Consider the following 70,835-nt stretch of genomic DNA (forward strand, 5'->3'; position numbering starts at 1 on the left):
CACAGCATTGGATCTTTTTTCCATTTTGTGGGTTGTGCAGTGATTTCAGTGATCCCAAAGTGCTCAGTATTAAAAACATCTATCTTTTAAAACAACAGTGTTCATTTTCCTTGAGACACTAATATGGCTTCTAATCATGGAAGATCGTGATCGCAGAAGAATTAAACTTAGAGATAAACAGAGTTACCAGAGCAATGAAAAGACACAAGGGAGGGAGAGGTCTAAAAAATGATAGCCCATATTTAAATATCTTTTCACAGTTTATTAAGTTGTGAACATTTCTGTTTTATAGACAGGGAAAATGTCACTTAAAGAACTTGCAGCTTACATAATAGGGTCACAGAATTAGGAGGCAAAGCCAGGTCCTCAAGCCATTTTTTTTTTAAAATTCCAATTTCCTGTTGTAGAATGTTGCTTTTAAAAAAAAGTTTCACTAGAGAAGTCATGTAAAAAAAACAATGAAATATATTACTAGAAAAAAGTGGTGTCATATATTGAGAATGAAGGACTGATAATCTTAATCGTCTATTGGCATTTCGGTGATAATAAAAGGACAAGAGAGAGGCCAGTGTATTGGATCAATCTAATATAGTGGATTAATGGGCAAATGTAATACTAAACTGGATGGAAAAGCATGGAGGGGTTTTGCACTGAGAGGAGAGCTTATATATGGTATAAGCATCAATGAAAACCAATGAAAAATCAAAACACCAGATTGCTTTTTTTGTTCAAAAGGTAGAATGAACAAACACCTTCGAAGTTATGTTCACTCCAAACGACTTCATGCCTTCCATGACTAGATCGTTGCAAAGATAACAGTAGGAGGAGAATTAGCCGAGCATAAAGACGAAGAGGCTCGTTAAGGGCTTTCCCGGAGAGGAGGAGACCACAGGGACTCTAGTCCCAGCCCACGCCCAGCCCCATTCCCCTATCCTGGGGTCCCGCCGACCCTGGATTTTAGCCCATTTGCAGACATCTGAGGAAATACCACCGGGACATTCTCAGACTTGGAGACCTCCTCTGCCTCCTCCACGCGTCGTTCCCACCACGTGAGTGGCCCAGACGCGCCCGAGGCGGGCCATGGAAGCTTTAGCTGGGTCCCCGAGGCGGCTGCGGGAGCGGTCAGACGGAGCTCCAGGAAGCGAGGGTGCCGAGAAGGGCGAGGTCCAGCAGAGCCGTGAGTCTGAGGCGAGCGCCAGCATCGCGAGGAAAGAGATGCAGCTTCTCCAGGTCTGACAGAAAGGCCCGAGCGTCCTCCAGGGCGGCCTGAGCGGCCAGGGTGAAGTTGGGGTCCCCGGAGGTCAGGACGTCGAAGACGCACGAATGGAAATAAGCGTCTTCAACCGGCAGCCCCTCTTTGCACAGCTGCCTGGCCGCATCAAAGGTCAGAGCCCCTCTTCGCTGGCGCTCCGGGCGCGAGAGCCGCTGGCTCGGGGGGCAGCCGCCCACACAGAGCTGGAGATCTTGCTCGGCCGAGAAGGCCCTGGCCACCTCCTCGGCCGCCCGGATGGAGAAGGAGAGCTGGCCGGCTGCCTGGCGAACGATGATGGTCGTGCCGATGTAGGCGGCCCGAATCTCCACGTGGCTCCCGGGAGCCTCGGCTCGGATGCTCAGACTCGAACCCCCCGGGCGGTCGCCGCCGTTGACTGACCCATCTTCGAAAGCTGCGGGCAGGTTGTTCACTTCGGCCTGGTAGACTTTCTGGTCAATGCATTCTTGCATGTTCTTGAATATGATGGTGAGCTGTTTGGGGAGGAGAAGAAAGGTCCGTTTCGGACCCACTGGATCTTGCCTAGAACCACCCTCGGCCCTAAAGGCACCTGTTCCGTGTTAGGGGCCTTATTCCTCGCCACCGGCCTCTCGTCCCTTTCCCTAGGCTCCCTGAGCAGCCGGCAGTCCCCGTTCCCCCGAAATCCAGCATCCCTCCCCCCCTCCCTCCCTCCCCCTGCTCCCGGAGGGGGGAGCGCCCCTCTTTCAGGAACTTGTAGTTCGGGCTCTTCCACCCCCACCTTTTTCTTGTGGATTCCCTGGCCCTGCTACGGGATCGATGGGAAGGAATAAAGGGAGCGTCTGGAAGTGAGGGGACAAGTAGTTGTCACCGAGACGGAGAGTCTGATTGGGACCGTAGCCCTCGGTGGGGGAGGGGCCAACAAAGCCAAGAAATATAACGGGGGGGAGGGGGGATCCAGTGCCAGGGAAACCGAGGAGCGCGCGGTGGCGCGGGGCTGCGCAGTGGACTGCGCGGGGGCTGCGCGGGGGGCTGCGCGGGTGGCTGAGCGGTGGTTGCGTGGATGGCTGCGCGGTGGTTGCGCGGGAGGCTGCGCGGTGGCTGCTCGGGAGGCTGCGCGGTGGCTGCGCGGGAGGCTGCGCGGTGGCTGCGCGGGAGGCTGCGCGGTGGCTGCGCGGGAGGCTGCGCGGTGGCTGCGGTGGTTGCGCGGGGGGGGCTGCGCGGTGGTTGCGCGGGAGGCTGCGCGGTGGCTGCGCGGAGGCTGCGGTGGTTGCGGGAGGTTGCGCGGGGCTGCGCGGTGGTTGCGCGGGGAGGCTGCGCGGTGGCTGCTCGGGAGGCTGCGCGGTGGCTGCGCGGGAGGCTGCGCGGTGGCTGGCGCGGGAGGCTGCGCGGTGGTTGCGCGGGAGGCTGCGCGGTGGCTGCGGTGGTTGCGCGGGGGGGGCTGCGCGGTGGTTGCGCGGGAGGCTGCGCGGTGGCTGCGCGGTGGTTGCGCGGGGGGCGGAGGCGACTAACGCTGCCAGGACCGGCGGCCGAAACCTGACCTTCCCCGTGGCGGTGGCGTTGGCTCCCGTGGCCACCGGGTAGCTGGTGGCCTGGACGAAAAGGAAGTCGTTGTCCAAAAGAGGCCAGGAGCCCTGCACGCGGCACGTGTGGAAGTGGTGGTGGAAGCTGCGAACGTGCGGGTCCCCGAAGGCGGCGCAGTGCAGGAAGCCCGGGGGGCGGCCGTGCAGCCGAGAAAAGCGCCCTTCGTAGTCGCAGGGGTCCGGGGCCGGGGGGCCGGCGGCGGGGGCGGGGCCGGCGGCGGGCGGGGCGGGGCCCGGCGGCGGGGGCGGGGCCGTGGGACCCTGGCGGGAGCAGTTGTGCTGGATCATGAGGTCCTCTATGCCGTGCACGGCCGAGTGGAAGGCCAGGTCCCCCCGGCAGGTGCGCGCCGTGCGCCGGGTGCAGAGCGCGTAGGAGCGCAGGGCGCGGCAGAGGCCGCCGGAGTTCGCCCCCGGGCCCCGGACTCCGGCCCCCCGGGCCCCCCCAGAAGGCCCCCCGCCTCGCAGGTTCAGCGTAGATGCCACATACTCGGCGTTGCAGCGGAGGATTTTGCACTGGGAATGAGCTGGGGGGGAGGGGTGTTGGAGGGGGAAGAAGAAAAGAGAAAAGGTTGGGGAAGGGGAAAGGGTGCAGAGCGGAGGATGTAGTTGTCAGAAAGGCCCAGGCTCCCTCCTGAACCGCGGGAGCCCCCACGCCCTCCCACCGTGCGTTGTAGCCTTCCAAGTTCCACCGGCCCCCTGAGGTCACCCTTTCAGCTTGGCCCGTCCACCGCCAGCCCCTTTGCCTTCCTTACGGCCCTCGCACAGTGCTTGCAGTTCCTGAGTCTCAAAACCCTCCCTCGGCCGCTCACTGATCTTGGCCGTTACCTCCGCTCCGCCCGTGAGGGTCTCCCCCTCCCCCAGAGGTCTCCTAGATCTGGGATTAGCCGGCGGTCGCCTTGGAACAGGAATGCTTGGGGTCCCTTTTGGCTGTGTTGCACTCCCTTCCCCCGCCCACCACCCCTAACTCTCCCCTTACCATGTCCACAGAAGAGCAGCAGAAGAGTGAGGGCGCTTAGTGAGCTGCCACGGGGGGACCGCGGACTCGGGGAATGGCCTGGTTCCCCCATCCCTATCCAGTCAGGTCCCCCCGGTCCCCAGGTCTCTTCCACTGCTGGCCGGATCCCCTGGAAGGGACCTCAGGCAAAGAAAAGGCTGGTTGGGGGCTGAAGTGAGAGGAGCCAAAGTCTTGGGTGAGAAGGGCTATAGGGGATCTAAGGAGGTCAAAGAAATGAGGGAAGGTAGGAATGAGAGGAGAGAAGGGCGGATTCAGGGCTAGGAGAACCTTCCTGTCCCTGTGTCTCCCTCCCATGGTCACCCCAGGGCCCTTGTGCAACACCCCTAGCCGGAGGTGGAGGGAGGATGGGCGGGTTTGGGGGGAAGAGCAGAGTCCACTGGACTGGCCCATACTGAGCTGGCCAAACAGTCATGGGGTCAAGAAGCAAATGACCAAGGGGACCGAGCTACTACTCTGTTATCCCAGGGGGCTCCTCAATGGGGATACACGCTGGGGGCGTTTCAGAAATGCACCTCTTTTGCTCTTGGGTCCACTAAAGACCCAGATGACTTGCCATACCCCACACCTGGATGAGTTGAATGAAAAAGAAGGGATAAAGCTAGGAATATCTAGTGCCTAATTTGAACCCAGCATGCAGATCAATTTCTTTTGGAACCTAGTATTATGCTTTCTCCATTGAATAACAACTGCAAAGCAAGTGTACAGATCGGTCTTTTTTTTTTTTTTTTCTAATATTTTCCTGATATCCCCTTTATACTTCTCTCTACCTCTAACCTCTTCAGCTCTATAAATATAAAATTATCTACCCCACCCCTTATGCACACAATACCACTCTCTTTTCCACCTGGAGAGCCTAGCACTCAAGTGGGGGTCAGGGGTAAAGGGGGAGGTAGGTTGAGGTCTTGCAGGTGAAACCTAGATAGGAAGGCACCCATATTGTAAAGGGAGAAGCCCTTGGAGTATGACTGGAGGTGGGAGATGGGACCAGATATCTGAATCTATATTTAGCCTTGGCAGAGAGAACCACAAAAGTAGAGACTTAGAGAACACCCCCTAAACCCCATGAGAAAGTCTGAGACATGAGGAGAATGGAAGAGGAGAATTTCTGGCTATAAGACCCTGATGAAGAGTGGTGAGAGAGACTCTTAATTTTTCTCCTAGTGAAACATCCCTTTTAGCCAAGTCATTTTACTAGACAATTACTTCTCCTATTGGCACAGAGAACTACTTGTTTAGGATACATCCCATGTAGTCGGCATGTCGACATGCAGTTCTCATGTCAGCAGGAGGAGAGCAGAGCCACCAGCCTATGTAGCTTACAGTGCAGCTTCTTAAACTGTGATTTTCATCCTTGTATTGGATCTTGTAACTGAATGTGGGGTTTGTGAAATTATGGTTTATTATTAGTAAATGTTAGACTTGGATACCTACTTTATATACCTATATTCCTGCGCTTACCTAAAAACTTCTCAGACAAAAAGGAGTCACAAGTGGAGAACCCCTGGCCTAGAGGAACTGAGAGTAGTGTCTGTGTTTCCCACCATTAAAAAAAAAAACCCAAATCCTAATCCCAAAATCTTTTAAAAGAAGCTTTAAGTTTGCGATGACTTACCTCTGTGTCTAGAGGTCAAGTGTCAGTCTGATATCCAGTTTTCCATCCAGCGTTGCCTACTGTCTGTCAGCTTTATCCAAGGGTCCCATGTCTCTTTTTCCATGTCCCCTTTCTCTCAGCTCCAGTCCCGAGCCCAGCTACGATCTGAGGCCGAGGAGCTGGGGAAGATTTGAGGGGTGAGGAGTGAATATACAACCAAAGGGATAGACAGCTGGAGATGGGGGAGAGAGGCTGAGTTGAGGTGGAAGGAGGCCTGACCACTGAGTTGAGAGTTTTAAAAATAGCCAGGACCATAATTCTGGGGGGAGGGAGGGAGCAGGGGAGCAGAAAGAGACTTGTATGTTTGTGTGTGTGTTTGTGTGAATGTTTGTGTGTGTTTATGCGTATAGAGAGATCAGGAGAGTGGCCATGACTGGGAAGGGGTCAGATAATCCAGTTCCATCCTATATGAAACCCCAGTACTGCTTATCCAGGCAGTCTTTAGGGATTGCTGAAGCACAGGGTCTTGCCCTTGAGGAATTGGGGCAAGTACTTGGATATGTTCCCACTTCCCAGGCCCTTTGGATATTGCTACCTACTCTCTACAAATGCCATTTGGGGGTGGAAAGAGCTATGATTAAATAAAAACTACAATAGGAGATAAATCCCTCCCTAAAATTCCTCAACCTCCCCCCACCAAGTCTTATCAAAGTAGGGCCAAAGAAACCAGCTGCCCAGAGAAATCTGAGCCTGGAGTTGGTGAGAAGCTGGAGCTGTTAAAATATATTTTCCCCGCCCTAGATCCACATTTAGCTCTGGACTGTGCAGCTGCTGTCTGCTCTCCCTCCCCACTTTCCCTCCTACTCCTTTCCCTGTTATTCACCTTCCTCCATCCCCAATAAAATAAAATAAGAGTCCAACTGGGGACTAAGCTAAGGGAAGGTACTAGAAAGTGTGAGTGTGTAAGATAGAGGAATTTCTCTCCCTCCTTCTACCACCAAATGACACAGATAAAAATCATTATAGTGCCACACAAGAAAAAAGTAAAATTTTTTCCAAGAGAAAAATATTGTATCATAGGCCATAAATTTAGAACTGAAGGAAACCTTACAAATTATCTAGTTTCCTTGCCTCAGTTTATAGGTGAAGAAAAAAAAAAAAAAAAAAAACTAGAGATCTCTTTAAGGTAAAATGGTACATAGCTAGTAAAATGGCAAAGCTCTGACTTGAATTCTACTTCATAAAACATTCCATTTACTTAATTAAAAGAAAGTAAGAATTGGAGGACATAAAATTGTATTCAGTAAGAAAAAAAAATGACTTATTTTGGTGACTGACAGTTAATGGAAGAAGAGAAGAGAAAAAGGGAAATAAATTGGGTAGAAAGCAGAAAGATTTTTTAAAAAAGGACAGTTTCATGGAATAGCAGCTCCATCTCATGGCCTTTTGTTATATTGCAGGTCAATACTTTTAATGGCAGGTTTTCAGATCCATAGACCATACATAACATGTCTTTGTATTTCTCCTGTTTAGGTCAGAGATGTACAATTCTTAACATAGACAATTGGGCTAGGCTTGGTGGTGGATTTCTATGATCCCTGCTTTTGGGCATGCTGAGGCTTGTGGATCCCTCAAGGTTGTGATTTCTGAGGAGTAGGAGATTAAATTGATTGGATAAATGCACCTGTAACAGTAAACAATTCTTTTAAACCACAATTACTATTATAAAGTTTTTTATCCTTCAGTCTTGTCTTATTCTTCACCCAAAAAATTGAATGCATTTGTCAAGAGTTCTCTCTTATCTCTTCCCCAGTTTACATTACTGAGATAGATGTCTTCCTGGGCTATCTTCACCTTCATTTAATTCTTGTTTCATATGAAGAAGTGGCCCTTCAAAGGTCATGCACCTATTTGTACCATTGTTTGAATTTCCATTCCATTTTCTCCAGCAAATTGTCCCCTTTCTCATTCTTACTCACTAATTTTTAGGGCTTTTTCTTTCTATCTACTGACTGCTTTTCTGATGCCTATAATATACTCACAGGTATCCCTTTCCTTTTTTTTTTAAATTAAAACTTTTTAGTTTTCAAAACATACGCTTGGATAATTCTGCAGCATTAGCCCTCACAAAACCTTGTGTTCCAGTTTCCCCCCCCCCTTCTCTCCCCTTCCTCCCCAAGATGAGAAGTAGTCCAATATATGTTAAATATAGTAGAAATATGTTAAATCCAATATATGCATATATTTATACAATTATCTTGCTGTACAAAGAAAAATAAAATAAAACCAGAAAAAAATGATGAAGAAAATAAAATTCAAGCAAACAACAAAAAGAGTGAGAACGCTATGTTGTGAACCACACTCAGTTCCCACAGTCATCTCTCTGGGTGTAGATGGCTCTTTTGATCACAAAACCATTGGAACTATTCTGAATCATCTGTTTATTAAAGAGAACCATGTGCATCAGAATTGATCTTTGTATAATCTTGTTGTTGCCCTGTATAATGGGCTCCTGGTTCTGCTAATTTCACTCAGCATCAGTTCATGTAAGACTCTTCAGACCTCTCTGAAATCGTCCTGCTGATCCTTTCTTATAGAACAATAATACTCCATAACATTTGTATGTCACAATTTATTCAGCCATTTTCCAATTGATGGGCATCCACTCAGTTTCCAGGTTCTGCCATAAACATTTTTGCATATGTGGGTCCCTTTCCTTCCTTTATGATCTCTTTGGGGTATAAGCCCAGTAAAAACACTGCTGGGTCAAAGGGTAGCACAGTTTGATAACTTTTTGAGCATAGTTCCAAATTGCTCTCCAGAATAGTTGAATCAATTCACAATTCCACCAACAATGTATCAGTGTCCCAGTTTTCCCACATCCCCTCCAACATTCATTATCTTTCCTGTCATTTTAGCTAATTTGAGAGGTGGCACCCCCTATCCTTAAAAAAGCTTTAGATATTCCAGCATGACCCCCAGATAATCACCCTATATCTCTTTTTCCCTTTTCCACTAAATTTCTTGAGAAAGTCAAATAATAGGTGTTTCTACTTCTGTAGATAAGAGAGTATTCAAGAGGAAAAGGTTTTCAACATCATCAAATGCTGCAAAAAGGATGAAGACTGAGGAAAGACCATTGGATCTGCCAATTAAAAGGTCGCTGGTAATGTTGAAACGTTTCAAGTGAATGATAAAGTTAGAAACCAGATTATAAGGGATTGAAAAATTAGGTTAGAAGAGAGAATGTGGGATCAGTGAGTATAAATAGGTATTTAGGAGTTTGGTTGGGAAAGGAAGAGGTATAGATTGATAGCTTAGAGTGGTTGGTAGGGTCAAGTGAGGATTTGTCAAGATCAGGGAGGCTTGAACATATTTATAGGCAGTGAGAAGGAAGAAGTAGCTAGGGATAGACTGGAAAATTGGAGAGAGGGGATGATTGTAGGGATAATCTATGAGAACAGTTGGGAAAGAATGGCATCAAGAATACAAGCAGAGGGGTTGGTCTTGGTAAAAAGAAGGGTCACCTTTTATCAGAGACTAAAAGGAGAAGGGAATGGGGGCTGTGGTCAGGTGCTTCAAGAGCTCAAGTAGGGGAGAAGAGGGAATTAATGTCAAGTTGCATCGATTTTCTCAATAAAAGATGAGGTGAAGTCCTTTCCATATTATGCTACCTGCAGCTCCAGCCTTCCCTCTGCCTCCTCCTGGAATTTGAATTCGAACATCTGTGACCCAGGGTTTGGTTTGATTAGCTTTTACTTTACCTAGTCTTAGTCTCAGGCCTAGCATGCCTCTTTTTAAACATTAAATTTATGTGGTATTTTATTTTTCCCCAGTTATAGGTAAAAACAATTTTTAACATGTTTTTAAAACTTTGAATTCCAAATTCTCTCCCTTCTTCTCTCCTCAATCTCCCTCATTGAAGAGCAAGAATTTTGAGGTTAAACATATGTAGTCATGCAAAACATTTCCATAATAGTCATGTGATGAAAGAAAACAGACCAAAAAAGACCAAACAAAATCTCAAGAACAATAAAGTAAAAAATGTATATTTCAATCTGTATTCAGATATCATCAGTTCTTTCTCTGGGTATGGATAGCATTTTTCGTCCTAAGTCCTTCAGAGTTGTCTGGGATCATTGAGTTGTTGAGAATAGCTGTCATTCACTATTATATCAATTTTGGGCTATCTCTGTCCTATGCTTTGCTACATGTTCTCCTAACCTAGTCTCCATCTTTAGCTATAGACTATAAGTTCTTTGAAGGCAGTAACTGTCTTACTTGCTTGTCCTTGATTTTCATTTTATTTTTTCCCCTTATTTATTTATTATTATTATAGCTTTTTATTTACAAGATATATGCAGGGGTAATTTTTCAGCATTGACCCTTGCAAATCTTCTCTTCCAACTTTTCCCTTGCTTCCCCCTACCCGCTCCCTTAGATGGCAGGTAGACCCATACATGTTAATTAATATATGTATAGATTTCCATACAGTTATTTTGCTGCACAAGAAAAATCGGACTTAGAAATAAGGTAAAATTAACCTGAGAAGGAAATAAAAAATTCAGGCGGGCAAAAACAGAGGGAGTGGAAATGCTATGTTGTGGTTCACACTCGTTTCCCAGAGTTCTTTCTCTGTTTGTAGCAGGTTCTATTCATTATGGAACAAATAGAACTGATTTGGTTCATCTCATTGTTGAAAAGGGCCGTGCCCGTCAGAACTAATCATCATATAGTGTTGTTGTTGAAGTGTATAATGACCTCCTGGTCCTGCTTGTCCTTGATTTTCAGCAAAGACCTTTGACACCATAGGGTGATATCTTCATTTCTGTGTGAATTGGATTTAAATGAGGCAGAGTCACACAAAGTCTTAAGTCTCACTCTCTCTTCCAATGTCTTTGACATTTAGTGGCAATACAAAGTCAGGAGGTCCCCAAAGGCCAGGATCCTGTGGCAGGCTGGCACCTTGGCAACCCTGATGTCTGATCAACCTGGGAGTGCTCCACAGGAGTCTATAGAGCACTCGAGGAGGACTAGGGTCTAGGGTAGGAGGGCTATGGATGAGGGTGACCTACAGGCCTCAGATCCGTTGGTGATTTAGGGGAATGTCCACCCTGTGCGTGAGATTTCCCCCCAGTGCAGTGGAATAGGCTTGTACTAGCCCAGAGCCTGGCACATGGCAAGCACTTAATAAATGCTTGTTTATTCTTTCATTTTGCTGAGATAATTGGAAAAAGATGTGTCTTTAGGGCTTGTGTGCAACAGCTATTTTTTATGGTTTAGGTTAAAGGATTGTCTTGAATTGGGGATCTTGTTTAGTTTCCACCAATATATGGCCACTACCCTGGTTCAGGTCTTTATCACTCTTCCCTGGAAGCTCTTAATTAGCCGTTGTTCCTCCAATGTCTCCTTCAGAGTGGCTAAATTGGTGTTTTAAAGCACAGGTCTGTGCACACCATTCAAGAGCTAAAGAAGTTCTAGTGGCTTTATTGACCTCCAGGATATCCTACAAAGTCTGTTGCACTTTAAAGTCCATCACACTGTAACTCCAGTCTGTCATTGCCCTCCCTGGCACCTTGTCCAATCTCTGGTTTCCTTGAAGGTGTTGGTCAAGTGCCATTTCTGATGCAGTAAAGTTGGATTTGGGTCATTAAATTGCTTTGGATCTCTACTATCCCCAATAGAGTACTTTTATTTTCTTTTGGTGTACTTATATCTGTGTATATATATTTCAGAAAAGGCTATCCATGAGAGGTGTCTCTCTTTTTCTTTTTTTTCTTACTTCTTAATCCTTTATAATCTGGCTTCCAACCTAACCATTTTATTGAAATTGCTCTCTCTAAAGTTACTAATGATCTCTTAGTTGTCAAATCAGCAGCCTTTTCTATAACCTAATTCTTCTTGATCTTTGCAGCTTTTAATGTTGCGGATCATTCTTCCTTGATATTCTAAGTTTTCTAGATAAGACTCTTTCCTAACTTCCTTGTTATCTCTGGCTGTTCTTTCTCAGTTTCCTTTGCTAGTTCCTCATCTGTATCATATCTTTTAATCTTAGATGTCCCTCAGAGTTCTGCCCTGAGTCCTCTTCTTTTCCCTATCTACTACTTTCTCCTACTATCATCTACTTTTCCCTACCTACTACTTCAGTTCACCAATTACTGTCTCTGTGATGACGCTTCTCAAGTCTAGTTATCCTGCCCCACCCCCTCTGTTGACCTTCAACTTTGCATCTCCAAATGCCTTTTAGACATCTCAAACTGGAGGTCCACTAGACATCATATACTCAATTTCCCTAAAGTGGAACTCATTATCTTGATTCCTTAAAACTTTCCCCTCCCAATTTCCCTATTACAATGAAGGGCAACATCATTCAGTCGTTCAAGCTGACAACCTGAGCCATCTTAGATTTCTTCCTCTTATTCTTCCTCCTCACCCCCCAAATCCAATCTGTTGCCAAGGCCTACCATCTTCACCTTTTCAACATCTCTTGAATATATCCCCTCTTCTCCTCTGACACTACTCTCACTACAATGCAGATCCTTGTCACCTCACCTCTGGCTTATTTCAATGGCCTGATGTTCTGCTTTCCCCCGTCTCTCCTCACTCCAATCTATCTATCATTCAGTCACTACAGTAATTTTCTGAAAGCTCAGATCCAACCACATTACTTTTTTTCTCAATAACCTCCAGTGAAGCTTGTTTACCTCCAGGATCAAGTACAAAATGCTCTATTAGTCATTCAACCTTTCTCCTTCCTACCCAAACACCTACCTTTCAGTTCCGTGGAACTGGCCTCCTGGCTGTTCCAGGAACAAGGTATTATCTCTTAGCTCAAGCATGAGTGGAACACTCCCTCCTCCACTGTCAACTGACTTTCCCCAGCTTCCTTTTAAACTCCAACTCATATCCTTTCTTTTACTGGAAGCCTTTCTAATCCTTAAATCTAGCAACTTTCCTCTGTTAATTACTTCTATTTGTCCTGTATATAGCTTGCTTTGTATATTTTTGTCTGCATGTTCTTTCCCATTTATAAGCTCTTTGAGGGAAGTATTATCTTTTGCTTCTGTATTCTCAGTGCTTAGCACTGAGAATAGTCCCTGTCCCAAAGCCCACAGATATGGGACTTTTTCCTAGAAATGACTGCCCCAGCCTTTGTGAGGGGAGAGTGGAGTTGGAGAGGTGAGAGATCTTCAGTTGTAGCCAGTAATCTTTGTTTCTCTTGGACTTCGGTGACTATAGGCAACGAACCATTTTGAGTATTTCAGGCTTCAGAGTTTGAGAGGGAAGACAGAAGAAATCAATCCTGTTTCTGATTACTGAAGCAAAGAATGCTGGGAAATCATAAGGGATGGGGGGAGGGTAGACTACATCATTTCCCTATTCCTAGCTGGCTACAGTTGAGTCTTTGGGGAATTTCCCCTTGGGTGAGATCTAAGGCATTCTTGGTTGAGCTGAGTTATCTCATTTCCAATGGGAGAGTTCCTTCACTTTATATTATTTGGTATATATTTTCCTATATGCCATTCCTGATTCCTGTTTTACCCTCATTTTGAATAAATGGGCATCTTTGCTTTTTTTTTCTGTGTGAAGAGAATTGGGAGGTGGCATTCCATGTATGAGAATGAGAGAGAAAGCCCATTTGGCTGGACCATGCAAGATGTGGGAGAGGGAGTAATGAATGCACACTGAATCTGGAAATATGAGTTGGGCCCAGGTTGTATAGGATTTTGAAAGTTAAATAGAGAAATTTTTATTTAATCTTACATGCAATAGAGAATTACTGGAGTTTATTGAGTACGGAAGTAACATAAATCAGATCTGTGCATAAAGAAAATTACTATAGCAGCAATATAGAATATGTATAGCAGCAGTATGGAGTAGTGGGGAAAGAAAATCTAGGAAGACAAATTATGAAGTTGCTTTAATAATCTAGGTGAGAGGTGATAAGAACCTGAACTAAGGTAGTACCTTCAGAGAGAGAGGGTCAAATGCAAGAAATAAATATAGAGAAAAGGCCAAGTTTTGTTTATGAAATTATTTATGAAAGAAATGAAATTGAAAGACTGCCATAAATCACTAATAATAAGAAAAATGCAAATCAAAATAACTTTGAGATTTTACATCATAATCCACAAATTGGCAAAGATGACAAATGATAGAAAATAGTCAATATTTAATGGGATAGTAGGAAAGCAAGTACCCTACTACACTATTGGTAGACTAAATCATAATCTAATTATTATGAAAAGCAATTCACAATAATGTGAAGAAAATGACTAACATGTCCATGCTTATTGACCCACATATTCCACTAGTAGATATATACCACAAGGAGTTCAATGACCAAAAAAACCCCCAAAACGTTTTATATACATTCAAATATTTATTGCAGCATTTTATTTTGAATAAACAACTGAAACAAAGTGGAACCTGCATTGAGGAACAACTAAACAAATTTTAAAAAATAAACAAAGTACATGAATATAATGAAATATTACTATACTGTTAAATATGATGAATATAGGGAAAACAAACTGATTTAAAGTAAAGTGAACAGACCAAAGAGAAGTTGGGGGAAAATTTACACAATGATTGCAACAAAATAGAAAAAAACTATTACCAACCATTTAAAAATATATCAATTCTTTTGAGGAAATGTAGAGGATGTAAATGCAAAAGATATCAATAAAAATTTTATTTTTATAAAAATGATTATTTGGAATTATGTCTGTAAGTTGTCAAAGTTGCCAAACTGCATATCCTTTGACCATTATTAGGCCTATATCCTAAAGAGATCAAAGACAGGAAAAGAACCTCATAAGTATGAGGATATTTATGGCAGCTTGGCATAGTAGTCCCAAACTGAAAACTGTAGAGATATCTGTCTATTAAACAAATGTAATTCTATTATGTCATCAGAAATGATGGAAATGGACAGTTTTAGAAGAAACTAGAAAATTTGAATGAATTGCAGAGTGAAGTGAGAAGTATTATGAACAATTTTTATTCAGAGACAGCAACATTACAAAAAAAAACCACAACTTTTGAGAAACTTTTAGGCTGTGATTAATGCAGTGAAAAAATATATATGGTGAATGAATATGCTACCTCCTGCCAGAGAGGTGATGGACTTTAAATTCAGAATAATCATACATGTTAAATTTAATTTTTGCTTAGGCAATTGAGATTAAGTGACTTGCCCAGGGTCACACAGGTAGTAAGTATTAAATGTCTGAGTCTGGATTTGAAGTTAGGGCTGGTGCTTTGTCCATTGTACCACCTAGCTTTATTTCCCCCCTCCTTTCCCCCCACCCCATGCATACTTTTTTTTTTTTTTTAACATGGCCAATGTGAGAATTTGTTTTGATGGATTATGCATACTTGTTATCAGGCTTTATCGTGCCTTTTCATTCTTTGAGTGAATAGTGGATTAGAAATGTGATAGTTGTACTAATAAATTGAAAAAGAAAAAATGATCTTTAGGAATTTTTCATGCATATATTACATCTGAAATCATCAACTATATGAGTAATGGGGGAAAGAGCTTACTGTACTGGCCAACTTTAGATGATCTGAACTGTACTGAAACTTGGACAAATGAAGTGAAAAGCTGTCCACCTGCATTGTCTCACCGGAACCCTTTCCATTTTTAGGGATTTAAGGGAGCATAATCCTTTGATCGCAGTTTTTCACTTTGGGGGTCATGGGAAGATCATGAGTTGGTTGAAGACAAAGTCACATCTCCCCCATGAAAGAAATAGCCCAAAGAGAGTAAAAGTGACTGACTACAGGGAGAGAGAACCCAACACACAAATGGCCAGAGAGGGAGCTACTTATTAATACTTGGACAGCCACCTAATCTTTCCTGTCTTTAACAAAACATAACAAAGAATAGCTCATCTCTCTGAGACGCCAAAGCCGGCAGGCTGGAGGAGAGAAAATGACTTCTGGTAACTTGCTTCTCCTTAGGAGATTCTCCTTAGATCTGCAGATTCTAGTTTGTGTCTAGTGCAATGTGGATGGTGCAGAAAGTGAGAGATGATGGAGAAACCAGCAACTAGACAAGGACTCCAGAAAAATCTCAGCATCTCGGAGTAAAAAAGGATCTGGGCCCTTGGAGGCCATCCCCCTGAAGACCTCCAATAAAAGACCTCATCTTTTATTGAGAAAATGGATGCAACTTGACATTAATTCCCTCTTTTCCCCTACTTGAGCTCTTGAAGCGCCTGACCACAGCCCCCATTCCCTTCTCCTTTTAGTCTCTGATAAAAGGGACCTCCCAGTCCAGAGTAACAAACTGCTTCCCGAGGCAGTCCATTTTTTTTTTAAACAACTAAATGTTAGGAAGTTTTTCTTTACACCAAGCTGAAAGCTACCCCACCTTCATTTTTACTGTACTTCTGCGTTTAGAATAAGCAGAACGAGTCCAATCTTTTCCATTTGAAAACCTTTTAAACACTTGAAGACTAGTATTTTTCTTTCAAGTCTCTTCTCAAGGTTAAGTATCCCCTCAGTTTCTTCAAATGATCCTTATGTAGAATCTTCATGACGCAGTGGCATATTGGCTCCCTCTGGGAGCCTTCAGCTCTGGGTTCACATGGATCAAGTTCATATTCTGAGGAGGGGAATCCAGACCCAAAAGAGGGGAATCAGATTTTGTTTCCTGATCAAATAGAATAGGTTATTTGCAGAGACAAGGATGATTATGGAGAATAAGAAGATAATTAGGTATTTGAAAAAGCAGTGTAGCCCCCAAGCAGAACCCACGATTGAAACTCAGTCCCATCTAGGCAAACACTAGTGGTTTTTGTTTGTTTATATTTTTGGCCGCCATTTACAAATGGCCACGAGGGGGAGACAATCCTCTCCGGGGAAATCTGAGGAAGAAGCTCTCATTTATTGATGGAGAAAAGAATACAAGTTGTCTCTAATTGTCTCTTCTGATTTGAAATTTTGCGGTAAGTAGAGAATTTGCTGAATATCTTGCCTTTCTTACTTCCACTAGTTAATGAAAATATCCGTCTATAGCCGGGGTGTGGAATAAAATACACAAGAAAACAGTTCGGCGCTTCTTGTTCATTTTAACTCCTTGGTAATATTTCTCATACCTGCCCCACGACTGTAAATTTCATTTTAGCCCTTCACCTGCATAAAAATGTTGGATGGGACACTGATGAGGGGTGTTTCTTCCTCCAAACTCATTTGAACATATAAAAATATTTTTAACTCATTAAAAAATGTTAAGTACTTAGTATGTGTAAAAGATTTACATGAGAAATTGGTGATGTCATTGGTAGAATGATTGATCACCCCCATATTATCTACGTGTAGAGGCAATGAGCCTGAAAAGTGAGAAATACCTGCAAAGTATAGTTGGTATCTTCATACCACGGGAAATTTTCTATTATGAATTTTATTAACATAGTTGGCAACCAATTGACATTTTTTAAGCACCTCCTGAGTGCCAGGCACTGTGCTAAACCAAAAGAAAGGAAAAAAAATAGCCCCTGATCTCGAGGACCTCATGGCGTCACGGGCCCAGTAAATCAACATCCAAGCAACTAGAACATGCATGTCTTGAGCTCAGTGTTTCTAGTGGTGTAATTTAGCTCAAGAGTTCAAAAAGTAGAGAATTCGTGGGTGAAGTGATAGGTCCTTCCTTGGGCCCGGTTAGCGTTCGTAGAGGCCTCTCTCTCTCTCTCAGAGCTCCTGCCCTAGTCCTTTGCCTCTGCCGGCTTCAGCCTCCAGCCGGCACAAAGGTGGAAGCGGGAATGAATCTGTCTCCGCCTTCGAGAGTGGCTGCTTCTTTTCTGACTTCTCAATGTCCCGGACTGAATCCTGGCCGAGGCTCCTACCTATAGAAGCTCTCTTAAAGGTGCGAATCTTGTAGAACTGGAGTGAGCACTAAGTACATTAGTGACCTAGAGAACTGGTGAGGACCCTGCTAAGTTAGGTAACTGACTTAGCACTTGTAGGGACCCTAGCATTCCTGCTTCAGGGATTAACCTCAGGGGCGACTATGAGGCGTTAGGCATCACGGAGCCTTGTTTTAGACGTTTTCCAGTGTGCTCTTGAGTCTCTTCGTTCTAATTGTGTGTGTGTGTTAGAAGAAATAAGTAACTTCCCTGTACTCGATCTATTTTGTGCATCGAGTACCCTTCTAGAAGGGAATCTGTCGGTCTCTTTTGGAAGGTGCTGGATGAGCCAAACCTGGAGATTTTCCCTGGGACTGGAAAGAAAGGAGGGTGCAAAGGGTTGTTCTGCCCCGTGACGGCTTTCGGAATCGGGAGGGAGGGAACTCGCTTTCTAGCTCCAAGGAACCCACCAGGGAAGCAACCCGTCGGGCTAAGGAAATGCAAAGCAAATGCCCGACCCCAATGTTACAATGTTGCGTAAGTTCACCAAGAGCCTATTTTCTCCTGTCCCGCGCAGCCCAGAGTTCCCCCGCCTCCCCACCCACGCGGGACTGGCTGCCTTGCCGACACCCAGGCAGCCCGAGCCCTAGGGGGCTCAGGAGTCACTGGGCAGGGCAGCAAGTTTCCTCTCGGAGTCCCGGAGCTCTGGAGAGGAGAGGGCTCGCCAAGGGCTCCGAGTTGGGAGCAAGACCTGCGCTTTGGGGAGGCTGAACGGAAAGACGCGGATCCAACAGTGAAGCGAGGAAGTGCTGCTGCCCTCGTGCTACCAGAGCGATACCGGAGGGCCGGCGGTCGTGCTCCCTGGTGGTCTAGTGGTTAGGATTCGGCGCTCTCACCGCCGCGGCCCGGGTTCGATTCCCGGTCAGGGAAGGTCCTTTTTAGGTGACTTTCCGGCGCTCAGGGAGCGGAGACGGAGCCCGCCGGGCTCTCTCCCTCGCGCTGAGCCCCGAGACCCCCCAAACTGTCCCGAGCGTCGCTCTCAGAGAAGTCAGCCGCAGGGAGGGGCGGGAAATGGCCCCAAACCTCCGAGCCGAGACCGGCTACCGCCCTAGCGCGCCCGGTCCCGGCCCCTCCTTCCTTCTGGGGTTAGGAGGGCGGTCGCGGCCGGAGGAGAAGCTCGGGACCGTCTGCCCGAGGCAGGGCAAGAGGCCTTGCTTCCCAGCCCGCCGAACTGAAGGAGGAAGCCGCGGGGCCGTAGCCATTACCCTTCGGTACGACATTCAGCCCCTCACAGGCGCCGGCCTGCGCCCTAGAATGGGCGGGATTGTCCCTTGGGATCCTCCCCTCTGTGGGAATTCTGTGCGGATGCCCCCCTTGTTAGTGCTGTTTTCCTCGTCAAATAAACTTGTGCCGATTTAACAGCTGGCGTATTATGTCTCCTGCTTAGATCGTTAGCTATGTAAGGGTGAAGGCTGGGCTGGTTTTTGGTTTGTTTTGTTTTTTTATCCTGTCTTCCTTCCCAGACCATGGGAAGCACTTAATAAATATTCCCTGAAGGATTGAGCCTATAGGCTAGACGAGATGCTGTAAGCACTGACTTCACAAAGTAAGGCAAGACTATTGCCATCTTCAAGCAAGCAGCACACATTTTTAAAATTAAGTTTTATTTTATTTTTTAACCAACAAGACTTTATTTTCTCCCCTTTCCACTCCCACTGGAAAAAAAATAGAAAGAAAGATACTCAGCCAAGAATTAAGCCTTTATTATAGGCTAGATATGATGCTGTAAGCACTAATGTTATGAAGTAAAACAAAACTATTGCCATCTTCAAGCAGCATTCATTTTTTAAATTATTTTTTATTTTATTTTATTTTTTAACAAGACCTTTTTTTCTCCTATGCACCTCCCCTGGAAAAAACAGAAAGGGAAAAAAAAAATTTTGCACTAATGTTATGAAGTAAAACAAAACTATTGCCATCTTCAAGCAGCATTCATTTTTAAAATTATTTTTTATTTTATTTTATTTTTTAACAAGACCTTTTTTTCTCCTATGCACCTCCACTGGAAAAAACAGAAAGGGAAAAAAAAAACTTTTGTAATATGTAAAACAAGTAAACAAATCCTTACCTATGTTCTAAATGTACATCTCTTCCACCTATTTAGTCTATCGCCTGCTTTTCTTGAGATGGGAAGCAGTTTTCATTATTAGTTCTCTGAAATCATGGTTGTCATTTCTTTAATCAGAGTTCTTAAGTTATTCATTTTTACAATGCTGTTATCATAGGATATACAATGTTCTCCTAGTTTGGGCTTACTTTATTTTGTATCGGTTCTGGTCTTCCCAGTTTTCTCTGAAGCCACACTCTGTGGTTTCTTAGAGCAAAATAGTATTTCATTTATATTAATATACCATGCTTTTTTTTAATCATTCTCCAATTAATAGGTACTCCTTTAGTTTCTATTTTTTTGGCTCCATAAAAAGAGCCACTCCCCCCCCCCCCCCCCCCCCCCCCCCCCCCCCCCACACACACACACACATTCGTTCTGTTCCTCTTTGATCTCCTTGGAGGTATAGGCCTGATATTGGTATTTCCTGGATCAAAGTATATGCACAAGGTAATAACTTTTTTAAAAAATAGCATAGTTACAAATAGCTTTTTTCTTATGAGTACATTAGCGTGTCTATTTTCCTGCAGCCCCTTCAACAGGTCATTTATCTTTTTGGTCATTTTTGCCAATCTGATAGTGGGAGGTGTGATTTCACAGTTGTTTTCATTTGCATTTCTTCTCATTACTAGTGATTTGGAGCATTTTTTTCACATAGACATTAATATTCTAGATTTCTTCCCTTGAGAATTTTCTGTTAATATTTTTTATTAATATTTTGGGAAATGGCTCTTTAAAAGAAAGTGACCTAGTTGTATGTATCTTAGAAACGAGACTTTTATTTAAGAAACTTTTAGTGGAGATTGTTCCTCAAAATGTTTTTAGTGCAGAGAGGCCAGTATCAGTTTGGTCAAAAGAGAAGGGAAAATATTTTTTCTGCTCTTACTGAAGTCTATATTAAACATAATTCACTCCCATGAAAGAAAAGTCAAGGCAGAGGGAAGGGACAAAAGTAAACTCTGAGACCAGAAAATGCTCAAGTTTTTGGCAACATAAAGAGGGAGGGAAAATTTCAAAAAATATTTTTTAAAGATTAAGAAAGAGAGATTTTATCAGAATTAATGGAGAGCCACTGGAGGTTATTGAGTAGGGGGAGTAACATGATCAGATCTGAACTTAGGAAAATTATTTTTTGACAACTATGTGAAGGGCAGATTGGGAAAGAGGGACACTTGATGCAGGGAGATCAGTTAGAAGACTATAACACTAGTCCAGGTAAGAGGTGATAAGGGCTTAACTGGGCTGCTGGTAGTGTGAACAGAAAGAAGGGAATAGATGGGATAGATGTGGAGGCAGATTTAGCAATTGATTAGATAGGTAAATTTGAGAGAGTAATGCCCTCCATAGTAATAGGAGAAGTTTGGAAGAAAGATGTGTTTGAATGGAAAGCTAATATAATGAATTCTGTGGTTTGTCACAAATTCATCCACACCTAACTTACCTTGTACCACTCACTCTTTTTTTTTTTTTTTGAACATTTATTTATTTTGATTAAACCTTTTAATTTTCAAAACATGCATAATTTTCAACATTCACCTTTGCAAAATCTTGTGTTCCAAATTTCCCCCTTTCCCCCTAGATTACTTGACATCCAATATATGTTAAATATGTGCAATTCTTCTATACATATTTCTACAATTATCATACTGCAAAAGAAAAATCAGATTAAAAAGGAAAGATATGAGAAAACAAAATGCAAACAAACAACAAACCAAAAAAGGTGAAAATACTATGTTGTAATCCACACTCAGTCCTAACAATCATTTTTCTGGGTGCAGATGGCTCTCTTCATCACAAGATCATTGGAACTCACCTGAATCATCTCGATGTTGAAAAGAGCCATATCTATCAGAATTGATCATGTATAGTCTTGCTGTTGCCATGTATGATGTTCTCCTAGTTCTACTCTTTCAGTTAGCATCATTTCCAGGCCTCTCTGAAATCATCCTGCTGATCATTTCTATAGAAGAATAATATTCCATAACATTTATCTACCATAATTTATTCAGCCATTCTCCAACTGATGGGCATCCACTCAGTTTCCAATTTCTTGCCACTACAAAAAGGGCTTCCCCAAACATTTTTGCACACATGGGTCCTTTTCCTTTTTTATGATCTCTTTAGGATACAGGCTCAATAGAGACACTGCTAGATCAAAGGATCTGCACGGTGTGATAGCCCTTTGGGCATAGTTCCAATCTGTTCTCCAGAATAGTTGGATCAGTTCACAACTCCACTAACAACATATTAATGTCTCAGTTTTTACACATCTCCTCCCACATTTATCATTATCTTTTCCTGGCCAATCTGGCCAATCTGAGAGGTGAGTAGTGATACCTTAGATTTGTCTTAATTTGGGGGGGGGGAAGAGGGGGAACTTTGGAACAAAGTTTTTCAAGGGTCAATGTTGAAAAATACCCATCCATATGTTTTGTAAATAAAAAGCTTTATTAAAATTTAAAAAAAGAATTGTCTTAATTTGCATTTCTCTGAGTAATGATTTAGAAAGTTTTTTCATATGACTATAAATGTGTACCACTCACTCTACTCCCCCCCCCCCAATATGAAAAGGAAGATATTGGGCTCTTGATCCCTGATCAATGCTGCAGATCATTGCCTGTCCTATAAGGGATATCTGCCACAGACACAAAGTGGGGAGGCGGCATGGATATGCTGGGACTATGTACATGCACATATATGCAATTTTCCTAATAACACCTGAGGTGTTACTTCTTTTGGTGCCTGATCCTGAATGTCCTGAAAGGCCTATGTCTGACAAAGAAGGGAGTAGGGGGAAAGCGGGAAGGAATTGGTAGCTTGAATGGAGGGGAATGGGAATAAGCCGGGGGAATGTTTGGGTTGACAAGTAGTTGTATCATAGACAAACTGTACTGATCTTGGGGAAAGTGTAATATGACCCCAATTTCTACTTCCTGGTTAAGTACACAATTCTTGAGATCACAGGATGGCTCCCAGACATCCTGACTCCCCAGTGACTTAACCTCCAAATGAGGTGTCTGAGGCCCAATCAGAACAGCCCTCCCTGATATCTTAGTCCTCTTCAAGAACAATGAGTTGATATTGTTCTGTACACGCCACAAGAAGACTATACCATGATCAGTTCTGATGGACGTGGCTCTTTTCAACGTTGAGATGATTCAAACCAGTTCCACTTGTGCAGTAATGAAGAGAGCCATCTACACCCAGAGAGAGAACTGTGGGAACAGTGTAGAACACAATGTAGCCTTCTCACTCTTTTTGTTATTATTTGCTTGCACTTTGTTTTCTTTCTCAGTTTTTCTTTTCCTTCTTTCTTGTTCTGATTTTTCTTGTTCAGCAAGATAATTATGAATGGGTATACATATATTGGATTTAACAGATACTTTAACATATTTAACATGCCACCTAGGGGAGGAGTGAGGGGAAGGAGGGGAAAATTTGGAACAAAAGGTTTTGCAAGGGTTAATGTTGGAAAAACTACCTATGCATATGCTTTGTAAATTAAAAAAATAAAAAAGAAGAAATTGTAATTAAAAAAAAAAAAAAAGAACAATGAGTTGGATTTAAGTGAGGGAGGGCTGTGCAGTCAGCAACCTCACTTTCTCTCTGGAACCATCTGGTGGCCAGACATAGGTCAGTTTCTTGAAGTGGGAGATGTTGGTCTCTTTAAGCTAAGGTCTTTAACAGGTTTCAGTTTGATTGGAGCAACCAGTGATTAAACATAGGTAAGAAAGACTGTTGTTGGTTGTTCTTTGTTCTCTAAGAGGGCCATGACATCAGGATGGTGATGCTATGACATGCAAGTGAATTGAATTTGAGTGAGGGAGAACTGTGCAAGGTCATCTGCCTCACTTTCTCTTCCAGAGCTGAGTCCAGTGGCAAGATACAGATCAACTGGAGATGGCCTTGGATGGAGACTGGCCTTTTTAAGCTAAGGTTTCAACAGGCTTCAGTTTGACTGAGGCTGAACCCATTTAACGATTAAAGTTAGGTAGCAAAGGAGGCAAAGAATCTCTTCTTCCACCTAGTCCCCCCACTCCCCCCAAAAATCCAAATAAATAAATGAATGAATGAATCTGGGAGGGGAAGACCCTCAGGGTTTCCAGCCAAAGTAGAAATGATGGCTTTACATTCAATCTGAATCAACCAGGACCCAAACAATGACCAAGTAGGACTTGGCCTAGGACCTATTGGTGGTCAATTAGAATCAGATTGGTTTTGGTTTGAGGTGTGATGCTTGAAAAAAGAAATCTAGTTAGTAAACCCCAAGATATCTTGGGAAGGTTCAGAGGTGCAAAAACATGTTTAATATTTGCAAATGTTAGTTACTTAAGAAAAGCAATGGGATTGTGTGAAGTGTGACCATTCTTTCCCTTGGGTCCCTTCATTCAATTGGAGCAAAAGCTCCTTGTTATACAGACTGTGATCTTACACATGAAAAGTGAGACTGAATATGAAGTCGGGTCTTCCTCAGTGTTTCTTTTTCAGAGTTCTGTGTGACCTCCAGTAACTAGGTAAGAAAGAAATGAGCCTTTTTTACCTAGTCAAAAAAAAAAAAAAGTCTTTGGAAAAGGAGTTCACCTGAGGATGGAAATCAATTCTGATTGGTTAACAATCAATGAGGGGGTGGCCAAGGAGGTGAACTGAAAGCCTTCAGCTCCACCTGATGAGAGCCAAAAGAGGTTCAGTTGCCCCCAGTTGTCTGGACAAAGGCATCCTTCTCTACTGTGTCCATTAAGCTGTGCAGTAAAGGGGACCTGAATGGGGGCAAGGAAGCAGGGTAGGGAAATGTCTCCATGCACCCAGCATTCTCCCTTCAGGAATAGAAATACTTGGCTTAGGTCTGGTATTCAAATTACATTTATATTTTCTTTCTCACAATTTTCTTCTCCATTGTGTCAGAGATTTCCTGGGAATAGTCTTTTCCAACTCCAAAAAACAGACACTGAGGTAATGACAGTATTCCTGAAAGAAATCCATATCAAAAGCAAAGGTGTTTGCCCTTCGGAGAGTTCGTGTACAATGTTTTAAAAAATACTTGCTTGGGCTAACAAAATCAGTGATCCTGAATCAATGTTCAAGAAGCTGCCGCTTGAATAGAGGAGCAAAAGTGGTGATGGTGATGGAGATAGTCTGAGGTTCTTACATATAATGGATTAAATATGGGAGTAAAAATAGAATCAGGAAAATGTATTGGGTGATTTGCAGTATTCCCAATCAGTAATCTGTGGGATCTGTTTCAGAAAAATGGCTGTTATAAAGAGAGGAGAGACAAAAGGAAGAAATGTTGCCAGGTAGTATCAGCAGGATTTGATAATTGATTCGATATAAGAGGAGAGGGGGGGAGTGACTTGGTCGATACTCTGCCTCTCAAATCAAGAAGATCTGGGTGTCAGTCCACCCTCTGAAACATGTGTGACCTGAGCAAGTCAGTCACTTAACTTTTTAGTAACCTTTCCCTTCCCAAATTTTTCCCCTCCCCTCACTAAGATTATAATTTTTTTTTTAAATTAAAGCTTTTTATTTTCAAAACCTGTGCATGGATAATTTTCAACATTCACCCCTGCAACATCTTGTGTTCCAAAATTTTCCCTCCTTTCCCCCTATACCGAAAGTAATCCAATATGTGTTAAAATATGTGCAATTCTTCTATACATATTTCCACAAATATAAGATTATAAATTAGCAGAGGAAGTTCCTTATTTCAATGAAATCAGAGGCCTGGTTTATTGCATTTTTTTTTAAACTGAGAAAATGGAATAATTGAATGAAAGGAAACCTTCAAGTTTTGAACACAGAAGGCTTTGTAAATGAATGAATGAATGAAATGAATGGTGTTACTTTAAACGTAAAGTTGAGGAATATCCACAATTAGTAACACAGAGGTTAGTCTGTGTTATTTTGACAAGATTCTACTGAGAGGGCTGGGCAGTTGTTGGCAATCCAATTATTTAAATATATTTTCTCTGCCTCCATCCAACTGAACGACAGGTCACACCCCTCCCTCCAATTTTTGGTCCATCTTCACCTTCTCTCATCAACCCCGCCAGAGGGTTAAAGACTCCCTGAGAACAATGCTTTCCTGGGTATCCATTCCAGTATGACTGATCACAAGGGCAAAGTGGATTGGTTCAAGATTCTACTTATGTTTTTTTTAGCTCGTTTTCCCGAACCTTCTGAAATAAATACTGGCATACTTACAGAACCTGGACCGCGAGGCTTCTACATTACTCACTATAATATAGAATTATTCCTCAAAGCTACCGAGGCGTTGGTGGTATAGTGGTGAGCATAGCTGCCTTCCAAGCAGTTGACCCGGGTTCGATTCCCGGCCAACGCAAGTTACTTTTTTTTTTTTTTTTAAACTTAAATTAACTTTCTGTCCTCACCTTCCCTGAAAATGTTCTTTTATTTTCACGTCGTTTCAGGGCTTAAGAGAGAACTTTGGGAAGAGGAAAGATCTGTATAAAGTTCTCAGCTGAAGAACGGTCCCCACTAACTAGTGATAGAGAGCTACCCCTAATTATACTCAGAAACCTCGCCTTCCAAATAAATAAATCGAGCAGAGCCGCCCAGGTATGGTGTGTGGGAGGAGGCCTTACCTGGACGCCTGCAGAAAAGAAACAGAGGCGATGTATTTTATTTTATTTTTTAAAAGCTGAACAGAGGCTGCTTGATACTGTTTTCAAATAAGATAGAAAGTCAAGAAAAGGAAAGCACAACCTCAAGTATTGAGACAATATTGTGTGCAGGACACTGGGCCAGCGCTCAAGCATCATCGTAACCCTTCTGAGACTTAGTAAACTGGCTTCCGAAGTCTGTGGCACAAAATGTACCACGTTGAACTAATCTGGTGATGAATCTCGGGAATTTAGCTAGATTGCCGGCACTTTTCTAGAATATAGGATCATTTACAGTCTGCTATGAGACGTTGGAATAGAAATTTAATAAAACTAGGGTTTTTGTTTGTTTGGTTTTTTTCCTTTCAGGAGATGTTTTTAACTTTTAGGAAGGGAAAATATATGAGTCAAAAGGTATGAAGAACACTGACAAAGCGTGTTATCCTCGAGTGGTAACCAGTCATTCATTCATTCGGGGAGAACGGGGTAAATGAGAAGGGTTTCTGTTTACTCCATTGGGGAAAGTCGGATTTTTCTAATTCGGGTCGAATCACAACGTCACTGGAGAAGCCTTTTTTTCTTCTTAATCAGTCCCATAGAATTAAAATATTACTACGTACTGGAATAGGGAAAAGAGAGAAACTGACACATGAACCATGTTAGTTTTTAATAAAAGAATTCTAAATTTATCATGAGATTAAAATCCCCAAGCCCTGACTGCCCAAGATGAGAGCTGATAGGTGGAATTTTAGAAGGGAGCCCAAGATCTGAACCAGAAAGGAGCTGCTAGGAGAAAAACAGAAGGAAATCCATGAAGGGCCGCTGAGAGAAACTATTAGTAGGTGAGTCAAGGACCTAATTATTCCCTTTGAGTTGTGGTCTAGCAGCCAGTCAGTACTGTGCATGGGATTTTCGTAGACTGTTGGGGACCGTAGGAAGAAAAGTCATTTTTTACAACATAACGTTTATTCATGATTTTTTAGAAAAAGATCTCGTGATAGAAATCAGAGAAGGAAAGAGCAGGGACACCTGAAGAAGGAATAGGAACTCTTTCTTTTAAGTGCTCCTTTAGATCGTGGTGAAAAACTCTCTTTGTAGGCCCGAGGACTGTCTCCTCTGTGGCGAGCCGTGATCGTATAGTGGTTAGTACTCTGCGTTGTGGCCGCAGCAACCTCGGTTCGAATCCGAGTCACGGCAGGAGGGTCTCAGTTTTTATCTTCTGATCATTGAAAGTACAAAAGGCTGCTAATCGGGCCCAAAATACTAGTATTTTCTCGGTGTGAACTCAATCAAATATTTATCGATCCCATCCAGGGGTCCTCAAACTTTTTAAATAGGGGGCAGTTCACAGTCCCTCAGACGGTTGGAGGGCCGGATTATAGTAAAAACTAAAACTTTGTTTTGTGGGCCTTTAAATAAAGACACTTCATAGCCCTGGGTGAGGGGGATAATCGTCCTCAGCTGCTGCATCTGGCCCGCAGGCCATACATAGTTTGAGGACCCCTGCCTGGGTATACAGATCTTAGTAAAGAGTAAACTGTCCCGCTCAGTCCCAAGACTGTAGAATATTGAGAATAATAAAAACTCACTTTTGCATGGTCTTAAGGTTAGTTCCCAACACATTGGGGAAAAAAAAGCAAAGGAAAATAGAAGGCAGCAGCTGTATGGTGTTGGAATAGAGTGAATCGGGTGGGGTGGGATTCAGAGGGACAAGAAGCTACAGCAAACTAAAATACATTATATTCGGGGTGATTGAAATGACGGATTTTTTTTTTTTTGGCCTGGTACGTGGTAAGTGTATAATAAACGTTTGTTTCCTGGCTATTTACCTAATCTGGGAGCTGCTTCAATGAAAGAACCTTTTTAAAAGCAGTAGAAAACTTCAGGTTATTTTTTATGGCATTAACGCCACGAGGAAGAATCTTCACCAGTGAGAAACTCCATTTTCCTTCGGTAAATTAGAAACTTCACTTGTTGGGCCTCCTCTCTTGGGGCTCTCAACTCTTTTAGCCCACGGAAGCAGGGGGGTCCTCCTTAGCTCCCAAGTCCTTATTAAAATTGTAACTGAAACATTCCCTGAGAGGGTGAGCCTAGATCAGGGTAAGCAGAATTATTTGGCAGACTCAGGCCCAGGGTTCCGTGTTGATAATCCCACTCCATTAATTATGTCCCGTTAATCCTGTTGCAAAGAATACTTGGACAGAGCGGGATCCTGGAGAAGAATGAATGACTTTGAAAGTCGTTGTCATTGGACTTCCGAGCGCTTCAGGACACTGGCCGGTCTTCTCCGAGCCCTTGGGTCCTCCCTCCTACGTCTGGCTACTGAGCGGACGGAGAAATGCTAGCCAGTCTGCTCAGGTGTAAGGGGACAGAGAGCCGTGGCCGGTTCAAGTGTAAGGGGACAGAGAGCCGTGGCCGGTTCAAGTGTAAGGGGACAGAGAGCTATGGCCCATTCAAGACTAAACCTCCCCTCCCATTGCTACGAGAAATACCAAACGCATGAGTTTCTCCAGCTCTTCTTCCTCCCAAGAAGGGACCCTCCGTGAAGAGAGGAAGTGAGGAGGTCGGTGCGGGAACTGGCAAGAAAAACAACGAAACAGAACGAGCCCATTTCTAAAGAATTCGTCAGAATTCATGCAGATTCAGCGCGCCTTCCCCCAGGACCCAGGCCTTCCCTCTCCAACTCCCTCGGGACTCTGGCTTATTAAAGTGAGGAGGCGCAGGAAATCCTATTGAGATCTTCCCTAATCCGGGAACGAGGCCACCAAAGTTTGCACGGATAGGCATTTTTCATTTTACGTCCTATTTAATTTGAACAGTTTAAAAACTTTTCACCAAGAGTGCAACGCGTGCTTTTTTTTTTTTCTTCATGAGCTGTCAAGTAGAAGTTTCCCCAACTCCTCGCCCGGCTAGCTCAGTCGGTAGAGCATGAGACTCTTAATCTCAGGGTCGTGGGTTCGAGCCCCACGTTGGGCGCAGAGGGGCATATTTTTTTTATCCCCCCAAAAAAATTGGTAAAAGTTTTTCTTTTGTATTTGCACCAATTAATTGCAATTATTATTAGCGCAAGACTTTGTGGTAGGCGCTGAGGATACTTCTAAGGGGCCGCGAGATCCTGCGGGTCGGTCCTTCTCAGGGTTTCAGATGGTGAGTGAAGTAAGTCCTCTCAGAATGGGCACCTTTGTTCCGGTGCGAGGGTAAAACCTCCAGGGGCTTGGGGACTTTCTTTAGTGCTTGTGTGACTGGGAAGACTGTGTACAAAGACAAACCAGACTCTGTCTCTAGGTAACTTACATTAATCCTGGGGATGGGGAAAGAAAGGTACACCATATATCTGGAGGAAAGGAAGACCTGAGTGAGAACTTGTACTTGGGCCGAGCCTTTGAAGAAAGCGCTTTCCTGGCGTGGAGTTTTCTCCTTAGTAGTGACGGGGAGACATCAGTTCGGAAAACGAAAGCCCCCTGAAGGACTGGAGGGAGGGCTCTTGCTTACCACCTTCGGGCTAAGCGGCGATCACTCTCAGAGAGAAGAGTTTTGTGGGAGCGAGATAAGGACGGGAAAAATCGGGGGCTTCTGCCATAAACTCGTAGTAGACTATGACCACTGGGCGGTGCTATCAACCTTTCTCTTCTCGAGAACTCAGCTCCTCGCCTTCTTGGCAAAGGAAGAGGAAACAGAAAACAGAAAATCAGGCTGCACTCTTAGTTTATTCAGGACTTTACCAGCCTAGGCTATTTGGAAGTATTTTTCCTTTTGGAATCCTAATCCTACGAAGCTCTAGCTAGAAGTCCACCTCGCCATTACAACTTATATATTCATATTGTATTATTGTATACATACATACACATGTATATATATATACACATATTTACATGTATACATACATATTCAGTAATACAATAATATATATGTATATATGGGTATGTGTGTGTGTGTGTGTATTTCTGCGATCTTCTTTCTGGGATTTTATTGCTACAAAATTCCTACTCAGCGGCCTGGGTTAGGGGAGCAGAAGGTTGAAGGAAGCCAGGGAAGAAAGAAGTCAACAAACTGAATGGAAAAGAATTAATTCTAGGCAATCTGATTTTCCACAATCCCTCTCCTGCCTCAGAGTTTCTCGACTAGGCTAATGTTATTCTAAAATACACTTAACGTTATTCTGAGAATATTAAGAAATGCCTGTTTCTCTGGGTTGCTTTTCTTTTGTAAATGGTGAGAATGTAGAAATGAGTCTTATAAGTGACCCTACAACTTTTAGAAGGTGGTGCAGTGGGTAAAGAGCAGGTCTTAGAGTCAGGAAGATAGAAACTCTATCTGGTTTTAGACACGAGGTCTGTGATTCGATCTAGAAACCTTAGTTTTCTCAGTTGTAAAATGGGGATGTAATGAATGCACCTAACTCCCACACTACTTATGAGGATAATATGTATATTACTATGTAGCTATCTGGGTTTTTTCCTTGGAGTTGATTCTTATTTTAAAAGGTTACATTTATAAGAGTAACATCTATTTGTATCAGCTGCAGTCCCTTACAGGCTATGAGCCTCGTTTGAGTTAGATAATCAAGGTTGTAATTTTTAAAAAATTTATAAATGTCCAGAGTGATTTGAAAGCAAAGCTTTTTTTTATATTGATTCTATGTAATTTCTTGGACATTTTGCTCTGTCTCTTAAACCAGTGGTAGCTAAATGTTTTTGATCCCTGAACTCCTGTCAGTTAAAAAAAAAAATAAGACCACATCTCTGGTCTAGTCTCCTAACTTGGCACTTAAACTATTGAGTTTAATGAAGATTTCTGCCCCTTTCTCTTTCTAGCCATACCCTTACAACTCACGACCAAAATGTTTCCTATGAATAGTCAGGAGAAACAATTAGGTTAGGCAAAGACATTTTCTAAAAATGCAGAACAAAAATTATGCCTACAAAATATTATTTCTTATAAATTTGGGATAGACTTTCCCATCGATCCATATTACAATGTTTGGCAAGGACAAGTAGGAATACATGGCACAATAGTAAGGAAGCACACATATGATCAGAGCTATTCATTCCTCTTGTACTGGCAGGCCTTAAAAACCTTTCCCGATACAGCCATTTCTGTAATCTTACTCTTGAACGCAAGAGGAGCTCTATCTTCCATCTATGTTGGTTTTCCTCTCAGCTTCCAGAGGTCATAATCCTTGAAGGAGATCCAAGCTTCAATTAACTGTCTTTCTATCTATCTGTCTGAAGAATATGTCTGAGTTGGGAGTTCTCCTACTTGGATTCTTCTAAGCTCTCAGGCTGATGCACCGAGTACCTTCTGGGTGAGTAAGTAGCTTCATTGCTAGAGGATAGAAAACCAATGTCCCCTTCCCTCCTCCCTCTCCCTACATCCAAGCGTTGGGTTCTTCCTGTACAGCTGGCTTTGATAGACCAAAAAACATCTGTTAAGTGCCCAGCCCTATGTATCAGTCATTATTCTAATTGTTAAGTCTACAAAGAAAGAAATAAGGTAGTTCCTGCCCTTAAGTAGCTCATGAGCTGAAGGGGGGAGACAATTTGTGCAAATAAACTCTATCTATCTATCTATCTATCTATCTATCTATCTATCTACTATCTATCTATCTATCTATCTATCATATTCTCTCCTTCCCTCCCCCCTCTCTCTTTTTCCCTCCCTCCTCTTCATCCTCTCCTCCCTCTTCCTCTTCTATCCCCCTCCCTCCCCTTTCTTTCTGGCTCCCTCCCTCTCTCTCTGTTTATCTCTGTCTCTGTCTCTCTCTGTCTCTCTCCCCTTTTCCTCCCTCCTTTCCCTGTCTCTCCCTGTGTGTATGTATTTGTGTGTGGCCCCCTTCCACGAAGGACTTGTTCCACAAATGAGAATGTCTATTAGATAGCCACGATTGAATGAATGAACTTTCCAGTTGGGAACACACTAACTCAGCTCAACTAAGATGTCATCCAAGTAGAAATTCCCTATTGAAGTATAACAAATTAGCTGACTTGTTAATTGTATGTGACAGTAGCCAAGTCATTTAATGTCTTACTCTTCCAGACAACTGCCTAAAAGAGCCGCGAACAATTAAGGCAGATCAAAGAAAAAGCTTTAAAGAGAAGTGTTTGATATGCAGGTAGTCGTGGCCGAGTGGTTAAGGCGATGGACTAGAAATCCATTGGGGTCTCCCCGCGCAGGTTCGAATCCTGCCGACTACGGGGTTCTTCTTGCACTTTTAAAAACAGCAAAAGCAGTCCCTGTAGTGGTTTAGAAACGCTCCAGTACTCTGAGGCTATGCAAGATTGTGCTTAAAAAAAACTGTCATTACAACTTCTCGCCGAGATGTATACACCCTCGATAAGTCCTTATTTAATTAAGTAAGGTCCCTTTCCCGGTGAAATTACGGTATCGTGCACCAGCCAGGGACATGGAAAAAGAGAGACACGCATAGGGAAAAGATGAAATTATTGAAATTGCATCTTTTCTTTCAACAACCCAGAATGATCGGAACTACTAAATGTTCTGGATCTCAACTAATGCTCTACAGCTGCTGTTTTCATGTGGTCTGGGGACTCTTGGAAGTCCCTGAGAACTTTTAAAGGCTCCGAGAGGTTCAAATTATCTTCATAATACTAAAACTTTTAAATTTCTAATATGGTAAATATAGATGGATGTTATATAACCCACATAAACTAAAACTCCTGGGGAAGGAAATGTTCCTTAATTTTTTTTTTTTTTTTTAAGTATAAAGGAGTCCTGTAGAGAACCGGAACTCTGGAGAAGTATACTTAAAACTTCCGGCTCTCAACAGAGTCCTGAGATCAAAAAGTTTCAGAATTGCTGGCCTTGAGAGGAAAAGGGCAAAACCCCAAAGTAAGGCAGGAAGCTCCTAAGGAAGGCCCAATAATTCTTATTTTGGATTATTTCTCTCATATGAATTGACTACATTGGGTAGCTACCTAACTCAGTGGATGGGAATGCTGGCCTGCAGTCAGGAAGATTCGTCTTTTTGAACACTGGGTAGAAGAGACAGAGGGGAAAATTCAGACTCATTGTAAGGGAAACTCCTCAAAAATTAGAGCTATCAAAATGGAGTGAGTTCTCCTTCATTGTAGATATTCCAATGAAATAGTTTTTCATTGGATGTTCTATAGGAGACATTCTTTCTTTGCTTAATCATTCATCCATCCATCCATTTATTTATCTATGTATGTATGTATTTGCTTCTTTCTTTTTAAATATTTGGAGTCAGGAAGACTTATCTTTGTCGATTCAAGTTGGGGTCTTAGTAGCTGTGCGCCCTTGGGCAAGTCTGCTTGTCTGCCTCAGTTTCCTCATCTGTAAATAACCATTTTAGTATCTCTGTCAAGCAAGAAAATTCCAAATGGGGTCCCAAAAAGTTAGACAAGAATTGCACCACAGCAACAAAAAAAATTGACTACAAATTGGCTTTTGTTAGGGTAAAAACAAAAACCTATTCTTTAAAAAGAGATCTGATTTTATGAAATATGGGTTTTGTTTGCACTTATTACCTTACTAAAAGCACATTTTAAAAGGCTCTTTCAATCTTCTTTGGGCTGCATGAAGGCAGTTAGCAGGCCCTGATTTTCAAGATTTCGAAGTGGATAGAGAGAGGGATGTGAAAATAAAACTACTTGCTGCTGGTGGATTTGCATGCTTCAGATTTCTCTCTACTCTGTTATTCTTCATTCAGCTGCCAAACTGATTTTCCTAAAATTAAAGAATCCTGTCATTCCCCCACTTAATAAACTACAGTTGTTTCCTATCATCTCCAATATTAAACATATCTTCTACAGAAAGCCTTTCTTAATTCTTCTTAATTCTCCCCTCTTTTAATTATTTTATATTATTTATCCTATTTATAACTTGTTTATTTGCTTGTTGTCTTCCGAATTAGATTGTAAGCTCTTTGAGGGTAGGAATGTCTTTTGCCTCTCTTTGTATCTCCAACACAGCACAGTCTCTGGCACATAGCAGGCACTTATTAAATGTTTATTGACTGACCAACTGAACAATACAGAGTCATGATGAAATATAAAATGATTATTCAACAGTCCCACAAAATCTTTTATGGTTAAATCTTAACCTCCTAAAAGAGGATATAGGCAGGTTTGAATTCAAATTCCCTAACTTTAACACCTAGCTGTGTGACCCTGCATAAATTAGCACTTTCTTAGTTTCTTCATCTGTAATAATATCTGGAATAACAGCACTTACTTCCCAGGGTTATTGTAAGAAAAAAATGAAACCATATTTTTGAAACATTTGTCACATAGTAGGTACAATATAAATTATAATGCTAGCAGTTATTAGAATATAACAGCTGTTTCATTGTTGCTTATTAAAGTTTTTCTTTCAATGTACACTTGTAGGTTGTGTGTATAGTGCCTGTGTGTATGTGTGTGTGTAGAAAAAAATAAATAGACCACATCAAACACTATTTTCCATTTATTCCTTCCATTTTTTCAGAACCAAATCAAAACTTGCAGTGATTTTCCCCAGAGATCTAGGGCTGCAGGTAAAAATCAATAAAAATAACAAACTAGAAAAGATGAAACTATAACATAACCAAATAACTTATTTCTTTGGAAACCAGGCTTCCCAGTAATGAATTACTCCATTCTGGTATGGGTCTAGAGCTAGAGTAGGGCTTCTTAGTGAGGCAGGAGAAAGCTAGTGTCTAGGACGCATTGAGACCAGCACTGATAGTGGGTTATTATTGCATAAGTAATCAATACACATACTCTATGGCAATAAAGGGAACAAAGATGGTAAAAAAAAAAAGGGGGGGGGAGGGAATAATCAGATTGGGTCAATATAAGAGAGGAAACTTGTTGAAGTTGAAATACTTCTAAGGTATAGAACTAAATCTGACTTAATTGACAGAGGATTCTTTGATTCAGTATTTCTGCAAACACAGGTCAGCACCTGCTTTGCAATTTGTAGTTTTAAAGGGTTGTATAGAATGCTGAGAAATTTGCTAATTATATCAGAAAAATTGCTGAGTGTACCTGAATATAAATTGAAGCGTACTTTTTTTTTTTCTTGAGGGTTTTTTTTTTGGGGGGGCGGTGGGGGGAAATCCATGGTTTCTTTCACAACATTTTATAGAAATCTTTTTCATAACTTTACATGTGCTTTCTTAATGGGGGTGAGGGTGGAGAGGAAGGGAGAGAATCTGGAGCTCAAAGTTTTATTTTTTTATTTTTTTTATTTAATAGCCTTTTATTTACAGGATATATACATGGGTAACTTTACAGCATTAACAATTGCCAAACCTCTTGTTCCAATTTTTCACCTCTTAACCCCCCCCCCACCCCCTCCCCTAGATGGCAGGATGACTAGTAGATGTTAAATATATTAAAATATAAATTAGATACACAATAAGTATACCTGACCAAAACGTTATTTTGCTGTAGAAAAAGAATCAGACTCTGAAATATTGTACAATTAGCTTGTGAAGGAAATAAAAAATGCAGGTGTGCATAAATATAGGGATTGGGAATTCAATGTAATGGTTTTTACTTAACTCCCAGAGTTCTTTCTCTGGGCATAGCTAGTTCCGTTCATTACTGCTCCATTAGAAATGATTTGGTTGATCTCGTTGCTGAGGATGGCCTGGTCCATCAGAACTGGTCATCATCTAGTATTGTTGTTGAAGTATATAATGATCTCCTGGTCCTGCTCATTTCACTCAGCATCAGTTCGTGTAAGTCTCTCCAGGCCTTTCTGAAATTATCCTGTTGGTCATTTCTTACAGAACAGTAATATTCCATAATTTTCATATACCACAATTTATTCAGCCATTCTCCAACTGATGGACATCCATTCAGTTTCCAGTTTTTAGCCACTACAAAAAGGGCTGCCACAAACATTCGTGCACATACAGGTCCCTTTCCCTTCTTTATAATCTCTTTGGGATATAATCCCAGTAGTAACACTGCTGGATCAAAGGGTATGCACAGTTTGATCACTTTTTGAGCATAGTTCCAAACTACTTGGAGCTCAAAGTTTTAAAAGGAAATGTAAAAAATGGTTTTATATGTAACTCAGAGAAATTTGTAAAAAATTAGAGTACTGAGAAATTAAGTGACTTATTGTCTAAGTCTAAGTCTAAATTAAGTGACTTATTGTCTAAAAAGCTATTGGGTGACAGAAGCAGGTCTACCACCGATAAATAACTGCTTGTAGCTGAGTCTTCCTTCCTTTCCCAGCCTCCTCTATCTCATATAAGTATATGTGTAGACACCAGGGTGAGTGTCTGAGCAAAAAGAGGGCAGGAGCCCCAAATTCTGAGAACTAGTCAGCTGTGGCTTGCATAAAACCCACTGCTCAGCCTTTTGCAAATTGTACCTCTGGCATCTCTGATCTATCAGATTAAACGTCTCTGGGGGAAGCCTGTAGCCTCAGGTAAATTCAGAAGATTCCCAGCTTCCTTGTTACAGATTCTTCGAGGTTTGTCTAATATTCCAATAATATTGAATGGATTTGCTGTTAAAGGTCTCTCCACTCTCAGATTGCACTGAGGGGAAAATGCTTCTTGTTCCTTTAAGGATTCTTCCTATATGTCCCTCCCTCCACTCCTTTCAATAAGCAAACTGATCTGGTTGATGGTCAGCAAGTTTTTATAACAAAAAGTATAAAAGCATAAAAGAAATGAAAGCAAACAATGAAAAAATAACTTGCTTAAAAGAGATTCCTCCACTTCCTGCCCACCCCCTCACCCCCATACACACACATCCATTCTTTCCCATTGGGAAGAAAAAATTAGGAAATGAAAGATTGACTGACAGATGGGCTAACATTCTGTTCTGGAGAGATGGGGAAAGATGTCAGGGCTATCTTAATTGTATTGCTGTCCTTCAACAGCCTCATGGTCTTTTGATCACTGCTCTTCAGAGAATATATAGATGGAGAAAATAGCCTAGTGTCTGTAATGGAGGGAAAGAGAATAAGCATTAATATAGTACCTTTCATATGCCGGGCACCTTACATATATTATCTCATTTTATTTTCACAGCAACCCTACATAAGTAGGTGATATTATTATATCCATTTTACAGTTTACAGAAAACTGAGGCATATACAGAGGGAAAGTGACTTGCCCCAACACAAGGAGAGTAAATGTCTGAAAGTGGATTTGAACTCAAGTTTCGTGGACTCCAGGCCCAGCAAATTCTATGCAAATTTGTCAATATACTCAAATGTAATGGAAGTCTGGTGGTGCATAAGCAGACCCTATCAGCTTGCCTGCCAATACAACTACTCCAGGAGGATCATGACTGGGAGATATTTTGAGAAAAATCATGAGAATTTTTATCACCAGAATTCATAGTTTGTGCATATTCTAGACACCCACTACACTACACACACATGTGTAGTGTGTATAATGTGTATATATACATACACACACACATGAGCATGTAATATATGAACCAGCATTTTGGATTAAACATCAAAAGGTACAAGCTATGTAGGATTTGTGTGATGCACTGTACTAACTGACAATCATATCAAACCCTTCTTACACATTATGTACAATTAATCACTCTTACCTTCATCACTCTTAACTCCAGATTAAAGTTTTAAGGTGTATATTATTATATTTCCTCATAAATTACTAAAATGGCAACGTCTTTCAATAATTAGTCAATGATCTTTGATCTCCTACATTGGTTAATTAAATATAAAATGAACCCTCATCTTTTTATGAACCCTCTTAATGTCCTAGGTTTAAATAAACATCAAAGCCTACATAATTCATTAGCTGTAATCAACATCTCATCTCTTTATGAACCCTCTTAATGTCCTAGGTTTAAATAAACATCAAAGCCTACATAATTCATTAGCTGTAATCAACAATAAGATATAATTATTTACACTTTTGATTATATGAAAGAGATAGCGACAATTACTTCTAACCATTACTAAATAATGGTAGAAAAACAAATCTACCATTAAACTGTCTCAGTATGCAGTTAAGATCTTTCCCCCCCAGATTCTCATGTTCCTTCAAAAGAGAATAGCAAAATCATTTCTCTTAAAAAAAAAAAAAAAGTCTGCTTCCTCATTTACTATTTCTTCAATCGCAACAGAATAACATTTAGACTTCTAGTATCCTTACAGACTCTTCATAGATTAAATTTAATTTCTCCAAATTCCGTTCTCACTTGAACATAGAGTAATGACATCTAGACTCGGTTTTGCTTTATATATATATGTATATGTGTCTGCATAGACACTGGACATTCACTGAATAAACAATGAATGATTGTGAAAGGTGAAGAAAAGGAAATGGATCAGGGATGCACAGGCTTTCAAGCCGATGTTTAAAATTTCGGAGTGAACACTTCCACCTCCGAAACAAGCAAGCGAACGTCCTACAAATGAGGGGTTCATTTATTGTTTTCTGGGTTACCTAGAATTGAGAAAGTGTTGGGGAAAAAATGCAGTTTCTCCTTAAAAGCGTGTCGTTCACAGATTCTATCTCCGCCCTCTACACACCTTAAGCATTTTTACGAATATCCCTGGAAGTGACTAATTCATGGAGCTGCTATCCTCGAAGTTGTGAGCAGGTCTGGGTTAGAAATCTACTCTTTCATTCTTTTTCTGTAATCACATTTATAATCCTCCTCCTCGTCCAACACTCCCTACTTTACCTATAGAATTTGCAAGAAGCTTTACCAAATTAGTCCGTTTTTCTTTTTAATCCGTAAGATATATATTACAAGAATCATTGCCATGTGTCTAGATGAGCAAAGTGGTGCTAAATTGAAGGGTAAATGTAATAAAAGAATAGAAAGTCCGAAGGAAGGAAGCCCAGACAAGCAGAACAGTTTGGAAAAGTGAACTATGTTTAAAAGGAAAATTGTACACAACAGAGAGCTTCAGGATTATGGGCAACCCCTCTTTTTATTTTACTCTCTATACGGAAATGGCCATTTTACTTGGCGTTTATTAAAGTCTGAATAAAAGCACATTTAAAGGATTTTAAGTGGAGTCAAGGGAAAGGTCTATCTTTTGGCGTACTCTGAAGAGGAACAAAGAGCTGGGAATACAGATTTCTTGAAGTTTCCGAGTTTTTCCAGCGGCTCCCAGAACTCCAAAATAACTGGCCCGTACGGGGATCGAACCCGCGACCTTGGCGTTATTAGCACCACGCTCTAACCAACTGAGCTAACCGGCCGCCGCGGTGTCATGGTTGAAAGTTGAATATAAAGAAGATAAACACATTTGAACTTGGCGCGTATCGTATAGTAGTTTCACTCTCGATAGAATACACGGAACACAGCCCGGGAACTCCTCCGGACGCGTCCGCTCCAAGGCCCGAGCAGGCATTAGTTCAAGAAGCGCCTCTGGAAACAGAAGCTCCTCCCACTTGTATTCCAACTGCTTTCCCGGCCCCGCCTTAGGGGAACGCGCAACTTGGCCTCGAGACGGAATCAGCCCCTTCCCACGTCTTCCTCGTGCCTTCCGACACCGACGTCCTCACGCCCACTGGCCCACAGCACACCCGCCCGCGCCCACTTACGCTCTCCCCCAGGCCGCTTCTCCCCTCACTCCCCAGGGGGGACGTCCCGCGGCGGTGCAGGCAGACGCTGCCTGCGGCCCACGCTCTGCCGAGAAGTCAAAGGCGAGTCCGGCAAACGCGTGCGAATACCGACTGGAGGGGAGAGAAATGGGAGCGCCGTGGGAAAGGGCGGGGAAGGGGAGGGAAGGAAGGAGGAAGGCGAGAGACAGGCCGCCTGAGGGAGATAGAGATAGTCTCTCTCTCTGTCTCTGTCTCTCTGTCTCTCTGTCTATCTCTCTTTCTCTGTCTCTCTCTGTCTCTCTGTCTATCTCTCTTTCTCTGTCTCTCTCTGTCTCTCTGTTTCTCTCTCTCTTTTTCTGTCTGTCTCTCTGTCTCTGTTTCTGTCTCTCTGTCTTTCTCTCTGTTTCTCTCTCTCTCTCTCTCTGTCTCTCTGTTTCTCTCTCTCTCTCTCTGTCTCTGTTTCTCTGTCTCTGTCTCTGTCTCTCTGTCTCTCTCTCTGTGTCTCTCTGTTTCTCTCTCTCTTTTTCTGTCTGTCTCTCTGTCTCTGTTTCTGTCTCTCTGTCTCTCTGTCTCTCTGTCTTTCTCTCTGTCTGTTTCTCTCTCTCTCTCTCTGTCTCTTTCTGTCTGTCTTTCTCTCTGTCTCTCTGTTTCTCTCTCTCTGTCTCTGTTTCTCTCTCTCTCTCTCTCTCTCTGTTTCTCTCTCTCTCTGTCTCTGTTTCTCTCTCTGTCTCTTTCTGTCTGTCTTTCTCTCTGTCTCTCTGTTTCTCTCTCTCTCTGTCTCTGTTTCTCTCTCTCTCTCTGTCTCTCTGTCTCTGTTTCTCTCTCTGTCTCTGTCTCTCTGTCTCTCTCTGTTTCTGTCTCTCTTTCTCTCTGTCTCTCTCTGTCTCTCTGTTTCTGTCTCTCTGTCTCTGTCTCTCTCTCTCTCTCTCTTTCTGTCTCTCTCTGTCTCTGTTTCTCTCTCTCTCTCTCTCACACACACACACACACACACACACACACACACACAGAGGGACTGAGAGAGATAAAGATAGAGATAGTGACAGAAACACACAGAGACTGACAGGAGATAAGAGGCAGTGACAGAGACAGAGAAAGATACAAAGAGACCCAGAGAGAGATAGAAAGAGGATAGAGGAAAAAGGAGGGAGAGAGAAGGGGGAGGGAGAGAGAGGAAGTCAGTGGGGAAGGATGGAGAGATAGAGATAGGGATTCAGAGACAGATACAGAGATTCATATATTTCATCATCAGTTCTGTAAATCTTTCCAAGCCTTTCTAAAATCAGCTTGTTCACATTTTTGTTTTTAATAGAACAATAATGTTCCATTACTTTCATACCATAACTTATCCATTAATTCCCTTTTGAGGGGCACAGACAGTAGGGAGCTCTGGATAAGGTATAAAGTATTGGAACAGTGTGCCGACGTAGCTAGAAAGCGCATGCGCAGTACCCTACTCAGTTTAAGTTTAGGAGTCCTTTGAATAAAAGGACTCCTGCTTGACCATTTCCCCTAGTTCCGATTCTTCATTCTCACCTAACGTCAGGGCTCCCGAAACCGACAATTGGCCCTGAACAGGGACCGTTTTCCCCCGACATGGAGCAAGAACTAGCAAAGGAGCCTCCCTCTAGAGGGAAGTAAGAAAAATACTTAGTAAGGTTGATAAGAAAGCAAGGCTTGTTAGTAATCCAGAAGCAGATCGGTGGAGCGCAGGTCTCCGTGGCTCCCTAAGGAGGAGATTTTGGAGCCTGAGAAATGCAAGATAGTGGGAGAACAATTAATACCATCACATCACAGGCCCTGGCTCGCTCCCCGAGCACACGTTTCTTATCTATAATGTAATAAAATTGGCTTTGAGAGAGCCTACTTATTATCAGGAAAAGAGAGCTTGTAGGGTGGGAGGTCAGACCCAAGAGAAAGTTGAAGACGAAGGCTGGAAGTTAGACAAGTGCCAAAAAGGTGCGGGGAGTCGTGAAGAACGCGGCACTTCCACTTTTCTTAGCCCGCAGCGGGTCCCCACTGTGCCTTCGCCGTTAACATATCCCCCGCTGCCTGACCCGAGCCTATTCCATCCCCCGCCTCTTCCTCCCCCTCCGGTTGAGCCCGGTTGTCGGGAAAAGGAAAGGAGAGAGGAAAGTGGGTTGTGGCAGATGGCCCTCACCAGAAGCCCGAGACTTTCCCGGTTACAGGTGGCGCTGATCAGAGCCAAAGAGCAAGGTCAGGATATTTCCTGGTTCGGAGTAGGACTCTCTGTACTAAAGGAGCTGGATCCTCAGGCTAGGAGAAACGCTCCCTTTGACCTAGGTGTCATCAGAGACCTGAAGAAGGGGTGTAACCTTTACGGGCCTAAGTCACCATATGTCAGGATGTTGTTGGACAGTTTGGCTGGTGAAGCCCTGCCTCCTAAAGATTGGAAGTATATAGCCAAAGTGTGTTTGGAACCGTTTCAGAACCTGGTGTGGCTTTATGAGTATAGTGAGCTGTGCCGAATACAGGCTCAAAGAAACGGTCTACTTGGGGCTAATGTACAAGCCTCGTTTGAGCAACTGACAGGTACCGGCCCCTATGAAGATACAGCGGCTCAGATTAACTTGCCAATGGCCACATATGTCCAGATAGCTGATGCTGCCACTAAAGCATGGGGCTCTGTCCCGGAGAGGGAGCTACTTGACAAAAATAGTACAGGGCCCTACAGAACCCTTTGCAGATTTGGTAGAGCGTTTGCAGACTGCTGTTACAAGGACTATTGGAGAAGATTGAATGGGATAACTTAAGTGAAGACCTCTCAGTTTGCTGAATTACCTGTAGCCTAGGGGGCTGTTTCCATTTCCTAGAAATCAGGTGACTTGGGAGAAACAGAATTTATAGACTGCCAATATCCTGGTTCCTAATAAGGGAATTAGAACTTATATAACCAATCAGACTACATAAGGGGAAAGGTGGGTGGGCTTGGGGTTTCCGAAGCTCTTTGTGTATAAAAACTGAATGTATGTACTGGGCTGCGGCTCTCCTGACTCCGAGTACTTCTCTTTTACTCAGAGTGGGACCAACCGGTTCTCACCAGATCCTGAATAAAGCCTCGAGCCTCTGAGTAGTCAATTTGGGTAGGGGTCTGGCTGTCCTACATACTAAGGAAAAAGGTGATGGAACAAGACCTAAAACTCTGTGCCCAAAGTGTAACGAGGACTTTCACTGGGCATCAGAATGTAGCTCAATTCAGGGAAATGGGAATTTGGGATCAGTTCCAGGGCCCCAGGCACAAAACAATTGTAGCATAATGGCAGCCACAGCCCTGCCCAAGAAATCATTAAAAGTCCAGTAGTCTTTTTTAGCCAGTCAAAGAAACTCTGAGAAAGGAAGGGGATTACAGTTGAGACAAATAGAACTACATGCTGTCCTGGATGGCAGTAATACCTCCCGTGGAGCTGAAACATGTTCCCATTCAGCCTGTAGAACCTTCTCACACAGTGGGCTTGACCATTTCACCCCCTAGGAGTGCTTACAAGACAGTGTCTATTCACATACTCATCTGGGAAACTGGGGAACATGTTAGGAATGTTCCAGTCACAAATATAGGCCGACAATGTGTGATTTATCACCAAGGAGAAGTAGTGGCCTTAGGCCTCCTGATACACACACCTGATATGCAATTTGGTGATATTTACCCAGATTTGGACTCTCAGTGACAGAATTCAGTAATATTCTGGACTGCAACTGTTACAGCTGACCAACTCCGCCACTGTCTATGTAAATGGTGCCACAGAAGGGGTTAATGGACACAGGTTTAGATCACAGAGTTATCAGGAATGCCAGCTGGCCTAGTCACTGGCCAAAGACAGCAGCACACACGCACATGTCTGGCATAGGAGGATCTAATCAGTTGAACTTAGTGCCACCCCTTTGAGATGGAAATTTGAAGGTAAAACAGGAGTGTTTACTCCTTTTGTAGTCAAACAAATCCCCATCAGTCTGTGGGGAAGAGACCTTTTGCAGCAGTTGGGATTTTCTGGCAGGCTGCTGTTGGAGGCCTGCCAGCCCTCACCCCTATCCCCTTTCAATGGAAAGTTAATACACCGGTGTGGGTGGAATAGTGGCCCTTAACCATGAGGGATTAGTGTGGTTTCTCATAAGATTATTGATTAAAATAGATAAAATTCTAGGCCTAAGTTTCGATTTATAAGAAATCAGGTGATTTCAGGGAACATGAAACCCCCTTCAGTAAGCACTGCAATCAAGATCAACATTAGCTTAAGCAAGCATGGTGACAAACTGACCACATGGGCTTGGGCAAACATTAAAGATATTGTCTTAAAGGTCAACAGGATGCAGGGAGGAGGTCATGGGGTTTTGTAGTTTTTGTCTAAATCAGCTACTTGTCTATATCATATATATATGTCTATATTATCTATCTATACTTTGTCTATATCAGCTATATCAGTTATTTGGCTTCTCTCTGGCCGCCTTCTCTCTCTGAGCAGTCAGGGAACTGGCCAGCTGCTTCTCTGAAGATTCTAATAAAACTTCTAATTTTCACTTTGAGAGATCTCTGAGTTGTCATTTTGAGTCGGGGGTTGTGCCATCCCACACACTAGTGAAAAAAATCCAGGTCTTATTGGATATAATGCAGGAGCAACTTGATTAAGGGCGCCTATAACCTTCTCTAAGTCCTTGGAATTCCCCTGTTTTTGCTATAAAAAAGAAATCTGGAAAATGGAGGATGTGGACTGATTTGAGGAAGGTGAATGAACAAATGTAGACAATGGGAGCTCTTCAGCCTGGGCTTCTACCCCTTACTCAGTTGCCTACAAATGGCCTCTTAGGGTTATAGACATTAAAGATTGCTTCCACTCTCTCCCTCTGGATGAAGAAGATATGAAAAGATTTACCTTTTCAGTGCCCAGCATGAATTTAGCTGAGCCTTATAAAAGAATTTGTAAGGACAGTTTTACTTCAAGGAATGAGGAATAGCCCCACCATGTAGCAGATAGATGTGGCGGCTGCTCTTAGTCCTATAAGGAAAGCATTTCCACATGTTATGTTATTGCACTATATGGATGACATCTTGAGGTGTGCCCCTGAGGAGCAAATGTTAGAAACATGCCTACAGAAGAACATGGAAACACTAAGGCACTACTGGTTGAACATAGCCCCAGAAAAAATTCAAAGACATGCTCCTTTTCAATTATCTAGGATATGAAGTATACCCTAAGGCATTTACTGTACAAAAACTTTCTTTAAGAACAGAGAAGTTGAATACTTTAAATGACTTTCAAAAACTGATAGGAGAGATCCAATGATAGCCAGTGTTAGGTGTAACTACTCATCAATTACAACCATTGTATGACATCTTAAGGGGAGACATTGCTTTGGATTCTCCTCTCCAGCTCACAAAGGAGGCCCAAAAAGCACTGATTGAGGCTGAACTGGCTTTATTCAATGTGGTTGAAAGTCACCCCAAAAACCTTGGAAGCATCAGGTTTTGCTACAAAAGAGACACCTACAGCAGTCCTTCATCAAGGAAACAGTTTAATTGAGTGGGTAACCCTCTCAGCACAACCAGACCAAAGCCTTAGCTCTTACACAGTGCTTGTGGCTAGAAATTTGTTAAAGGTCATTAAGCAAGTAATGCAATTATCTGAACTAGGACCCAACAAGACATACACCTGTCTTGTTCTTGAAGCAGAGTTATGCTGACTGTGGCAAGAAAACATCTGTACATGATAGCAGATTGTTTATGTGGTCCAGCGCACAGCATCCTATAGTTATGTAAGTCTAGTAAGCATAGGATATATAAGACTGAGGATTTTTTGAATAAACGGACTCCTACTTGAACACTCTTGAGAGTTCCGCATCATCACTACTTACCCAAGATCAGGACTCAGGCTGGTACCGAAGTCCTCCTGTGAGCAAGAACAGATAATTGGCATTCAATGTGGGGCTTGAAAGCAGGGCACACAGCAGCTCAGCTGATTCAAACAGTCTGAGTTTGGGTGGGGAATCCCCAGTTCCCAGGAAGAGGTTAAGTTTAAACAAGTAACCAGCAAGAGCTACTCTAATGGGTCAAGTGCTAACAAAAGAGGCTCCTTCTCAAGGGAAGTATGAAAAATGCTTGGTTAAGCAGGGTGATTTCAGAAAGGCCTGGAGAGACTTACATGAACTGATACTGAGTGAAATGAGCAGGACTAGGAGAGATCATTATATACTTCAACAACAACACCATATGATGATCAATTCTGATGGATGTGCCCATCTCCAGCAACGAGATGAATCAAATCACTTCCAATAGAGCAGTAATGAATCGAACCAGCTATGCCCAGCAAAAGAACTCCGGGAGATGACTAAGAACCATTACATAGAATTCCCAGTCCCTCTATTTTTGTCCGCCTGCCTTTTTGATTTCCTTCACAGGCTAATAGTACATTATTTCAAAGTCCGATTCTTTTTGTGCAGCAAAATAACTGTTAGGACATGTATACTTATATTGTATTTAATTTATACTTTAACATATTTAACATGTATTGGTTAACCTGCCATTGGGGGGAGGGGATAGGGGGAAGGAAGGGAAAAATTGGAACAAAAGGTTTGGCAATTGTCAATGCTGAAAAATTACCGATGCATATATCTTGTAAATAAAAAGCTATAATTAAAAAAAGAAAAGAAAAAGAAAAATGCTTGGTTAAGAAGAGAACAAGGTTTGTTAGTAGTTAAGATGCAGATCACTGAGTTCTTAAATACTGTGGAGTGTGCATCTCTGTGGCTCCCTAAGGAGAAGATGCTGGAGTCAGAGAAGTGGAAGATAGTGGGGAAACAACCAACTGAATACTCCCATACTATGGGTCCTGGTTCAATCCCTAAGCACACATTCCTTATGTACAATGTAATAAAATTGACTTTGAGAGATGCCACATATTATCAAAAAAAGAGGGCTTTTAGCCAAACAAAGGAGGATGAGGAAAACAAACAAAAGAAAGTGCTGACAACTCTCAAAAATACAGCTGTTGAATAGACAAAGAGGTCTGAGGGACATGGCACTTTCCCTTTCTCAGCACACCTCTACTTCCCATGCCCGAGCCCTTGGTGTATCCCCTACTCTCTGACTCACTACTTTTTCATCCTCCCCCCTCACCTCTGCCTTTGTGGCAAGAGATGGAAGAACGGGAGGGGCAGTGACACCATATATCCATTCTCATACTGGCCTCCCAGGACCTATATTTTATGGAAACTCAGAAGCAGACCTTCTCACCCTATTCACCATCACTCCCCCTATTTCAGGCCATTCTAAGTCTCATTTTAAATATCATCAGGCTGCATGAGCTTTACTTCTGCAGTTTGGGATAACAAAAGAGGAAGTTAGGACCATAATAAAAGCCTGCATGGCTTGCCTCCCTTTCTACACTTCAACACTCCCTCCAGGGAAGAATTCCCGTGGCTTGAGGCCCAATGAAATTTCACAGATGAATGTGACTCAGTATAAATCTTTTGGTTATTTGTCTTTTATGTCATAGTGGACACCTTTTCAGGATTTACTTTTTCAGTACCAGCGGCAAAAGAGATGGCCGGGGTGATCACTGAATTCCTTACACAGGCCTTGCAGGTATGGGTGTACCACAAGCAATAAAAACAGATAATGGACCTGCATGTACTTCCAAACATTTTGCACACTTTTGTGCACAGTATCAGATCTCACACACCACTGGCATACCCTTCAATTCTCAAGGACAGAGCCATCAAGATCCTCCTCCAAAAAAGAAAGGGGGAGCCATGGGTAACCCTAGAGAACTTTTAAACTGGGCCCTTTGTACTATTAGTTTTTTCAGTTTGATGAGGACGCACTGGCTCTGGCAGAAAGGTTTCATAACTTGCTGGAAGGATAGTGTCCAGTCCATAAAAGTACCAACCCTGGTGTCTTTAGATAATTGTCAGGTTATGTGGAGAGATCCAGAGAATGGTGAATGGAAGGGGCCAGATGGGTTAACAGCTTGAGGGAGAGGGTTTGCTTGTGTCTTTACAGATGGAGCAGGAATCCGATGGGTGTCAATGCACCATATCCTCCTTGCCCATCAGAGAGAGATGGAAACAGAGAAGACCCTTGAAATGAAGGAGAAGACCCAAGAAACATCTGGTGATTTCCTCTCTGATCACACCTGCCACTGAAAGAGCACAGCTGTTAGCCCTATGTGTATAGCAATGGACTGACAAATATTACCATGATTATAAAAGTAACTGCTAATGAGATTGACACAAGATTTCAAAACCTGTAGGAAGCATTGGATTCCCTGGCACAAGAAGTGATGGACAATAGATTGTCTTTGGACTATCTCTTGGCTGCTGAAGGAGGAGTATGTGTGGTTGGGAATTCTCCTTGTTGTATGTATATCAATGACTCACAGCAGGTGACCACGAATGTACACTTATATGTACATTCTTATATGTAGGCAATTCAATGCATGAGAGACCCAAGACAACAGTTGTTTTCTACATCTTCCTTCTGGGACTTATGGAAGTTCTTTTCATGTTTACTCATATTCCTTATGCTGAAACTTGTTATCTGCTGTTTTATGGATATAACCATTCTTCTTGTGCAGCAAAATAACTGTATGGACATATATACATATATTGTATTTAACATATACTTTAACATATTTAACATGTATTGGTCTACCTGCTATCTGGGGGAGGGGGGTCGGGGGAAGGAGGGGAAAAATTGGAACAAAAGGTTTGCAGCTGTCAATGTTGAAAAATTACCCATGCATATATCTTGTAAATAAAAAGCTATTTAAAAAAAAAAAAAAAAAGGAAAGAAAAGGGAAGGCTGGGATTAAAACAACTTAGAGTTAAAGGTGTTCTTTTTGGGTTGTACCTGAAACAAGTAGTAGCATATCTAGTAGAGGGATATGGAATCAACCACACATCATTGTATAGCAACCCCCCACATAGTAGGGGCCCATTTCTTACTTGTGGCACACTAGTCCAAGGGACCGTGAAGGTGTTAGGACCACCTGTCCTAAGCGAACCAAAGAATTTTGCTGCCAATCTGCCATAGAGGGGGCTGTTAAAAGCACTAACCCAGAAATGAGGCAGTTGAGAGGTGCCCCTGTCCTGGAGTTGTGTGTACCCCTGATGTGGTTAACTGCCATGCACAATGAGCTAACAGCCATGCTTTTTCAGTTGGAGAGGGTGCCACCTGTAGTCAACTGGGTCTCGTCCTTCTTTTGGAGGCACTTGTTTTCTTCCTTCTCACCTGGATGGTCAAGATGGATGCAGCACTTTGGCACCCATCCTTTTCCATTTGTGGAAACTCTCTGCCCCAAGCTGTTAACCTATCTGGCCCCTTCCATTCACCATTCTCTGAACCTCGCCACATCACCAGGTGATTATCTAGATACCTGAGCCACTAGCACAAGGCATGACCCTTCTGCCAGGTTATAAAATCTGTCTCCCAAAGCTAGAACATTGTCACAAAAACTCAAAATATTTATAGTGTATTGCATAAAATTAGAAATTCTTTGGGTTGCCCATGTGAGTATGGTTGGGATTGGGGTAGGAATGATAGGCCCTTGCTTGAAAAGAGAGAGGGCAAATGTCACAATCTCCAATTGACTGACTTATGTTGTAGTAAATCTTTCATTGGCAAACTTGTCCCTGCTAACGAACCAGTAGAGGAGACAGACACAGGTACAGCTCCACCTTATTACACTTAGGGCAAAGCTTATACTGAATGCTAACTAATAAGTCAAGGAGTTCAGAGAACCAGTTTCAGGTACCTTATATAGGATCTGAATACAAAAGCAGGACAGGTACAATGGAATTTGCATCAACACGTATGGAGAGAGAAGAATTTCCTTATCAGAAAAGAGGATGGCAAAGGAGGCCATGTAAGTAAACAGAATCTATCAGAAAACAGCAGAAGGGCAAGGTACTGATACATGTGTCTAGCATTTATGTAACTAGCTGCTTAAAACAGGAGCTGAGGGTATTATCACTGGTTTGATATTGCAGACATCAGTAAAGTATGTGACATGTTCATCTTAAGAGAATGGCATTAGAAAGATCAAGATGGAATTCTATTGAGAGTTTTCTCATCACTCCTGAGTCCCAGTGTAGAAATCTAAGAACTAGGACAATGGAACCCAGAGAGTTTACTAGGAATAGGAAAATAAATTCACTGGTTTATTAATCTATATTTGTTTGTTTGTTTTGTCAGTATCCTTCTGGCTTTCTCCTGTGATGGGATCCAAATCCTAGATCAGCCACTTTCCCCGTGACTTTTTCAGCTATCCAGTCTTGCAAATACTCCCCCACCCAAAATGTCTGCCACAGCAGGTGAACATTCTAGATCTCATGGTGTATAATAACATCAACATTTGCTACAAGATTGGATCTTAAGAGAGGAATCTGAACAATTTAATTGCCTGTGTCTTTCAGACAGGCCTCTGACCTCTTTCCAACCAAGCTGGATCTTCTGTTGGATCCATTCCTTACTGGTTAATTTATGCCCACAAACTCATACTATCCCCATTCCAGGAATTTTGAATAAATCCTAACATATTATACAATATATTGAATAAATTCTAATAATGTAAAATAATAATTTTAATAAACCCTAATGATGATAATAATACCTTTGTTCCCCACTGATGACACAACATCTCAGACCACACTTTCCACTATTGGTTGGATTTTCCTTCATATCCTTCCCTTCCCAAACTGGTCATGAGGAAGAAATTAGAATATTCCGTGCTTTTTATTATCAATCCCTGGCACTTCTTCTATTACCACCATTCAGAAAACATCTCTTCCTTTGATGCTTATGTTATATAGATTTATTACTTAATCTAATTCAGAATAACAATTATCTATCCATCTCTAGAACATTCTCATTCCTCTATTATTTCATTTGGATCACAGTCTTTCCTCTCCATCTCAACTCTTCATGTTAGGAGACTTCATCATCTATATTGAAGCTCCCTCAGCTACCCTAACTTCCTACTTCCTTAATCTACTCATTTCCCATTATTTAATCCACCACACCATCTCTTAATATTGTCCATTAAATTATGAGCTCCTCAAAGAAATGAACTATCCTTTGCCTTTTTTTTTTTTTTTTGTATGTTTAGTACCTGGTACAAAATAGACATTTAATAATTTCCATTGGCTGACCAACCCACAAGTTGCACAGTTTGTTCACAAATTTTGGATTCCTTTATCTGATCATAATCTTTTATCATTCCATCTTTCTCTATGCTTTATGATTCCCAATTCTTTTCTTCATCCTCATTTTAATCTCTAGTGTCTTCATCCCTCTGTTCTTTCTTGGGTTCTCAACATTTTGTTGGCTATACTTGCCTATCTTCCTTATCTTGACCGTTTATTGAATCAGTTCAAGCCTACAGACAAATTCTTTGCTTCCTTATTCTACTGTCATCTGCAATTATCTAAATCCCAATTTTAGATTACTTTCTCTGCCTCTTTTAATTGATATCTTTCCAACTACTAAACTTTCTTTCTCCTGATGCTGAAGTATGTTGGAAAAAATCATGAACCTGTGCAGATTAAGTTCACCACAAATTTGTGTTATATAATTTCAATTGATCTATCAGTGTACCGGGATAATTTCATATCTTCCTATTTGATTTTCTATCTCACCACAGAAGTCATTTCAAATCTTTTCATCTTTTCTCAAGTTTTTCATAGCATCCCCTTCCTCTTCATCTCATATCATTCTAACATTTTCCCTCACTACAAAAGTGCTTTTGTAAAGTGCTTCTTTTTCCATCTTCTCCAAAAGAATGTTTCCTTTATCCTTCCATCTCCACATCTCTCTAATCTTCAATCACTACCCATCTACTGCTTCCAATGAAACCAATTTCATTAGAAAGAATAAGAGAAATTAATTTTATATTTTGCCTTAAGAGTTATAAAACAAGATACAAAGAAGACAATGAAAGGACAATACAAGACATAGACTGGGAAGTGGATGAAGAGAACTGGTGAAGTAAATCAGGATAAACCATTATCTAATCACTTAGGTGATTGAAATGACAGAACTGGCTTTTCCATGGAGGCAATTATGTCTGGATATCAGTAACCGACTCAGTTATGAACTTGAAAAATATGGCAGAAATTTCAGGACTAGTTCATGATATTAGTTTCAAAATTTCCCTCTAGCATTGCTTGGAGAAATGGGAACAGAGGAATCCACATCTCAGCACCTCTTTCAATAGCTATTGGGGTAATTAAGGAGTAACTGGTCTGGAAGCATTCAAATTCAGATTATAAATCATCCTCAATGCTATTTCTTTATTTCTTTTTGCTTAAAAATTTTTGTTCAATTTAGAAATACTCATAATTAGCTCTACAAAGTTGTTAAGTTTGAACAAACACAGACAGTAGAAATGAGACAGTAATTGATTTTCTGGTTGCAGGAACCAAAAGGGGGCTTCATGGAGGTGAAGAGAGTGAATCAGCTTCCTCCTAGGTTCAGAGTTAAAGAAGTCTCCAAGGAGGACTCAACTAGACTGAATTCAGTTCACATCATAATGAAATGACCACAAATCTCACAGCAGTAACTTCCTAATGCATGGTATTGTCTTTGGGAAAGGAGAAAACAAGTATAGATAAAAAAGAAACAAAATCATCAGTGTTTTGGTAAATAATATAACGATGTACTTAAGAAGACACAAAATTGTTGCTTTGCCCCCAAATAATATGATAGTGTAATTGTTTCTTCCTTGCCCATGGTTATTCCCTCAATTTTTTTTTTCTTTTCTTATTGCCATTAAATCAATAAGAATGGTCATTACTTCTGTGCAAATCTTAGTTTTAACTCTAAATTTATTGGAAGGAATTCCAATTTCTCTCTGTTATAATAATTGTAGCTCATGATTTTCAATATATTCTATTTTATCACCTAGGAAATTATCAAATGCTAGAAATCAGGACTTGATTTTTGTTTTACTGATCGTAGACAGGGAAATGTCGGAGAAAATGTCAATAATGCAGATTAAAGATTAAAAATGTATTTTGCATACAATCCCTCCCCTCCCCTCCCCTCTTGTTAAACCTTTATCAGCACAATAAAGAATTATATCATTTCTCTGTCTTTATCACCAACGATTATTAAAGATTTTATTTATTTACTTATCTATCCATCTATTTATTTTTATGAAGGAGAGTCACTAAGCGTACACAAAGGAGCAAGAGAAAGCATTTGCCATAGAAGGGCTTCCAATCTATTTGGAGTTAGAGGTGGCAGGACGTTTATCTAAAATGACAGATAATAATAGGAACTAGCACCATCTCGATGGGTAATGAGATTTCTGCTCCTCTATGGGAACCAACTATTTTGTGACCTGGAAAACTCTGTCTGCCCTGAGGTCAGCAAGTCCATAGCTGAGAAGCCAGCACCCTTTTGTGAGGATCGGGGAATAGGATGATCATGAAGAGTAATGAGTGGAGGTCTGAGAAATGTCTGTTGGAAATTGGCTGAGGAAGAAGCTTCAGAGAAAACCGCCAGAGAAGCGGAGGATTGGACTGGCATGGAGAAGGGAGCAGAACAGTTAAAGTTAGAGGGACAAGTAAGAGCAAAACGAGACTCTTTGTATCAGAGATGGAGCTTCAGTCTCTATGGAACAGTTATAATTGTGGGACGAGCCAGTACAGTTCAATGTTCAATATACAATATATTTCTCATTATTCACAACTTCCATAGTTACAGTTATACATTAAAATATACATTTCCTGCGTAAGTGGATTTTTCAGGGGAAAATGGGAAAATGTCTCCTCACAGCTGGTTTCCGTAGTGTAGTGGTTATCACGTTCGCCTCACACGCGAAAGGTCCCCGGTTCGAAACCGGGCGGAAACAAGAGTTGTTTTAAATTTATTTGCCGCACCTTACCCAGGCAAAAATAACTAAGGAATAATAACACTTTGTTGGGTGGTGGTATCCATCTCTGTATGGGAGGCAGCCAAGCTTAAAGTCATCTACCTCATTCTCTCTTCGTCATGGAAGTCCAGTAATACGCTGAAATTCAAGAGGATTATTGGTGGGGCGAGATGGAATGGACTACCTTGACTTCTTCGATGTCCAAGCGCTCTCCAGCCCCTGCTTCAGCTTTTTTTTCGTGGCCGTTAGAGTATATTGTCCTCCTCCACCCATTCCACCGGAAGAAGGCTTCATAAGCTTGAGGAGACATCCTTCTAACTCACCAACAGGTTTGGATACTCTCAACTTACTTTAGCCTGTCTGCTAAGACAGAATGTGGCCACTGCACATGCTACCATTTCTTGGAGCCATTGATGAGAACTGGGTGGCAGGTGTACATTAAAGGTAGGTGAGCAACCTGAATGGGGTCAGCAAACCTTCATACCCGAGGTGCTAGTCCTCTCAAAACATCCTAAGTGTGAACTGACCCCTCTCTCTCTTTCTCTCTCTGTCTCTCTGTGTCTGTCTGTCTGTCTGTCTCTCTCTCTCTCTCTGTAGATATAGGGAACTAAAAAGAGAAACATATAAGCATATGTACACATAAATACATATTAAATTTTATGTATACACATATACAAACTGCACGAAAAGTAACCTACCATGCCGTAAGGACAAACTACCATGCCCATCTTTGTATTAAAGGAATCTGCCCCATTTGTTTTTTCTTTTGGGATAGGAAGATGAAGTAATTGCAACAAATGTTTGCCTCCCATATCTTGGTCCAGATTCCTCTAGACTTGATTTAGCATTTTTAAAATATTTTAAGAGATTATTCATTATAAGATTTCATAACCAGACCACAGTTTCAATTCGTATCTTATTTTATTTAAACACTTCTACTAGTGGTGCTGTCAGACGAAAGATAACTAGCTACATCTTACTCTTCTTAGTGTGCTAAGGGGTGCTTCTGAGGGGATGGTATATATTTCAAATGCTATCACCTGGAGCCCATTCCACTGTGTTCAGTTACCAAATGGCTGTTAAAATTTTCCTAATATCAAGAAAAAAACTCAGTGATTAGTATAGCAGTGTCATTTAATCATTTCACATCAGTAACCTTTTATAAAGGGATAGTTACAGAGAGGACGGAGTAAGAATAGACTTGCCCAATACCAGGGAGCACAATCTCCTGTATATACACTTTCCCAAGTTCCTGGGAAAATTGGGTTCAAACTTAACTTGGATGCTACAAAACATTTGTTCCACCAAATTTACTTCATATAAGTGATATACCCAAAGGACAAAGTCACTTCTTTGTTTCAAGAAGCCAGTAGTTTTAATATTGATTCAGTGACGGATTGAGTCAGGCCGGTTGCTCCAGGATTTCATCTTAAAGGGATTTGACAATCCACAAACTCTTACAGGTGCCCTAGAACCTGAACTTTCTTGACCTTTCTGAGCTCACAAAACTTCAATTTCCAGTACTTCACCTAAGGCACACAAGAATAGAAACCCCTGAGAAAGAAGCAATACCAGGATCGTATGTTTCAAGTTTTCCTGGCTAATGAGGGGCTTGCCGTTTTGCCTCATTAAAAATGAAGCCAGACAAAAAAGATGCGAGAGCGAACAAAATACCCATAGAGAGAAACGGAGAGAAGAGACACAGAAAGAGGTAGAGGCAGAGACACACACAGAAGACACAGGGAGAGAAAGATAGAGGTAAAGAGACAGAGACTCTTCCTGTTCCCTCTTCCTGTTCGACTGTCTCTGTTTCTCGATCTTTGTCCTCTGTTTCTACTATAAACCCACGCTCCTTTCCAGCTCCCTTCTGTTCAAAAGTCACAGAAGCTCTCTAATCTCGAGGTCCCTTCTACTTTAAAATTTGTTGTCTCGCCCTTTCCCAGCTTTTCTATTAAATTCCCCTGTAATTTCGGGAGTTGGCTGGGGCAACCAGTGGTCCAATGAAAAGATAGCGGACTTCCCTCTGTGGCTCATCAGGTGAGAAAGCTATGCTAATGAGGTGAGAACAAGCGAGAGAAAGGCAGAAGTATAACCCAAGTAGTCTCCTACTCTTGCATCCTTTCTCCGCTTGGAGATGGCCTGGTTCCTGGCGTCCTGCCTCGAGGGCTCCAGGGTAATCAAGTCCTAATTACTCCCAGCTGGTCGGGATCCTTCCCAGTGTGCTTGAGTTGGGCGGTGGAGGTGATTTGTCCGACTTGGAGTGTTCAAGAGAGGATGGAGTTAGTGGAAAGAGAGACAGAGTTAAAAAGAGCTAGAGAGCGAGCGAGAGACAGACACAGAGACAGTGAGATACGGAAACACACAGAGAGAGAGACGGCGAGAGACAGTCAGAAAGAGTTCATCAGAGACAGACAGAAAACGATGGGAGGAGGGAGAGGAGGAGAGAGAGTCGGTCCCGGGTATTCAGGGAAAGGTGGCTGCTAGATAAGAGCGTGGGTTGGTGTGGCGCTTTGTGCAAATATGAATGGAGAACACCGCTGATGGTTGTTTCCCTAAGGCAGGTCAGGAACTGGGTCTGAAAAGCAGCTGTGATCCCCTACAAAAGGTAAGTAAATAGTAAGAAAGCGAGAAATTTCGGGTCTCAGAGACATCTCCTTTTGCGGTAAATTCCGAGTAAAGCTCTATTCCCTAGTGGATGGAGAGAGAATGCGGAAATCCGGTGTTGCTCTCGTAGATCTATCCCGGTTTTATAAGAACAAAGACTCTGCGTCGTCATAAAGGTCCAGCTAAAATGTTTTTCCTTTTAATAAATTTGTTAGATGTGACTCTTATGTGTTGGCCGGTTAGCTCAGTTGGTTAGAGCGTGGTGCTAATAACGCCAAGGTCGCGGGTTCGATCCCCGTACGGGCCATGACACAACGTTTTGGAGGTCTCTAAGCATAAGACTAGTGTTAGCGCTCTTGAAAATATTCTCCCAGAAAGACTCTTTCAAGCTTAGTCATAAAAAATCCCTTATAAAACTCCAACTTTACGATACTGAGTGTTCTCATTAACCGCCGGCCGCAAAAGTACTTCTTGCACATGTAAAGATTGTACGTCTTACATTCTCTAGGACTTTGAATTGTGCCTTTGAGCGCAGGTATTTATCGAATGAAAGAAGCCGGTCTGCAGTGGACTGCAATAAAATCGTGGTTTTCAACCAATAATTTTATCAGTGCTTTAAGTAGTGGCACAATTAGTATGCTTAGATTTCCAGGTGAGAGCCAAAATATCTTAAGCGCTGTGTACCAATACTGTACTAAACACTAAGGATAGGTAAGAATAGGAAGAAAAGAAGGAAAAAATTCTTGCGCTCAAGTTTATATTCTCATGAGGTACAATATGTTATTACCTAGGTAATTCTATATTGTCTATAATATAAGGAGGAGAAGGGGTACCAGAAAAAGAATCCTACAGGAAATTGATATTTGAGCTAAATCCTGAGGAAAGCCAGGTAAAACAAATCGCAGAGATTGAAAAAGGAAACATTCCACCTATGGCAGACACCATAGAATAAGTAGAGTGAATAATTTGAGGAACAGTAAGAAAGCCAGTGGGGGACGGGGAAAGGAAGGGAGGAACAAAATATAAAAAGCTTTAAATGCCAAAGATAGGATCTTGTATTTTATCCTAGAGGTAACTAGGAATTTCTGGAGTTGATTGAATAGAAGGATGATATGATCAGATCAGCAGTTTAGGGTTTAGCACTTTGGCAGTTGAGTGGAGTGGCAATTGGATTGAGGGGAGACGAAGCATGTGAATGGATTAAACAGAGATTGCTGTTTTGCAGATGAGAGGTGATGAAGACCTGAACTAGGGGGCAAGTGGAGAGGACTTCTATGAAAGAGGACATAGAAATGATAAGATTTGTCATTATATTGGATATATGAAGTTAATTAGGGTAAGGGGTCTTGGCTAACACCAAGTTGGGAGGTTGGGCAACTAGGATGATAGCAGTTCCAGAAACTATAATAGGGAAGTTTGGAAGATAAAAGGAAAGATAATGAATTCTGTTTTCACTGTGCCTAGATGTGGAGGCAGGATTCAGAAGGCTAATAGGGCAAATAAGGATGGGAACTGAGGGCACCCAGATTCTGGTACCCCTTCTCCTCCTTATATGGCCTGTAGCCATAGAGTGCTAAGTACCTCGGTGGGGGGAGTGTGGTAAGGGATCCTGAGGCATCAAGATGGAAATTGGGACTTCAGACATCTATTACTCTAAAGCACCTGGTTCTTCCCCATTAAAGTGACTTCACACTATAACGTTCTGTTCTACTCTCACATTGAAAGGTCTAATTTCTCAGAGAAGGATCATTACACATGGTTACACTCAAACTCTCCCATGGTCCTAGATATAACTTACTAATGACGGGGAATACATGCCCTTTTTTCTACTTCACTTTGGGATGCTCTCCCATGTTCTTTCATTTACTCAAAACCAGTCACAGTAATGCCCCCTAGTATCAGTCTGTGGGAAAGTGGGGTGGGGAGTGGGACTTGGTATACACAGAAATATGCCAAGAGAGCTCATGAATTAGGAAAACCTATGTGTTAGGGGTAACTAACAAGTCTAGCACTATAAACCTCATTGTTCTTTCTTGAACAGACCATAAAATTCCTTGATGTAGATAGTTTCTATGTTGAAGAAATAGTTCCACTGTTAAGCTGAGATGATCCATGCTCTGCTTGACTAAAACTTCACTTGATTTGATGATCTCAGACAAACTGATTAATATGATAAGTGACTTCTCTGTTTTGAAGTCCCCTTACTTTCAATTATTTCTCAACAACTGTAATATCCATCCTGTCCAGCCTCAAATTTAACTGATATAATTGTGAAATCTGTTCTTCTACCTTTCTCTTCTTTTATCTTTTTGAGTCTAAAATTTGGGCCCTCTCTCAGAATGGTTTAACCTTAGATCATAACTAGTAATAAAATTCTCATTTTCTGTGATTAAATAGATATTTGTCTTATAATTAATTACAAAAAGTTATTTGTGGCATCCAAATCACTCAAATTCTACAGCTTGTCATATCAATATGGTAATTAATTTCTTAAAACTCTAATGAAAGGAAATTAGTAACTTAAAGGGACATTATCTCACATTGGGGAAGGGGGGAGGAATGGAAATGAATTAGATAATTAGAGTAGTGTAGGTACTTTTTCCTCCCTCCCTCCCTCCCTCCCTGTTTTAAACAGTAAGAGGATGAGCATTGTAGCTTTGTATAGTTCCTACTATCACTAGCTGCTTCCTTACCTTTAAGTATCTCTGATCTCTTCTGCATCCTTTCATATCCCCAGTGCTTAGTATATGTTGCTTGATATGCTTTGATATGGACATGGTACTTGATAAATGTTTAACTGATTCTGTTGTTCTCTCTCTCCCACACTATTGTATGTATGCAGAGGGAAAGACCATAGCGGGCAAGCATCTCTTTGGTAAACTTTGTGTTTCTTGATTTCAACATTTTTTGGAAGGGGTCTTAGTAGAGATATTGGTTCTCTGCTAACTCTATCTAGACTTTACCTAGTATAAATTTGAAGAGAGTGTTTGAGATTTCCTGTGCAATATGGAAATGGTGATAGTAGAGAAAGAGATTGATGAGTGGAGAAAGGTGTCAACACTTCCTTTTCCAATTAGCCTACAATGTAAATATCAGGTTATTGGACAGGGGTGAATTCTACTATGTGCCAGGCCCTATACTAAGAAATGGGGCTATAAATAAGAAAAAAAAGAGTCCCTGCCCTCAAGGAGCTTACATTCTAAAGGGGAGAAACTATCCCCCAAAAGGAAACTAAAAGCAGGTGCTGGGAGAGAGTGCAAGAGGATACCGGTGGCAAGGACATGATGTTAATAGCGAGGAAACTTAATAGAGCATCTGATGGGAAATGTAGACTAGGCTGGATATTTGGTTAATAGTTTTGGTTAAAAAAAAAAAGTTTTAAAACAATTTTTGCTCCAGTTTCCAGATGACCAAATCACAGGGGAGAGGCAACTAAGGCAACTACAACCACTAACTGAGGTATAGAGTACTAAAGCTGAACCAATCCCCAGGTTGATGAAATTTCTGCTGATGAGCTTATCCTGGGGATGGTTGGAAAGCATAATAACTTAAAAAATCAAGCAGAGCATCTGTAGGAAATAAAACAGGAAATGCCTCATCAATTTCTTTAAGAGGTGATCACCGCTAGGAAGATGTTGTAGGTGAAATGACTAAAACCTAAGTCCCCCTGATTTGCCAACAGACCTAGATTTATGTCACCACAGGCATCACACTTCAAATATGAAAGTGAAATACCTTTTCAGTACTTTCTCTAAAATTGTCTTTTTCTCCCCCAAAGAATATACCAAGTGTGGTGGAATACTGTTGCAAGTTTTAAGGATTTCTTCATAATTCATTTTACGAGCACTTTGTCTCTAACAGGATGTTTTTGAAGACCTATATCCACTAAGATGCAGGATTTCATTAGTTTGAGTTCCTAGATTGCTTTGCAACTCTTACTGATAGTTTTTATCCAGTCTGAGAGAAGTGGGACTCTAAAGAGCAAATGTGGATCAAAGGCCAGACCAAGAAGTGGGCAGTCAGATGTATGTGTGGGAATCACATAAGAGTAAATGGAATAGTCTGAGTCTAACCCGTTGAAGTGGAGACTCTTGTCAAGGGACTGCTATCAAGGAGGGACCCATACCACCTCCCTAGCATTTTCATTGATGACACTGTAAGAACTGGTTAGGAAGTAAAGGATGAGATGATTTTTTTTTTTTTTTTTTTTTTTGAAGAAGAGAATACAACTCAACTATGCAAAAGTCAAACCGAATAAGAATCTAGAGCTGTTCGTGTTACTTAGAAAAGAATTCGTGAGTTTTTGGTTTTCCAGCCTTCTAACCTTCTCCCCCTCCCCATCCCCCCGTCAGGATTTTTGCACTCTCCTTTTCTGTTAGGGAAAAATGTTTCCCAATTCTTGCTTCTCAAGAGTTTGTTTTGTTTTCTGTCTCAAGATTTCTCTGAGATGAGGTGATTATCACTGAATTGTACATCTCTCTCTGGCAATAAGCTGAAAAGTATGAAAAGTAGAAGGGGGTAGAAGAGCGAGGGGGGAAGAGAGGGAAGAGGGAGAGAGAAAGAGGGAGAAGAAGAAGGAGAGGGAGAGAGAACTCTTGGGAATCTTGACACCGCGAGGGGTGGGGGTGGAGGGAGTGTGTGTGTGTGTGTGTGTGTGTGTGTGCGCGCGCTGAGACCAGTCCAATGTAGGTCTGCCTCTGCTGGGAAAGACAGTTGGATCAGGAAAAGCTAGAGTGATCTGCCCAGCGCAGTTGATGTCATTTAAAGCTAGGACTTGAACGGTCAAATAGTCGTTTTCTCTAGCCTGCCTCGGGCCGCGTTTTCTTCCCAGAAAGGCACAGACGTGTCTCCTGGCTGTGTGTGCTGAGCCAGAGCCCCAAGCTTTGACTCCCATCTCGGCTCGGAAACCGTTATTCGGCTGTGCGGTTATAGACTGTATCTGTGTATTCGGGCCGGGGCAGTGAGCTTGAGTTCCTTTCCTGTCGTTTCCTGATGAATTTCCTGCGCAACACGAATGTGTCTTAGGTCGTCCCTCTCTGAGGCTGTGATTGTACCTGGAGACCCGAGTGTGTGTCTGGCGTGCAACCCAGGTTGCTAAGGCAACGCTCAGACACAGAGAGCGCGTGTGCTGGTAGTCTGAGCGCAGTGGCCACACTCCTTTCCGGAAAGATGTTTCTCAGAGCTGATCCAGCCGCGTGCGTCTCATCCACGCGGGCTCCTGACAAAGGAAGCTTTTCCTGCTGGCTGAGGGGCTTTTGAGTGATAGGATGGGGTTCTCCGGGCAGTTATCTTTGCTTCTCACCGGGGCGCCCCTAGTCTTTAACTCCTACTCTTTTCAACTTTGACATGCACCCGGCATCTTCATAGACTGATATTCCTTTAAGGGAAAGTGTCTTTAAAACCTATTTAATGAAAACTATCTTTAAAGCGGCAGAAAAGAATTCTGATTCCGATTTATGTGCCTTCGTTCGGCTTTTCGTCGCCTGGGAAGCTCCAGTGGCGCAATCGGTTAGCGCGCGGTACTTATACGACAGTACAAAGGCGAGTAATGCCGAGGTTGTGAGTTCGATCCTCACCTGGAGCAGGTGTTTTTTTTCTCACGCATTTTTAATTGCTCGGAATCTTACTCCTGAAGAGATATTAAGGGTGAATGGAGGTTATAGATTGGTGAAAGGCTACTCATTTTCTATACTTTACTGTTTTGGGTTTGAGGAAAGTCTTTTGAAGACAGGCAGAAATGTACTTAATAAAACTTTGTAAAATGGTATTGCTTTATTAAATTATATCATGTGTGTGAAACTACTCAATAATGTGAATTATCACGTTTAATTGCCAATAGGGGCCACTTGGACCTTTCCCAAGATTTTTTTTTTTTAGGGCAAGTATTCGAGAAGGCTCAAAAAAGAGATGTCCCATTCACTACAGAGTTATTTAAGATTTAGGACTATGGGTTTTGCCTAACACTTCAGTAAATTAATTTGCTGAAGACAATAAATATCAGATCTGGTGGGAGAATGGTAGACTGGGATAATTGAATATATAATTATCAATCGTAATTGAATATATAATCATTCACTGGTAAGTGAAAAGATGCTCAATTAATCTGTCATAGATTTTTATACTACATGAACAATCTTAGATAGTCTTCAGATTCTGTGTAATTTCTCCAAGTAGGTTTGCATTTGAATAAATGACTTTTTGTAATGCCCTTGTATCCTTCACAAGAGCATAGATTTAGCTGGAACTTGAGAGTTCCAGTCAGTGGAGAAGAAAGAGAGAGTGCTTCCATTAAACACTCTAAGGAGGAACTTCCTGGGGTTGGTGGTAGGAGAGGGAAGAGAGAGGCTTTGATTTAGGTTTCTTTCCCCCACTCCTTGGGTTGGAAAAGGATCTTCAAAGGATCTAGAGGATGTTGGACGCCCTAGTAACATCTCTGGTACAGCTGAGGAGGGATTGCATTTGGAGGGGAGGAAAATAGATTCACAACTGTACAAGGAGTTCACCAAAGAAACTACAATATGTATAAAGGGAACTTTACAAGCACCCTATAAATAGGAGAAAAAGACTTCTAGCAATCTGGAATTGAGTCATTCCTTTTCCACTTATGTCTTCTAGGCTTTGTTTGTTTTTCTGGATTTTTTTTTTTTTACTGCTATGAGACTGTCACAGATTTTTTTTTTTGGGATGACACTTTATCTACTGTTCTAATTGTACCTGTTAATAAATAGTCCTTTAGAAAAGCAGTTCTGTCTAGCTGACCAAATTAATTTGTATTTGACTTTTATTGATAAGTAGCAATTATTAAGTAATCAATGATGTAATTATATTAGTTTGATAATCTTGGTGGGAGGGAGAGGAGTTGGAAAGCACACTCAGTGGGATCCAGCATCAAAGGCATAAGAAAATCACTCTTAACTCCTCCAGAAAACTCTAGAACTTTGAGAGGAAGGAATAACTCTGCTTTGGGACCTAACACTTGTCTGTTTAAACTGGCATGAATGGAGCTAATTTTACTGAGCACTTAATATATGTCAGGAAGTGTGCCAAACACTTCAAACAAGATAGTCATTTTCCTCAAGGAAGTTACAGTCTAATGATGAAAGAAAACACATAAAGGAGTTGAAAAGGGGTGGGTGAAAAAATAGAAAGACAGACCATTTCCAATGGTCTTGTGATCAAAAGAGCCACCCATACCCAAAGAGAAGACTGTGATAACTGAGTGTGGTTCACAACATAGCATTCTCACTCTTTTGTTGTTGTTTGCTTGCATTTTATTTTCTTCATCATTTTTTCCTGGCTTGATTTGATTTTTCTTGTACAGCAAGATAATTGTATAAATAAATATGCATATATTGGGTTTAACATATATTTCTACCATGTTTAACATATATTGAACTACTTGCCATCTAGGGAAAGGGGGTGGGACAACGGGGGGAACTAGAACACAAGGTTTTGCAAGAGCTAATATTGCACAATTATGTTTTGAAAAATAAAAAGATTTAATAAGAGAAAGGAAAAAAAGAAATAGAAAGAAAGAAAGAAGGTTTATCTATCTCTATGACATTCCTAAATCCACAAAACTAACAGTTAAAGCTCAATGTGCATCCAGTGATATTATGTACTGGAAACAAACAGGAGAAGACAGAGGGAAGACCTATGAACTGATGCAAAGTGAAGTGAGTAGAAAAAGATAAACAATATACACAATGACCTGAGCAGTATAAATGGAAGGAAAAATAACATCATTGTATAATTATAATGAATGATATTGGAATTGAAGAGTATGAGAATGTACCTCTCTTACTTGGAAGACGAAGAGGACTAAACATAAAAGTGAAATTAGGTTGTTTTGCTGAAATACTTTCTTGCCTCTTTATTTGTATTTTTTAAAAAATTTTATCTTGTGAAGGCTTTCTGGATTGAGGAAGGGAGGGAATATATTTAGAAAAGAAACCTATAGAAAAGCAAAAGTTATACATTAATTTTTAAGAATTAAAAACCCCTTTTACTACTACACAATAAAATTCATGAATAAATATTTATTTTCTACATGTTTCCCTTAACCCCAAAAGAAGAACTGGGTTTTGAGAGACTGGAGAAAAGAGGACTTTATTTTTCTAATGTGCTAAGGAGCAGGCAAGAATGTTTCAGGTAGTGGGATAAGATCCTGGGGAGACTTGGAATATTGAGGGAATGGGGTGAAGTCAAACAGTGATCAGGAAAGAGTTGTTTGTACTGAAAGAGAGATGTGGAGATGGAAATGTACATCTCCAGCTGGGAAGCAGAAGATATAGTGAATCATATAGTTTTACTAGGTCTCAAGTGCCCATTAGAAAGTGGGAACTTAAGTGGCAAAGTAAAGACAGTGCCAGACCTGAAGTCAGGAAGATCTGAGTTCAAATGTAGCTTCAGAGCTCCTGTCAGCATGACCTAATTGATGTCATGGTCCTTTTCAAGCAAAGGACAAACAACAGCCTCTAAGTACAGCTGCCTCACTGGGGCCCCAATTAGAACTGGTCAGTTGGGCAGTATACCTCTTTGTTTTCCCTCCCTCCCTCCCTCCTTTTCTTCTCCCCTCCCTCTCTCCCTCCCTCCCTCCCTACCTCCCTCCCTCCCTAACTCCCTCCTTCTTTCTCTTCCTTGTTTCCATCCTTCGTTCCTTTTCTCCCTTCATAGGTTATCACACCTTTGCATATAGATACTCTGTCCAAAGAAATGTAAATTTTGGGTGGATCACTGAAACCTCCTAAGATATCTTGGGGTTTAGGAGCTAGACTTCTTTCTTAAGCACCATCTCTCAAATTCAAATCACTCTGACTTTCATTGATTGGTCAACAACAGGTCAAGACTCAGGTGGTCAGTGTTTGGGCTCTATTAATTCAGAATGAATGAAAATAGCAATTGTTTCTGTTTTGGTCAGAAATCCTGAGGGTCTTCCTTTCCCAAAATGATTTTATTTATTTTTTTTGACTAGGTAAAATAAGACATTCTTTGCCTCAATTTTTATTTAGCCTAAATTGATGACTGGGCATTGCTTCAGTCAAACTGACACTTGTAAAAGACTTTAGCCAAAAAAAGGCCAAGATGTCCCACTGTTGAGCGGTCCTGATCTGTATCTTGCCACTGGACCTAGGAAAAAGTGAGATTGTTGACTTTGTATAGGCCTTTCTCACTTAATTGCAATTCACTTGCATGTCATTTTATCACCTTCCTGATAATCTTTGTAAACGAAGAAGAAATAACAGCTGAACTCTACCTCAGTTTCCTTATCCCCATCAAATAAACTGGGGAAGAAAATAGCAAACTATTCCACTATTTCTGCCAGTAAAATCCCAAATAGGGTCATGAAAAGTCTGAAATGACTGAATAACAATTAGAAAGAAAGGGAAATGCCTCCTGCTCATCTTTCAATAACTAGTCGCGATTTCAAGACAAAAGAATTATGCCTTTTAACTGAAGAAGCTTCAGTTCAAACCCACTTTTGTTACCTAGGATGAAACGTTTGAAAAATTATCTTTAGAGAGTGCTCAATCCGATTAAGGAAGGATGAGGCAATCCTATTCAAGGAAGAGTGGGAGAAACCCCCAAACTGAAACACAGTCATCCTCATTTTCCTGAAACAAGTGGGCCAAGAAAACTATTGGCCAGTGGCAAGGATAAAAAAACAACGCCATCCTGCCGTGACTCGGATTCGAACCGAGGTTGCTGCGGCCACAACGCAGAGTACTAACCACTATACGATCACGGCCTGCCACAGAAGAGGACGACGAACTCTTTCCTCCCGGACTCTTTTAATATCATTTAAATCCGTCCTTCCGAGGAAATTGTCTTTTTGGGGAGGGGCTGGGACTGGGATTGCCCTGCGTTGCTTCCCTTTTTTGCCACCTTCCTTTTGCTCTGAGCTGTAAGCCTAAATTCGATTCCCAAGAATGGAGTTCAGCATGGAGAGTACACTGTGAAACCTCGCCCCAAGGAGCAATTACAAATCAAATTTCTTCTTTCCATGGCAATTACGACACAAACTGGGGGTGGGGGGAGAGGGAGGGGCGGGAAAGCCAAAGTTTCCCATTTAATCGGGGCCATCGCCACTTTTCCTGACATGTCTGGCCACTGAACTCAAATGTCTGGAGGAGAGAGGCAGGCTGACGAGCTGGCACAGCTCTTGTTCACTTCAATCCAATTTATTTGCAAATCAAGACTTGGCCCTCCTAAGGTCATTGGTCCTCTGAGATCCATGGACAACTATGTGGAATGGAAAGTGTTATTTCCTTAATACCACACCCTCACAAGCCTCTCTCTCTCTCTCTTTCTCTCCCTCTGGGTTACATATCATGAAGATATATATTTTTTAGAAACAGTAAAGATGCACACTAGGCCTCCTAGGTGAGAGCATGACTGAGTGTTTCTCACTGAGGAAAAGAAAAATGGCAACCAGTGAAATAGACTGGAGGAAGAATGGAACTCTCTCTCCATCTGATCTCCCAACTCTGCTCTTTCTCATTCCTTGCAGAGCAAAGCATGTTAGAACAAAAATTAAAATACAAAAGAGTATGAAATCTGGATGCGAGTGGCAGGGGGGCCTCAAACTTTTTAAATAGGGGGCCAGTTCACTGTCCCTCAGACTGTTGGAGGGCCGGACTATAATAAAAACAAAAACTTTGTTTTATGGGCCTTTAAATAAAGAAACTTCATAGCCCTGGGTGAGGGGGATAATTGTCCTCAGTTGCCGCATCTGGCCCGCGGGCTGTATTTTGAGGACCCCAGAGAAACCAAAGAAAAAGGATGGAGAAAAGGGAAAGGCTAGTTCATTTCATTTCTATGCAAACTCAGTTCCCAACTGGTCTCTCTTGTCACCAATACTTCCATTTCCCCGTGACCTGAATATGGCTCCCTAAAGTTTCCATGGGGTTAAAATGGAAGCAGGCAGAGATGTATGGCTCAAAGACTGGCCATCCCAGTCCTCAATCCTCATTTCTTACCCCCTTGTTATCTTGTATATATAATGCAGCTATTTAGGCCACAAGGATCTGACCTGGGAACATGTGTGTCGGATCCTTCTGGAAATTCCTGGAGACGACATGGAATAAGGGGGTCTGGGCCTCCACTTCTTAGCATGAACAGATATTCTATTTCCATTCAACTTACCTCTCTATGAAGAAGAGCCCTTCCTGGTTGACTGCTGAACTGTGGGATTGACAAAAGACTCCCATGGGGGAACAGCTCCAGTCTTGTTTCTTGTCTGGTGGTCCTAGTAAGGAAGACATGCTGTGTGCCTCTTAACCTGAAGGGCCAAATGGAAAATGGAATGTCTAGGTGGGGAGGGATTACACTGTAACCCAAGAGTACCATTTATGCCATTGCACAAAGATCAGAGGTGGTCTGTTGTGTACATGGAACCTAGAAGGACAGATGGACTGAGAAAAGAACAAGGGAAGAAGGAGGTAATTAAATATGATTGGAAAGATAGATGGGGCTCAGGCTATGGGGAGCTTTAAAAGCTAAACTGAAAGTTTTGTGGGCAATAGAGAACTTTGCCAGAGACACTGAAGAGTTTTGAGGAGGGAAGTTATAAGACTGAGGATAAGTTTGGCCACTTTGTTGACAAAGTACTCACAGTTCTGGACCTTTGCTTGAAGGCATACTCAAAGACTCCAGGTGGTCTCTGTCAATAAATGCTTTTTTGAAAGATAATTGGCAACTGAACAGGAAGAACCACTCACTTAGAAGGCTTAAAAGGAAAATAACTTTTCCTCTAGTTCTCCTTCCTGATACCCCCCCCCTTTTTTTTTTGCAGGTATATTTTATTTTATTTTAATAACTTTTTATTGCCAGAAGCCATGCCAGGGTAATTTTTTTTTTACAACATTATCCCTTGCACTCACTTCTGTTCCGATTTTTCCTCTCCCCCGATGGCAAGCAGTCCTACACATGTTAAATAGGTTACAGTAGATCTTAGCTACAATATATGTGTGCAGAACCGAACAGTTCTCTTATTGTTCAGGGAGAATTGGATTTAGAAGGTATAAATAACCCGGGAAGAAGAACAAAAATGCAAGCAGTTTACATTCATTTCCTAGTGTTCTTTCTTTGGGTGTAGCTGCTTCTGTCCATCCTTGATCAATAGAAACTGAGTTAGATCTTCTCTTTGTTGAAGAAATCCACTTCCATCAGAATACATCTTCATACAGTATCGTTGTTGAGGTATATAATGATCTCCTGGTTCTGCTCATTTCACTCAGCATCAGTTCATGTAAGCCTGACACCTCTTTTGACCCACTTGGAAACATTGTAAACTCTACTTTGCATTTCTCTGGGTGGGAGGGGCTGTAGGCAGAACGTTTTCTTCCCTCTCTCTCTTTTCCTCTGCAGGAGCAGTTATGTCCATCATTACCTGACTTGAGAGATATTGATCCCAAGAGAGATACTGGATCTCAAGCTGCTTTTTCTGCTTTGTATTTCTTTTCCTGAGCATGAGTGACCCAGCATTCATCATGAGGAAAATGATTCTACACCCAGAAGCTACTGCCTGAGCTCCAGAGGTCCAGAGTCATTGAAAACTGATTGATGGTTGTCTAGTAGGAGGTGCTTGTGCAGATGTGACTTTTTAGGTATAAGTAACAGCAGTTATGTCTGCTGGGACAGCCACAAAATATGGATTTTCCTTGAGCTGTGGCTCCTATAAGAGAGTCTGAGATAAAAAATGACATTTTCCAGCAGTCTTCAAAGTCTTTCTGAAGTTTTTTCCTACCTCTGTGAAGAATATAAGTACAACATTGTTACAAGCATGAATAATTTTCAATTCAATTCCTTGAGTTGTGGTTCCTACCTCTATGGAGAATGTAAGAGGAAGAGTATAAGAGAGTTTTAGTATGCACAATTTTGTTTGTGTCTCATGTTCTTTTTTTTTTATTGGAGAAAATATACAGCAGCCTTACACCTACTATCTACTCTATAAACTGAGTAACTTTTCCTGAAAGCATATTACTAACTCCCTTTTGGGAAAGACTTAGGAGCCAAACCTAAGGTTTGTTTGGGATTCTCCACCCTCACCAGCAGTTTTGCTCTTTGATGGGGGACATCCACATAGTGATCCAGGGAGTATGAAAAAACCTGATTCCCCCTTTTAGAAGTCGATGTACCCCAGGAATCAAGCCAGGTTTGGAAGCTAAGCTAGGTGCCTTTGTTGGATGGAGCAAATTATGTAATGTAATGTTTTGAGGCTAACTGCTGCTGGGATGAGCCAAAGGAGAGTTGTTCAAAGGAGAGCTCTCTTGAGTCCCAAAATACAATCCTGCTGCCATACACTTTTAAGTGACTCCCTACGCTGGGAACCTTGGAGAGCAACCAGGAGGATCCAGCTCTTACATCAGCTCTTATAAGCTGCCAAAGGGAGGAGCCCCATGGAAAGCGCCATGGCACAAATTCAGCTTGTGGAGAAGTGCCTCAAACCGACACATGGAGGGAAGGTGCCCTGATTTTAATTCTGCTACATAGTCAAGCCTTTTTTTGCTGTTTTTTTTTTCTTACATTACTATAAGCATAGATAATCTTTAATAAACACTTGTTAAGGACCAAGCCTAGTGATAAGAACTGGAAACACAAAAAGGAGGCAAAATAAAGCACCTGCCCTCAAAAAAACTTACAATCTAATGGGAGAGATAACATGCAAACAAATACATACATACAAACATACACACACACACACATACACACAAGTTATATATGGGACAAATATAATTTCACTAGCAGAGGGAAAGCATTGAAATTAAGAGGAATTAGGGACAACTTCCTATAAGAGTTGGGGTTTTAATTGAACTAAAGGAAGTGAGTAGAACCAAGAGAACATTTTACACAGAAACAACAAGATTATGTGATGATTAATTGTGATGGACTTGGCTATTTTCAACAATTCAGTCATTCAAAGCATTTCCAATAAACTTAAGATGAAAAGAGCCATCCCGATCCAGAGAGAAAATTATAAAGAGTGATTGTGGATCAAAGCATAGTGTTTTCACCTTTTATTGTTGTTTGTTTGCTTGCATGCTTGGATTTTATTGTTTGTTTCTCATGTTTTCTCCCCTTTTGATCTGATTTTTCTTGCACAACATGATAAATATGGAAATATGTTTAAAAGAATTGAATATATATATATTAGAGACCAATTCAGTAGTTTATTAAATGGAGAGAAATACTGGGACCAATGGATCCATGGTTGATCCCAGGGCTAGAGGACACTATTATCTCAGAGTCTAGCCCCGAGTATCGGGACAGCAAGCTCTTTTATAGGATAACAAGAACAATGACATAGTGGGGGAGGCACCTAGATGGGGATAACCTAAGGGTGAGGGAGGTTACTGATATTCCAATGACATCTAAAATGGATAAACCTTTATCTTGTCAAACATTAAGAAGGAATGTCTATAACCTAAAAATATAAAACCTTTATCTCAAACATTAAGAGGGAAAGGTTATAACCTAAGGCAGAATAACTAAATAGGACAATTGGAGAAACTGGGTCACAACATTAAAAAGGGAACTTTGGCACAACATTCCCCACTTTTTCTCTTGTAACTATTCAAATCTTTGAATTACCTGCCTCTGGAAGGTCTTAGCACCATAATTTTGAACAACCCTATGTGAAGTAAATAGACCAAATAAAAATCAAAATAAAGCTAAACCAATGCAAGGACTTATAGCAAGGTCAAGTCTCTCCCTGATAACCCCAGAGTTAATCAGCAATACACAAAGTTCCTTAGAATTG

At 41.7% G+C, this 70,835-nt stretch overlaps 1 protein-coding gene and 10 non-coding genes across 14 annotated transcripts; 8 read left to right on the top strand and 3 right to left on the bottom strand.

Moving 5' to 3' along the window:
* Positions 1-247: 247 nt before the first annotated feature.
* On the bottom strand, positions 248-5,859 carry HJV (hemojuvelin BMP co-receptor). 4 transcript variants are annotated; one of them, XM_031967430.1, is made up of 4 exons: positions 5,439-5,859; positions 3,788-3,946; positions 2,770-3,335; positions 248-1,743 (listed from the first exon to the last, which is right to left on the bottom strand). In XM_031967430.1, exons 2-4 carry the CDS (start codon positions 3,876-3,878, stop codon positions 1,123-1,125), a joined length of 1,278 nt encoding a protein of 425 aa, XP_031823290.1. In that variant the 5' UTR covers positions 3,879-3,946; positions 5,439-5,859; the 3' UTR covers positions 248-1,122. The 4 variants fall into 4 exon arrangements, with proteins under 4 accessions (XP_031823290.1, XP_031823289.1, XP_023359277.2 ...); XM_031967429.1 differs by having other exon boundaries at positions 3,788-3,974; XM_023503509.2 differs by having other exon boundaries at positions 3,788-4,022.
* Positions 5,860-18,130: 12,271 nt separating this feature from the next.
* Positions 18,131-18,202, top strand: TRNAE-CUC. The gene has a single exon. It is a non-coding gene; the product is annotated as a tRNA-Glu (tRNA).
* A 7,505-nt stretch (positions 18,203-25,707) lies between these two features.
* TRNAG-UCC lies at positions 25,708-25,779 on the top strand. The gene has a single exon. It is a non-coding gene; the product is annotated as a tRNA-Gly (tRNA).
* Positions 25,780-27,184: 1,405 nt separating this feature from the next.
* Positions 27,185-27,256, top strand: TRNAH-GUG. The gene has a single exon. It is a non-coding gene; the product is annotated as a tRNA-His (tRNA).
* A 1,706-nt stretch (positions 27,257-28,962) lies between these two features.
* TRNAK-CUU lies at positions 28,963-29,035 on the top strand. Its single transcript has one exon. It is a non-coding gene; the product is annotated as a tRNA-Lys (tRNA).
* A 3,136-nt stretch (positions 29,036-32,171) lies between these two features.
* TRNAS-AGA lies at positions 32,172-32,253 on the top strand. The gene has a single exon. It is a non-coding gene; the product is annotated as a tRNA-Ser (tRNA).
* Positions 32,254-39,168: 6,915 nt separating this feature from the next.
* TRNAI-AAU lies at positions 39,169-39,242 on the bottom strand. The gene has a single exon. It is a non-coding gene; the product is annotated as a tRNA-Ile (tRNA).
* A 14,134-nt stretch (positions 39,243-53,376) lies between these two features.
* On the top strand, positions 53,377-53,449 carry TRNAV-CAC. The gene has a single exon. It is a non-coding gene; the product is annotated as a tRNA-Val (tRNA).
* A 2,858-nt stretch (positions 53,450-56,307) lies between these two features.
* TRNAI-AAU lies at positions 56,308-56,381 on the top strand. Its single transcript has one exon. It is a non-coding gene; the product is annotated as a tRNA-Ile (tRNA).
* A 5,183-nt stretch (positions 56,382-61,564) lies between these two features.
* TRNAI-UAU lies at positions 61,565-61,658 on the top strand. The gene is made up of 2 exons: positions 61,565-61,602; positions 61,623-61,658. It is a non-coding gene; the product is annotated as a tRNA-Ile (tRNA).
* A 4,092-nt stretch (positions 61,659-65,750) lies between these two features.
* On the bottom strand, positions 65,751-65,822 carry TRNAH-GUG. The gene has a single exon. It is a non-coding gene; the product is annotated as a tRNA-His (tRNA).
* Positions 65,823-70,835: the final 5,013 nt, after the last annotated feature.

The sequence above is a fragment of the Sarcophilus harrisii genome, chromosome 4 (genome assembly GCF_902635505.1).
Source record: "Sarcophilus harrisii chromosome 4, mSarHar1.11, whole genome shotgun sequence".
NCBI lineage: Eukaryota > Metazoa > Chordata > Mammalia > Dasyuromorphia > Dasyuridae > Sarcophilus > Sarcophilus harrisii.

What these genes read in the sequence shown, in the direction of transcription:
- HJV (XM_031967430.1), bottom strand. Translation starts at nt 3,878, where the DNA reads ATGGGGGAACCAGGCCATTCCCCGAGTCCGCGGTCCCCCCGTGGCAGC. An exon ending in GCTGCTCTTCTGTGGACATG is followed by an intron (nt 3,336 to 3,787) that starts GTAAGGGGAGAG and finishes CCTCCCCCCCAG; the next exon opens with CTCATTCCCAGTGCAAAATC. An exon ending in ACGCCACCGCCACGGGGAAG is followed by an intron (nt 1,744 to 2,769) that starts GTCAGGTTTCGG and finishes CTCCCCAAACAG; the next exon opens with CTCACCATCATATTCAAGAA.